The 71871-nt window shown below is 41.7% G+C and overlaps 1 protein-coding gene and 1 long non-coding RNA gene across 5 annotated transcripts; one reads left to right on the top strand and one right to left on the bottom strand.

Annotated features, from left to right (window-relative positions):
- Positions 1-20386: 20386 nt before the first annotated feature.
- On the bottom strand, positions 20387-24427 carry LOC106026774 (uncharacterized). 2 transcript variants are annotated; one of them, XR_010045339.1, is made up of 4 exons: positions 23960-24427; positions 23315-23818; positions 22509-22643; positions 20387-20804 (listed from the first exon to the last, which is right to left on the bottom strand). It is a non-coding gene; the product is annotated as an uncharacterized LOC106026774 (long non-coding RNA). The 2 variants fall into 2 exon arrangements; XR_001200348.2 differs by lacking the exon at positions 23315-23818 and having other exon boundaries at positions 23960-24420.
- On the top strand, positions 24346-69813 carry Nt5m (5',3'-nucleotidase, mitochondrial). Of its 3 annotated transcripts, XM_063242590.1 has the most exons (6): positions 24346-24777; positions 28329-28429; positions 42451-42511; positions 67416-67530; positions 68027-68104; positions 69021-69165. In XM_063242590.1, the coding sequence occupies exons 1-5, from the start codon at positions 24520-24522 to the stop codon at positions 68071-68073; spliced, it is 582 nt and encodes a 193-aa protein (XP_063098660.1). In that variant the 5' UTR covers positions 24346-24519; the 3' UTR covers positions 68074-68104; positions 69021-69165. The 3 variants fall into 3 exon arrangements, with proteins under 3 accessions (XP_063098660.1, XP_063098659.1, XP_063098658.1); XM_063242588.1 differs by lacking the exon at positions 68027-68104 and having other exon boundaries at positions 24356-24777; positions 69021-69813; XM_063242589.1 differs by lacking the exons at positions 67416-67530; positions 68027-68104 and having other exon boundaries at positions 24354-24777; positions 69021-69813.
- The last annotated feature ends 2058 nt before the right edge of the window (positions 69814-71871 follow it).

The following is a 71871-nucleotide window of genomic DNA, read 5'->3' as shown; positions in this document are numbered from 1 at the left end:
TTCTCTTATTTTTCTCTCAGTGAGTTTGGTGTTTGGGTACAGGAATGCTATTGATTTTTGAGTTTTGACTTGTATTCAGCTACATTGCTGAATTTGGTTATTACATCTAGAAGTCTTTCAATGGAGTTTCGGGGGTCTTCTATGTAGAGTATCATGTCATCTGCAGATAATGATAATTTAACTTCTTCTTTTCCTATCTTTATTTATTTCTCTCTCTTGTCTAATTGCTTTGATTAATGTTTCTAGCACTATATTAAATAGGAGTGGTGATAGTGGACAGCCTTGTCATGTTCCTGATTTTAGTGTGTAAGCTTTTAGTTTTTAATCATTCAATATAATCTGGCTGTTGGTTTGTCATAGAAGGCTTTTATCAGATTGAGTTAAAGATCATCTATTCCAGTTTTTCATAGGATTCTTATCATAAACAAGTGTTGGACTTATTATTTTTTTGTTTTTGTTTTAGTCTTTTTGAGACAGGGTTTCATTATGCAGTTCCTGCTGGCCTTGAGCTCACTTTGTAGCCCAGGCTGGTCTCTAACTTGCAATGATCCTCCTGCCTCAGCCTCCCGAGTGCTGGGATTAGAGTGTTGGATTTTATCAAAAGCTTTTTCTGTTGAGATGATCATGTGATTCTTATCTTTGGCTCTATTTATACGGTGTATTACACTTATTAGTTTGCATATGTTGAACCATCCCTGTAATCCTGGGATGAATCCCACTTGGTGGTGGTATATAATCTTCTTGATGACTTGCTGCATTCTGTTTGCCAGTATTTTATTGAGGATTTTTGCATCTATGTTCCTTAGGGAGATTGGCCTATAGTTCTCTTTTTTGGTTGAGTAGTTCTCTGGTTTTGGTATTAGGGTAATATCTGCTTCCAGGAATGAATTTGGGAGCACTGCTTCCCTGTCAGTCCCATTAAAGAGTTTGAGGAGTGTTGGCCTAAGTCTTCCTTGAATTTCTGGTAGAATTCAGCTGTGAATCCATCAGGATCTGGGCTTTTCTTTGTTGGTAAGGTTCTAATTACATTTTCAATGTCATTAACTGAAAATGGGTTATTCAGCATTTTTACATCTTCTTGATCCGCTTTGGTAGTTCATATGTTTCTAAGAATCTCTCCATTTCTTCTGTGTTATGGAACCTGTGAGACTAGAGGTTTTTGAAATTGTTGATGATCTTATGTATTTCCACAGAGTCTGTAGTGATTTAGCTCTTTTCATTCCTTATTGCATGAATTTGAGTTTTTTCTTTCCTTTTTTAAAATAAGGCTAGCTAGGGGCTTATCAACTTTATTCATTGAACTCTTTGATTTGTTAACTTTTTATATTGTTTTCTGAGTCTTAATTGAGTTCATTTCTGCTCTGATCTTTATAATTTTCTCCCTTCTTTTCGCTTTGGGCTTGACTTGCTCCTCTTTTTCTAGATGTTTGAGGTATAGCATCAGGTTGTTTATTTGTGTTTGTTCTGTTTTCCTGATATGGGAGCACAATAAAGCTCCCCCTGAGGACTGCTTTCATTGCATCCCACAGGTTCCAGTTAAGTTGTTTTTATTTTCATTTGCTTGTAGATATTGTTTAATTCTTCTGTAATTCCTCTGTGACCCACTGATTGTTCAGGAGCAGTGTATTACTTAATTTCCATATGTTTATGGAGTTTTTGCAGTTTTTTTGTCATTAATTTTACAGTTTCATGGCATTATGATCAGATAATATGAATGGGATAATTTGATCCTTTGCATTTAATTAAGCTAGCATTTGGTCTATTTTAGATTGTCCCCTGCAAAGCTGAGAAGAATGTATATTATGTCATTGGATGAAACACTCTGTACATGTCTACTAAGTCCACTTCTTCACAACTTTGATTCAGTTCAGTTATTTCTTTGCTGATTTTTTTGTCTAGTTGATTTGTCTCTTTGTGTCAATGGAGTGTTAAGGTCTCCCATTATAATTGTGTTATTAATTATTTGATTTTTTCATTTCTGTTAATATGTTTTATATAGCTGGGTACTCCCACATTTGGTGCATATATATTTAAGATTGTTATTACTTCCTCTTGAAAATTTCCCCTAGCCACTATGTAGTGACCTTCTTTATCTCTTTTGATCATTCTTGGTTTGAAGTTCACATTGTCTGCAAACAGAATAGCAATCCCTGCTTTTTTTGCGGGGGCGGGGGGGTTCTGTTGCATGAAGTATTGTTTTTAATCCTTTGACTTTCAGTCTATGAGTTTCCTTTTGGGTTATATGGGCTTCTTGTATACAGCATATGGTTGGATGTTGTTTCTTGATCCATTCTGCCAGTCTGTTTTTTTTAATTGGTGAATTGAGGCCATTTACATTAATGGTTATAACTGATATATATTGGCTCATTTTCTTCATGTTATCTTTCTGCTGTTGGTTCTTTACCTTTCCTGTCTGTTTAATTGTTTACCCTGCTTGGTGATTTTTTTTATTGGTGTTCTTGAAGTCATAGTTATTTTTATGTCAATTTAGAATACCTTTCAGTGTTCTTTGCAGGGTTGGTTAGGTGGTTATGAAGTTCTTCAGCTGTTCTTTGTCATGGAAGTATCTTATTTCTCCATCGATTTTGAAGGATAGTTTTGCAGGATACATCAGTCTGGGTTGGAAGTCATTTTCCTTTAGGATTTGAAATACTTCACTCCATGTTCTTCTTGACTTCATTGTTTGTGTTGAGAAGTCTGCTGTAATTCTGGTGGGCTTGACTTTATAGATGATTTTTTTCTCTGTTTTTAATATTCTGTTTTTATGTTGAATTTCTAGGATATTAATTATTAAATCTCTGGGTGTAGATTTATTTTGGTTATGGCTAACCAGAGTTCTAAATGCTTCACTAATCTGTATGTTAGTTTCCTTCCTGATGTTTAGGAAATTTTCCGTTATTACTTCCATAAATAATCTTTTTATATCATTTGTATTGTCTCCTTTTTCATTTACACTTATTAATCTTATATTTTCTTTGTATCATCTTAAAACTATTGAATTGTTATTTCCTGATTCCTTGTTATTTTAAAAAGATCTTTCCTTTCCCGTTCACTAGCTGCAACCTTGTCTTCAAGGTCTGAAAGTCTATTTTCACATTCATTCAGGTGGTTTTGCCAGCTTTCAAAGGAATTTTTGATTTCCTGGATAACTCTTTGAATCTATTTCACGCATTCTAATTCTTTCTTACATTATTCATTCAAGATTTCATCATTTTGCAGTGCTCCTCTATTTTGTTAAACTATGTATTCTTCTGTAGCATTTCTCTCATTACATTTATCATTTCTTCTTTTATCTGGGAGATTATTTCTGAGCTGAGTTCCTTTACAGCTTCATGGAATTATTTCATTACTTCAGTTTCTACCATTTTAGAAGTTTTAGAAGGTGTATGGCTTACACTTTCTTCTGTGTCCATGTCTCCTAGGCTTGTGTGGGATAGCTTGGAGGTTTGAGACTGCATTTTATTCTTTCGTTTTGTCATTTTTCTGTATTCCCCTGGGGTAGCCGAATGCAAAGTCTCAGCTGTTTACTGAGCTGAGGATGGCTGTCTGTAGTGGAGGAAGTTTCCTCACCTGAGTAGAGGTTATCAGGCAGGCCTTCCAGGTTCCTAGTGGCATTCAAAGGCTCCCCGAGAGAGGGAATATGCTGGGTGGACCCTCAGCACACCCCATGTGGCACACCAAAGCTCCCCAGCTGCTTGAGGTTGCTGGGTGGGGCCCTACCAGGTTCTGAGTGGTATACCAAGGCTGAATGACTAGGTGGAGTACACCGTGCAGGCCTTCAGCTCACACTACATGGCACACCAAAGCGCCCCAGCTGCTTGGGGTTGGTGGGGTCCTACCAGGTTACATGCTATGTATCAAGGCTCACAGCTAGGTGGAGTTCACTGTACAGCCCTCCAGCTCGCACCACTCACACACACAGACTCCCTGGCTATTTGGGTTCTCTGGGTGGGGCCCAACCAGGACCCAAGCAATGTACCAAAGTTCCCCAGCTGTTTGGGGTTGTTGGGTGGAGCCCTACTAGGTTCCAAGTGATGTACCAAGGCTACATGGCTAGGTGGATTATGCTGTGCAGGCCTTCATCCCATCAGGGCTTTTTATCATGAATGGATGTCAAATTTTGCTAGAGGCTTTTCCTGTGCCTATTGAAATAATCGTGTGATGTTTGTCTTTGCATCTGTTTATGTTATGCTATGTTATGTTTATGTTTATTGAGTTACATATGTTGCACCATTCTTGGTCACTTGGTCATGATGTATGATTTTTTTGATGATTTATGCATTCTGTTTGCTAGTATCTTGTTGAGGATCTTTGCATCTATAATCATCAAGATAGGCCCATAGATTTACTTATTTAGTTTTTTGTTTTGCTTTTGCCAAATTTGCCAGGATAATGCTACCCTCCAGGAATGAATTTGGCAACTCTCCTTCCCTTTTAATTTCATAAAAAAATTTAGAGAGTATTGATGTTAGATCTTCAGTGAGGTTCTAGTAGAAGTTTGCAATGAATTCATCCAATCTGGGCTTTTCTTTGTTGGTGTAATTTTTATTACTGCCTCTATTTTCTTGCCTGTTACTGATCTATTCAGAGTTCTTACGTCTTCTTGGTTCGGTTTTGTAATTCATATTTGTCTAGGAATTTCTGCCTTCCTTCTAGTTTCTTCAACTTATTGGAATGTAAAGTCAAAGTAGTTTCTTATAGTCCTCTGAATTTCAGTGGCATTGGTTGTGATTTCACCATTTTCATTTATAACTGCATTGATAAGAGTTTTTTTTCTATTTTTTGGTAAATTTAGTTAATAACTTATCAATCTTGTTTGTCCTTTCAGAGAACCAACTCTTTAATTTATTGATCCTTTACATTGTTTTCTACCCTCAATTTCATTAATTTATGCTCTGATCTTAATCATTTCTTTCCTTTTATTGATTTCTGATTTGGATCATCCTTTTTTTTTGTCTTTTTGAGATGGGGCCTCGCCATGCAGTTCAGGCTGGCCTTGAACTCCCTTTGTAGCCCAGGCTGGTCTCAAACTGGAAACGATCCTCCCTTCTCAGCCTCCCGGAGTGCTGGGATTACAGGCTGAGATTACCTACTACACCCGGCTAATCATCCTTGTTTTTTAAGATATTAAGATGCATTATTGGGTTATTTTTTGGCATTCTGTTCTAATGTGTGCATTCACAACCGTAAACTTTACTGCTTTAAATATATTTGATTAATAGAACGTATTTCCATACATATACATGGATTTTAGAAAAAAGCCGAAAGTGTTTCAGGGAAATAAATCACAGTAATTCAAAACAGCAAGGCTGTTAATCACTTTTTTGTGTGTGTATGGTGCTGGATATTGAACTCAGAATCTCAAACGTTCTTAGCAGGTGTGCCACACCCCTAGTCCCCATGTTAATTGTACTTTGAAATGAGTTACTATTCAGATTGTGACAGCTGTGCTCAAAGAGGCCCCATTTTCTGGAAGTTCTTGAAAATGCAACTTCTTGGATCTTACTGTAGACTTGTTGTATGAAAATTCCTAGCTAAGCACACTCTTATAATCCTGACTACCAGGAGGCTAAGGCAGGAGCATCACAAATTCCACAGCAATCTGAGCAACTTATTGAAATTCTGTCTCAAAATAAAACCATGAAAAGAGATGAGGATATAGTTCAGAGGTAGAGTGTTCCCTAGGAAGGAAGGAAAGAAGGAGAGAAGAGAAGAGAGGAAGGCAGACCGACCACCCCTGAGGGCAGTGTCCAGTAAGCTGAGTTTTACTTTTTTTGTATCAGGAATCAAACCCAAGACCTCACACTTGCCAGACAGGAATAGTGTCCCTGAACTGTATCTACAAGCTGAGTTTTAACAAGCCCTTGCAAGTAAGTCTGATGCTCACTGAAGCGTGAGAACATGTGGATTCAGTCAGCATACAAATTACACTTCAAAACAGCTAAGAACAATTCCGCCTTTCTCTCTCCCTGTTGAGAATGATGTGAAACACACACGGGTTCAGGGATAACCTTGAATATATTGTATTTTTAAACCAGTCATTTGTATAATTTAGCAATTACTTGAGACACAGACTTACAACAAACAATGGCATAGCAGTGGGTAGAGATGATCCATTTAATTGTTTGTTCTTTGTACACCCACTACTTTGTATCAAGTCCTGTATCAGATGCTGGGAATGTATTTGTGAAGAAGACTGAAGTTCTCGCAGACACTAGAAGTTCTGGTTGAGGGAATAAGGCAATAAGCAAACACATATACAAAACAATTTCACATAGTGAGGTGCTGTGAAGAAAATAAAACATGGCAACAGGGGACAGAAAGGTCAGGAAATGTTTCTCTGAACCTAGAGATGGGAAGAAGCCAATTAAGCTGGCTCTCGGGGAACCAGACTTCATGGCACACCCTGTAATTCCAGTCTCTAGGGAGATCACAAATTTGAGCCCAGCCTCAGTAATTTAGGAAGAACCTACTGCAAAATAAAACTGTTGTACTCTAAGAAAATAGCTTCGTTATATGTGTATTATAGCAAACCTGCAATGTGGCTTACTAAATGTGTTTTTTTAATCCTTTTTCCCTAACTGACATGTTAAGTGACCTAATTGATATGTTGAGCAATACTCTTCTCTGTAAAGAATTGCAAGAATCTCACCTAATTGATATGTTAACCATTGTTGCCCTCTACAAACTACAGAAGTTGTGCTAAGACAAGTTAACAAGGGTTGTTAATCACTGTTAGGTGCCTCTATTCTCCACTAAAGAGCTAAAGAAAACTAGAATGGCCCATTAATTTACACTTGTTTAAAGTAACCTGCTTGTGTGCAGAGAGATTTGCGTGTGAGTTTAACCCTTTACCCTGACCTTGACACATTACCGCCGTTTTCTGTTCTGTATGGCGCCTTATTGCCTCCCTCTCCCCTCACCTATCTATCTAGGCCATAAAGAATTTGGGTTTCTGGTGACCTCTTCCCGACCCGGTGATGATCTGTCATAAAATGAGCCTGCCCCAAATTTTAAGAACTGTTTAGCTTCAAAGAAATTACCGGGAAATACTATGGCCCAAACCCCAATCGGTGCTTTCCTTTTGTTCTGTATGCATCAAATGAGTTAGATATCAGATCTTTGTAAAACTTAAGTTTCAGCTTCTTGTAATTCTTGCCCCCTTCGCACCCACTAGTGAAAATGAGCTGTCCTGGGATAATTAACTCTCCACTTTCTTCTCCAAATATTGCTGCAGTTGTACCAGTCTCAGATAATGTCAGTCTGTATGTAGGATGGGAGTAATTTGAGAAACACCAGGAACTCCTGAGATTGTCAGAGCTAAGTGGACAGCAATACAGTTTCCAGACTCGGGTCAACAAGTTTGATGGCTCTGCAGGTTTCTTTGCGCCCCCCCCCCCCTTTTCCTCCAGCCTCTTTTTAAAGTCCTCCCTTCAGTCTCTGGGGGACAGTCTCCAAATTGGCTCCCAGAGACTGGTCACCAGGCCTGGAAATAAAACCTTTGCCACCTAAATTTTCGGTCTCTTGGATTTTATACTGGGGCCCAAGTTATAACAAAAACAATCAAATAAAAAGAGTCGAGCATGTAACTCAATCCTTGATGGGTCAATCCCAAATTGAGAGAGGGAGAGAGGAAGGGAGAGTGAGAGACAGAGGAAGGGAAAGTTAAAGACAGAAGGACGCACACTATGGGCATCTGTGGATGTGTTTCAGGAAAAGAACAAGTTCAGTGCATGGGGAGGATCCTGGCATATCTCAGGGAGAATTGTTTGTCTACAGCAGTAGTAACAGTCTTTTAGATATGTCCAGCTTTTAAATGCGAAGCATTCTTTAGATCTGGTAATGTTTGCAAGCTCATCACAAAATATCTGTACCCAACAATGGCTTGAAAGAAAGGATTAGCAGGTTGTCCTCAAGTTAGGAGGCAAGAACAGACTCAGGCTTTCCACAGACTCCACTTCCATTTGGAAATCCACGTGTTGTGGTTTGGATCTGAAAAGTCAGCCTCTCCCCGCAAACTCGAATACTGGAGTGTTCAGAAGTGGAGCCTTTGGAAAATGACTAGATTATGATGACTCTCACCTCATCGATGGATTAATCTGTTGATGAAGTCATAGTTCAATGAGATATTTGGAAGGAGTGAAAACTTTACTTGGAGGAAGTAGGTCTCTGGGCATGTATCCTTAAAGCATATATTTGTCCCCTACCTCCAGCCTCCTCCTGTCTGTCTCCTTCATGGCTGCCATTAGGTAACCCATTAAACCATGAGATGAGCAGCTGAGCTCCTGGCCATGGTGCTCTGCCTCACCACAGGCCCAAAATCAATAGACCCAGTGACCATGGACCGAAACCTCTCAAATCGCAAATCAAAACGAATCTTTCCTCCTTTAAATTGACTGTCTTGGGTATTTTGCCACAGTGATGGAAAGCTGACTAACACACAGAGAGTGTCCAGGGGGCCAGGAAATGGAGGTCTGAGCCTGTAAAATGGGTGAAACTGTTCTCACTTCCCCATCATTCTCCGTAGGCCACGATGAGCACGTAACTTACCCTAATTTAATCAGAGGGAAGCTCCTGACTTATGAACTAGACTGCTCCTTCCTTTCCTAACAGTTTGAGGCTCTAAACAGAGCAAGTTAAGACTGAGGCTCAGGGCTGGGGATTTAGCTCAGCAGCATAAGCACCTGCCTTGCAAGCAGGCAGGTGGTCGTGAGTTCGATGATCCCTGGTACCAATAAAAAAGAAAAAGACAAAAAAAAAAAAAAAAAAAACCTGAGGCGCATACAACTGAGCTTTGTCCTTCTGTGTCCTTGGTGGTTTAGATGCAAGATCTCCCTGGGATTCTGAAGTTTTCACATGATTAAGTCCCTTACAAAAAATGACATAGTATTTGCATGTAATCTGTGTGCATCCTCCCTTATACTTTAAATCATCCCTAGATTATTTGTACTACCCAATACAATGTAATTGTTACGCACACAGTTGTTATATTGTATTTTTAAAGGAATAATGACAAAGAAAAAATAAGTTTTAAGATTATTAGTTGATTCTAAAGTTGAAGTATCTGAAGATATGGAGAACTAACTTTGTATAAAAGAAAGGCAGAAATAAACCAGTTCTATGACATCCCTGATCACCAGATCCAATCTTATGTAAGGTAACTCTGAACCTTTTTTCTAAAAAGTGTGAACCAACTAATTCCTTTTACTATTTAAGCAGAAAGCACTCTGATGCATTAGCTAATGGTATTGTCCCCACAATGACCCGCCCAGGCAGGTGTCAGTAGGGGACTCATTCAGGCAGTTCACAACTATGCTATTTTTTTTTCTTTCACCCGCTGCTTCCTTTGGCCAATGAAATGCAAGGCAAAGTGGCACGCTTTGCTTTGAGAGGGAGCTTTAAAGGCCAAGGCACAACTCTTCCTCTTTCAGAGTGACCTGGAAGCAGGCACCAACATGAAGGCTCCATCAGTCTGGGTCCCCAATTTAGGTGTACCAAGCCCCTACTTCCACTCCTTACCCTACATTGGAAATAGTTATGTAACAAATTACCCTCAAACTTATAGGCTTAATTAACATTTCTTATTTAATTTATTGTCTCATAACATTTATTGTCTCATAATGTCTGAAGATCAAGAGTTCTGTTGGGACTTAGCTGGGCACCTCTACCCCCACAAAGCTGGATCCAGAATGCTCCTGCGGCTCTGACTGCCTTTACAGACTTGGCTGAAGGTGACTTGTTTCAGGGCCATTCACATCGATGTTGGAAGGAGTTGGCTATCGCAGGCTGTTGGACTGACGACCTCAGAGCTTCCCTGGCTGTTGGTGAGGGACTTCTTAGGCCCTGGCCATATGGGTGTGTATAAGGCATCCTGGAGCATAGCAAGTATATTTCCTTATGGAAAGAAAGAGAGAGAGGTGGGAGGGAGAAGAGGAGGAGGAAGGAGCTGGGTGAGGAGAAAGGGAAGAGGAAGGGAGAGGAGGGAAGAGAAAAAGGAGGCAAGAGAAGAAATACTGAAGTCACATCCTTTGTGGAACCTAATCTTGGATTTGCCATCACTTTGCCACAGTCTGTCCATCAGAAGTCAGTCAGGCCCACACTCAAGAGCAGAGATGTTTCCAAAGCACAAGTATCAGGAGACAAGCGCCTCGGGAGCCACTGAAGCCATTGCCTCCCATAATGAACTCAAAAACTTCTGCTAAACTGCTGAGACTGGGAGTCTTTTCTGCAACATGCCCTACTGATCTTTAATGCCATCTTCCTCTCCCATTGTTCAGAAGAGAAACTGATGCTCAGAAAGACTGGGGAATTTGGCCAAAGACACATAGCTGGTTACTGGAGAAGCTAGGATTCAAGCTGCCATCTGACAGATTTCAGAGCTATAAACTTACTTACTATACCCTGTAATACTGTCATTCTCTTGAATTGTTTTACATTGTCTTGATATGTTTGATGCTACAGTATACGAAGTTATACTCAAAGATTTCAAGGAAAGAGACACTATGGTAACTACCTTTATGTTGGGATATCTTGTGGTGAAACACTATTTTGCATAAATGGTTATGTTTTGACCTGCGCTGTTTTGTTGTTATGTCCTCTTTTATATCAATCTCCTCTTTTATTATTTATTTGTTTATTTTTATCTTTTTAAGGGAAAAATAAATAAAAAATAGCGGGATATATTATAGTAACCCACTTTGATTTCCTATTAACTTGATTTGAAACCCTGTATTGCTCTCACCATCTTGTTTTGACTGATTTTACTCTATTCTGTTTTGCTTGATAGTACCAAGTTCGAGAGCATAGGCAACAACTGTGAAGACAGTAAGATTCATTATGATGCCCATTCTGGTTGACTGTTATCTTCTTTTGAAGTCCTGTAATGTCTCCAATGTTTTGGTTTTGTTGGTTTCGTTCTTTACTGTTTTGTTCAATTTTATTATAACTGATGATATAGGCAATTCTTTTTAAGATAGCAAGAGACATTATGGTAACCATTGTTGATCACCTTGTATTTTGTTTTTACAGTATGTATTATGTCCATCGTTTTGATTTGACTGACTCTGCTTTGTTTTGTCACATTTGGTTTTATTCTCTTCAAAAAAAGTAATAAGAACTGTGGGAGTAATAAAACCCAAAATGTGTAATTGTCATTGTACAAAAGATAGGAAAAGAAAGTGCTCTAAAGGATATAACTGCAGGTATATTTAAGTGTATAAGATAGATGACCATATTACCGAGTTTTGTTGGATTATTGAACAGAACTGTTTGCGGTCTCACTGTTTGAATGTCCACTTTTTATATGCTTTAATTTTGTAACTTGAACAACTATGTCTAAGATGACAATATGTAATCTATTAACTAGTGATTTCCTACTGTTTATTTTTTCTGAAATTCTGTATAACTTGTACCTTTTTTCTGTTTTTTTCTTTTTTCTCCTTAAATAAAATTTAAAAAAAACATATTTACTATATAAATTGGGTAAATGGGAATGTGGGGGTGGGAAAAGTATTGACTTCAACCCGTGGGACAGTAACAGCCCTCCTCAGCAGCCAGAGCCTGCAGACTGCGTAGGGTGAGCAAAAGCCCAGGCGAACATGGCTACTGTCTTATAATCTGCTTCCTTATAATTCTTCCTTTGCTATGACACAGTGGTCTAAATCATTGGAGACCTCTTCCTCTCACAACTGTATCAATAAAGGTAGGAAAAAAATTCTAATTTACCCAAGATCACTCAGCAACTAGTGGCAGAAGTAGACCCTTCACCCACAATGTCAGAACCCCTGACTTATTGGGGCCCAGGCGATGTTATAGATGATCGGGTCCAGACTCTGTGACTTAAGACCACCCCCATACCACCACAGCCCTGAGATCCATAAGACCTTGCTTCAGGAACAGAGAGGTAGATGGAAGGCTGAGTGCCCCCTGGCTATAGGCAGAATGCTAATACCACCCTCCATTCCTGAGGCAAGTTAGCATCTTTTTTTTTAGTGTTTATAGGAGAATTAGGGTTGGCTTCTTGGTTCTCCTCTTGGCCCATGTAGCTACTGCTGGCTCACAGGACATGGCCTGACTTTTGGTGCAAGGCAGAATCTGCTTTAGACAGTTGTCAGAATAAAGGCATTTGGATTCAGAGAAAATCTGGCTCCTCATTAATTTAATTCTTGATCACCCATGTTCTATAGTAACTGTTCCATGAAACTCATGCTTCTCCTCCCCCTGAACTTTTTGCTAGGTGATAAAAGTGAGCTACCCTCAGAGTTAGTCAAGCCAGTCCGCTAGAGGTAGACTCCTCTCCATCCTCTTTGTGCTCTGAAAGTTGTCTCTTTGTCTTTCCTTACCCTGTATCATCCCCTGCTGGACTGTCCTAGCCACCAGAGAGTGGGCAAGCCATCCTAACTTCTAGCCCTCACAGGAAATGTTGACACTGCCAGATTCATCGCTGAAAAAAATTGCTGCCAAAGACTGAGGGGGTTCAGGGCAACAACAGCCCCCTTTAAGGTGTCTGTCTCAGAGTCCAAGTCGCACTAAAATTTCAGGTAAGACAATTCTCTATATTTGTGGACATAGAGGCCATATATACAGAGTTCTTCCTAAGTTTTCAGGCTGCTATATTAAGTCCTCAATCTCTATGACAGGGTATTGATGGTCAACCTACGCCATTTATAAACAGGGCCTATTTCATACAGGTCCCAGTCCTAAATATACAGGCTAACTTAGACACACTGAGGCCTCAACAGCTTCCACCTGTTATCACTAGTAAACCTCTCCTCAGGGATATAAGACCACCTCCTTCCTTTCTTATTCACCATTTTCTCAGGTAATCCTAGTCAAGCCTGACAGATACATTTTTGTCTTCTCAATTTGTTTATACTTTTTCAGGATACATATAAGCCTTTCCCACAACCAGGGAAACTGCTGATATACTTGCTAAAGTTCTGTTACAGCAAATCATTCCAAGGACTACAACCAGATTACAGTGACCCATATCTGATATTCTTAATAACCTCAACAGCAATCAAATTTGCTAGACTGCCATTCTGGTTTCACATCACTCAGGCCCTAGATCTAACCATCCTTTTGCTACTCATCTCTGCCTTACCAAGGCCTCGCAGCCACAGTTAACAGGCTAAGTCATGTTTTGTTATCCACTTTGGTTCCTAATTTCTTACATTCTATTAATGATCATTTTTACAGCAGGACTCTTTAACAGTATTGCCTACAGACTCCAATGTCATGCATACCAGAGACAAGCATTACACACCTCCCCTTTTTAACTTTTATGCTTTCAGATGGGGGAGTAAACACCTCTCATAACTTCACTCCTCCTAATCCCATGTTTAATTTTCAGAATTCTGCCTTACTGTGGAAATGTTTCTACCTCAACATGGACCTGATAGAATGACATGTCTAAATCTTCCCTTCTACCTCACTTGAGTCCTTCAATATGACAGTGCCATGTCTCCTCATAACATCTCGTCTCTTTGTTTTTCCAATCTAACATATGTGCAGTCATCAGTGAAGTTGTCCTGGCTAAAACACCTGGTACCAGCTTCTACCTGGGCATCAACCTTCATCCCGTCGACTCCCCTAGGCTCCAGTACAGCGCCCTCTGCCAGCAGGAAGTAGTTAAAGAGAGAAATCTTTGCCCCTTTTCATAATAATCATAAGACGGGATATGAAAGGGTTTTGGCCCAGACAGGACTCTGTAGCCAGGAAAGCCTCAACCGGAACCAGGAAGCTCCTATCTTCCCCACCCCTAGGAATTTACCTGTGATGCCATCTTCCCGCCCTGGGAATTTACCTATGGTGCGAAACCTAGGACCAATGGGCTACCCGTGCATCCCTGATGCCCCCTTAGGTTCCACCCCAAACCGAGGCTACTTACATACCCCCATGCCACGTGTCCGCCAGAGAGATCGCAGGACGCCTGCGGTGGGGGGGTGCCAGTCATCTCTCTCCGTGTTCTCAGAATAAAGGCCACTTTTTGTTTTATACTTCTCATCTTTTGGAAATATTTTTTTTCATCTTTTGGAAATAATCCTATCATGCAGTATATACTTTTATTCTATCTTTATATCCATTTTTATGTATTACTCACACAATAAAACCCACTTTTCTTTTGTAGTAGAGGTTGAACTCAGAGAATGCTGAACGACATCCTCAGATCTATTGTTTCAATTTTTTTTTTTTAATTTTGAGACAAGTTCTTTCCAAGGTGCTCAGGTTGGCCTTGGACTTGTGATCTTCCTATTTTATCCTCCCAAATATCTGGGAATAGGGGCACATGCCACTTTATATGACCCAAATCCATGTTAAAGTATATATTGCAAGTGTCACACACTTCTGCAATTTCAGCATTCTGGGAAGCCGAGACAGGAAGCCCATAGGCCAACAATTTAATAACTTAGAGATAATCTCAAAATAAAGAATGGAGGACTGGGGATGCAGTTCAATGTGAAGTTCCTAGATTCATATTTATTTGTATATGTACCTCAAGTACATGCAGAAATCAATCAAATGTATAGTTCAGTTGGTTGTGGAGGTGGAAGCCTGTAATCATAGTACTCTGGTCACCTGAGGCAGGAGGAACACAAGTTCAAGACCAGCTTGGGAAACTTAGTGAAACATTGTTTGGAAATAAACAATGGGCTGGCAATGGTCCTGGGTTCAATCTTAAGTGCCACCAAAATTGGCAAAGAAACAAATAAATTACATGTATTTCATGGGTTTTGGTTATGAAACCATCTACAAATTCAAGTGCATTATGTTTCCATACTTATTAGCAGTTCATCACAATTCTAGGAGTTAATTAATGGACTTTATCTATGTTTTCCTGTGTTTTGGACCTTTTCATATAAATGGAACCCTACACGAACTTGCTGCTGGAATTTGAGGAGAAATTCAGGAGTGTGGTAGCTTTGGTCAAAGTGGAAGTGCGGTGGTGTGAAGAACACATGAACCTAATTCCTGGTGTACTGACAGTAGTCAGGTCCTTCAACACCTCCAGGGGTCCCAGCTACCTGGTGATTCTGCAGAGAAAGGTGATCACCAAGCTTCACTCATATTATAGCATAAGACACATGCCATAATAAGGATTTCCTTCTGTGTCAGGGAAGAATAATGTTCCATAGTGTGTATATGCATTTTATTTATGCATTCATCTGTTAATAGATACCCATGTTGTTTTCATCTTTTAGCTATTGTAATCCTGCTATGTACATTACAGTCCAAATATCTGTTTAGCTCAATTTTGAGGGGTGTAGTCCCAGAAGTAGAATTGCTTGTTCATATGTTAATTTTATTTTTAATTTTGAGGCAGTGGGGCTGGGGATTTAGCTCAGCGGCATAAGCGCCTGCCTTGCAAGCAGGCAGTCGTGAGTTCGATCCCCGGTACCGATAAAAAGGAAAAAGACAAAAAAAAAATTTTTTTTTGAGGCAGTGCCTTACCTTTTTCTGTGTTTCAATTTCTCCACATTCTTGCCTACATTTGTTATTTTGGGGGATTTGTTTGTTTTGTTTATAACACCATCATAACTGTTGTGAAGGGGTATTTCCTTGTGGGCTAGATTTGGACTTTGTAATGAGTAGTGATGTTGATCTTTTCATAATCTTTTGGCAATTTGTATATATTCCTTGAAGAAATTTATTTTTTTAGGAAGAGTCTCAGTGTGTGGTTTAGGCTGGCCTCGAACTCGAGGTGATCCTCCTGCTCTAGTCTCCCAAGAGTTGGGTTTACAGCTGCGTACCACCATGCCCAGGCAGAAATATCTTTTAAAATCCTTTACCAATTTAATAAATTTGCTATTTATCTTTTTACACCTATGCTTTAAAAGGTCTTTGTTTATTTAGATATAGGCCCTTATCAGAAATACAAAAATATTTTGAAAATATTTTCTTCCTGTCAATTATCTTTTCATTTTTTTGATTCCATTTTTTGATACATCAGGTTTTAAAATTACTTTTGATGATATAGAGTCTGTTGAAAAATGTATATATACTTCAAAAGTTCATTATACTTCTATGTCTGGAAGCTAATGGCCACCAATCTGACTACCTCTTGTAATTGTAGGCCAAAGTTCACTTGTTTGAATATCATGATGTCTCAATAAATTTAGTATTAAAACACACAAGTTTTTCTTTTCCTGATATAAATACTTTTTGGCAATCTCTCTCTCTTTTCTCTCTCTCTCTCTGTATATATATAATATAACATTTATAATTAATATATATATGTTCTGCCTAATAAACTATATGGCCTAATCCAAAGCCACAAAGATTTAACCCTATGTTTCTTCTAAGAGTTTTGTAATTTTATTTCTTACATTTAATTCTCTGATCTTTTTTTAATTAGTATTACATATACTATTAGATATGCTCCAATTCCTTCTTTTACTGGTGAATATCTAATTGTCCTACCACCATTTATTGAAAGACTGTTTTTCCTTGTTGGTAGACTTGTCAAAACTTAATTGCTCATACATATGAAGCTTTATTTCAATTACAGTTCATTGACATATATGTGTGTTCCTATGCAAGTATTGTTTTATATTGATTGTTGTAGCTTTGTAGAAATTTTGAAATCAAGAAGTGTGACTTCTCTAATTTGATTCCATTTCAAGACTGTTTTGGCTATTCTGGACCCCTTGACTTTACATATAAATTTCAGCATAAACGGTTTTAGGAAGAAAAACAGCCAGAATCCTGACAGGAATTATGTTGTATCTATACATCAAGTTGGGACTGTTGTCACTTCTATCAGTGAATGTGGGCTATCTTTCCCCTGATTTACAACTTCTTTAATTGCTTTAATTTTTTGCAGTTTTCAGTGTACCTGTTGCATGTATTTTGTTAAATTTGGCCCTATATAGTTTAGCTTTTCTTGAGTCTATTATAAATACAATTGTTTTTGTTTTGGCACTGTTTTTTACTCATGCATAGAAATGCAATAGATTTTTGTATATCGATCTTGTGTCCTACAACTTGCTGAACTTAATCCTAATTTTTAAGTTCCTTAATATTTTCTATACAAAAGATTATTTCATTTGCAAATAGATAGTCCCACCACTGGAATGCTTTGTTTCTTTTCTTTTCTTTTTTTCTTTTTGAGATATGATCTCCCTATGAAGTTCAGGCTGGGCTTCAGCTCAGTATGTAGCCCAGGCTGGTCTTGAATTTGGAATGATACTCCTGCCTCAGCCTCCCAAGTGCTGGGATTGCAACATGCACCACCACACCCAGTTTGGAATGCTTTATTTCTATTTCCCACATTGAATAGGAATAGTGAGAGGGGACCTTTTAGCCTTATTATTGATCTTAGAAGTAACATGTTCAACTTTTCACTGCTGGCTATTATGTTAGCTGTGATTTTTGATAAATATCCTTTATTAAGGTGAAAAGTTACATTTTACTCCTAATTTTTTTTTTTTTTTTTTTGGTACTAGGGATTGAACTGGTGACCTTGTGCTTGCCGGGCAGGTGCTTATGCCGCTGAGCTAAATCCCCAGTCCACTCCTAATTTTTAAGGTAAGATTTTTTTCCAATTCTTTGGGGATATGGGTGCAGGAGATAGAATTCAGGGCCTTGTGCATGCAGTGCGAGAACTCTACCACTGAGCCACATCCCCAGCCCACAGACATTTTCAAATGTTTACTGAATTGTATTGATTTTTGATTTTTGGATGCAAAGTAAACTTATATTCTGTAATAAGCCCCATTAGTGTGATGTATAATTTTTTTATATATTGCTGAATTTGATTTGCCAATGTTTGGTAATTTTTCTATTTCTGTTTATAAGAGATGATGGTTTTGTTGTTATTGTTGTTTTTCTTTTAATACTGGGAGTGGAACCCAGGACTTCATGCACTCTAAGGAAGAATTCTACCACTCAGCCATATCCCCTTCTCCTTTTATTTCAAGACAGGTTCTCACTAAGTTGCCCAGACTGGACTCAAACTCTTGATCCTTTTGCCTCAGCCTTGCAGGTAGCCTAGATTTCAGGGGTGCACCACCGTGCTTGGCTGAGATGATGGTTTTTTATTTTCTTCTTTTACGATGTCTTTGTTTGATTTAGTGTTGGCCTCAGAATAAATTGAGATATCTTCCCATCCTTTCAATTTGGGGGGGAATTTTGAAATGGATTGTTATTATTTCTTCATTAAATATTTTGTTAGAATTCACCAGTGAAGCCCTGTGGTCATAAACATTTCTTTTTGAGAAATTTAAAAGCTGATGTAAAAAAATTACAGATTCACAGCTGGGCATAGTGCACACACTTGCACTCCCAGGGCTCTAGGAGGCTGAGGTAGAAGGATAGAGACTTTGAGGCCATTCTGGGCAATTTAGTTATTTAGTAAGCCTTATCTAAAAAAAAAACTGTAATAATGAGAATGTAGTTTGGTGTTTTACTGGTTATTTAGATTTTATTTTTCTATTTCTTCTTGAGTCTTGAGTTTTGGTTATTCTGGTTTGTGTCTTTCTCGTAATCTGTACATTTCATGTAAGTCATACTTTTTTTGGTGTACAATTGCACATAATATCACTTATAAACTGGGAATGGTGGCACATGCCTTTAATTCCAGCAGTCTGGAGGCTGGGGCAGAAGGATTGCAAATTGAAGTCCAGTATGGGTCACTTGGTGACTTAATGCATAGGCATGTACAAGAGCTTACCCAACACCTGGCAGCTGATGGCTCTGTTGGAGCCCCTACCAGAAGGGGTTTGGTGCTCCTAAGTAAGGGAAAACCAGGCACTGTCTTGGATTTAACTCCTTTATATATTCCTTTATATATTAAAGGATTTTATCAATAGAAATATACCCATCTCTTGTCTTTGAAAGCCTTTTTTTGGTCTAAATCCTAATTGTCTACTATCTATTAGGCTTCTGAGTAATGGGAAGGATTTAAAGAAATAGAAGCAATCTAAAAGAGAATGTGTGCTGGGCATGGAGGTACACAGCAATAATCACAGCACTCAGGAGGCCCAGGCAGGGGGGTTTCTGTGAGTTCGAAGCCACCCTGGGCTACATAAGCAAGTTTAAGGCCAGTTTGAACTACATAGAGAGACCCTGTCTCCAATAAGTAAGTAAGTAAGTAAATAAATAAATAAACAAACAAGATGACTTGTATGATTCTTATTGTTTATGTGACACATGGATGGACTGGAACAAAAGACTATTATCCTTGAGATGTTGGGTCAGGAATTGTAAGAGTCGGTGTGTTAAAGGCCTGGTCTTCAGGGTTGCATGACTGGGGAGACGGTGGAACCTATAGTAGGTAGAGCCCAGGGAGTTAAGTGACTGGGCCCATGCCTGTGAAAGTGACTGTGGCACCCCAGCTTCCTCTTTCTCTTTTCTGCTTCCTGGTCATAAGATAAGCAGTTCTCTCTGGAGCATCCTCATCACCATTGCCCCCTGGCATCCCCATCACAGGCCCAAAGCAATGACTCTGCCAATCTTGGTGTAGAACAGCCAAAACCATGAGCCAAAGCAAAGCTTTTCTCTTTATAAATTAATTATCTCAGGTATTTTATTACAGTGATGGGATGCTGACTAGTGCACAAAAACAGGGTATATTTTGAGCTCTTCCTTAAAGGATACACAGAGAAAGGGGGCAGATTTCTGGATGTGATGTAGTTGGGGTAATTTGAAGGGAAAAAAGTAGAAAATATACAATACATTTAGAACAATGACAAGTAGGTCAGTTTGGTTGAGATTTATAAGGTAGGGACTAGACAAAGAAATAAAATGATGAAATGTCTGGTGGAGAAGGGTGTGGGGGGCTTTCAACTCCAGACCTGGTGGGTACCTCTGAGCAGGGAAATGTCTTTATAAAAGCAATGGGAATTTAAGTTTGGAGAGGTAGTGATGGAAATGAAGGAGACATGCAGAACACATTATAACAAGTCAATAAGACTTGGTGACTTTTTACCTCTTAGGTAAAAATAGGGACTGATGCTAGATGAAATGGAGAAAGGAGCCCTGCTTAATCCAAGGGTGTTCTTTGTTATTACAAAGCATTTTTTGTGGTAACTGTTCCTATGCTTTGAATGTATCCCTAAGAGCCATGTATTGGAAACTTAACTCCCAAAGTTATATGTTAATGATACTTAGAAGTGGGGTCTTTGTGTGATTGGGTCCTGAGGGTTTTACTAGCATGATGGATTAATCTTCTCACAGATTAATGGATTAATGGGTATTCAAGGGAGTAGCTTTGCTATAAAAGCAAACTCTCTCAGTTGCTTGCTCTGTCTTCCCATGGATTCCCTTTGCCATGGTACAATGCAGCAGGGAGGGCCTTGCCAGATGCTGAGCAGAGGCTAACGCCATGTTCTTGGGTTTCCAGAACCATCTGTGGTATTCAGCAATAGCAACAGAAAACAGACCAAGATAATTGTTTTATTATGAATGAAAAACATTTGCATGACATATTCTAGAAAATAGAGAAAACACATAAATAGGCACATACAAGGTCTCTAGAAAAACATTCTAGAAAATCACTCATTATCACAGTACCCTCTCATGTGGTGGATTAACTAATGGTCCGCTTGGAACACCCAACTGAACGGAATCAGTGTGGAGCTGGATGTGGAAGGCCCACCTGAGGATTGTTGCCAACAGCATAAGGAGAGAACTGGAGGGGAAGATGGTGTGATGTTGATTCTCTGGAGAAGAAGCTGGCTTTCCTCCTTTGAGCTCTGCTGTTCTCATTGTTGGAGGAGTTCAGGACCTCACTGTCATTGAGGATGGCTGCAGCTCTGATCTTTACTTTGAGTGTCATTTGTTGGCTCCAGTGCAGATCCTTCGGCCTGTTGGCACAGATCCTTTATTCCACTGGTGCACACTTTCCTATAAATTATATTAAATCCATCCCCTTGTAATCCCTGAATACAGCATTATTTGTCAATTTTTTTTTTTTTTTTTGGTACCGGGAATTGAACTCTCAACCTTGCGCTTGCCAGGTAGGCACTTACACCACTGAGCTAAATCCCCTGCCTGATATTTTGTTTATTCTTTCAGTTCTTTTATCATGGAGCACTCTCTCTTTCAACATATCTATTTTTTTTTTGTCTTTTTCCTTTTTTTATCAGTACCGGGGATCGAACTCACGACTGCCTGCTTGCAAGGCAGACGCTTATGCTGCTGAGCTAAATCCCCAGCCCTCAACATATCTATTTTATCTAATGACCTAGTAGGTAACAAGTAATGTTTCCATTTATTTTCAAAGACAAATAGCATATGATATTTAAATATATACTATATTTGAGATCATATTTATGAAAGTTGTTTGTGGGAATTTCTGAAAATACATAAGAAAATAAAAATCTGTGTTTCTAAAGTAACTTTTTATTTTGTTATCAGTTAAACCTCGGATTGTGAATAACTTGTCCTGCAAGTGTTCCATGAGACAAGAAAATAGTTCTAATAAATTTTAACTTGATAAATAAGTGATGATGTTCAGTAAGAGTAGTATGTGACAATGAATGTCTCATGACCACAACTGAGCCAATGGTTGTCTTTCCTTTCCCTCCCCTTCTCCATCTCCCTCTTTCTGCCTTTCTCCTTGAGGAGCTGTGTGGTCAATCTCCCAACAGCAAGAGATTATGGAGAGATCTCATCTACAGAGGAGGAGAAGACAGAGGAAACTTTCACTTCAGATGAGATCAGGGAAATATGTAAAATGTGGGAAACAGTACAAAGTTTTATACAAAAGCATTGTTTGAATGAGGTTGTTCAGTGTGAGTGATGAATCTATTTAACGACAATGCAATGCCACATTGCCATGAAATCCTCAAAAGGAGTCAAAGGCAAGTATCATCAGATAGGTTTTGTGTTACAGTTACATGAAAAAAAGATTTCATTGAGTCAATAGATAGTGATAGTGATATTAATAGAGAAAGTTGTCCTACACAATAACCCTCCTCTCTTTTGGCTCCCTCACACCAGCCAAGAAGGTTTTCAAAGGTAAGTGCAGGTTAATTTGTTTATTTTTCCTTATATTTTTGTATTGTAGTACAGTGTTGTAATCATTTTTATATGAATATTTTTGGGTTGTAGAATGAATCATTTGAATTTCCATTACTTCTTAAAGGGAAATTCACTTTGATATACAAGTGCTTTGGATTTTAAGCATATTTCTAGAACCAATTATGCTTGCAAGCCAAGGTTTTATTGTAACTGAGATAACATTTTGACTCACAGTTTTGGAAGTTTGAGTCTGTGACCAATTGATCCTATTGCTTTGGGACTGTGGTTTGGTAGCACATTTTGGTGTAGAACCATGGAACAAACTATTCATTTCATGGCTCTGCAGGAAGAGGTGAAGTCCTAATGTCCCCTTCAAGTACATGACTCTCAATGACCTATGACCTCCCACTAGGCCCTCCTTCTTAAAGATTTCTTCCTAACAGGGGCTGAAGCCTTAAGTACATAGGCCTTTGGGGGACACTCAAAACCCAAGCTATAGCACAATGTTAAAGTTAAGATCTGTGCATTTTACTTATACAGTTTACCTTTAGGCTGGATGTTGTGGCACATACTTGTAATTCCAGCACTTGGGAGGCTGAGGCAGAAGGATTGCCACGAGTTTGAGGCCAGCCTGGGCTATACAGTGAGTTCAGGGGCAGCCTGAACAATACAGCAACAACCTGTCTCAAAAAGAAGACAAAAAATGACCTTTAAATGATTTGAACTCACAACTACCTAGGTTGCAACATTTAGGGGCAAAGTATACTGATGGCTGGAGCTTACTTTAAAAAGCATTAAAGAGTAAGATGGGTTGATATGTGGATAGAGGGATGGATAGAGACACTCATGTATGTTAAGTAAATACAGCAACCTGTTAATTACAGAACCCATTGTGCATGAAACCATATCACACATTTCTTTCAGCTTTCCTGCATGTTTGACATTTTTTGCAATAAATTTATGAGAAAACCATTGTGATGCAGTTAAAGAATGAATATTTTAGTAGAAAAGCATAGTGGGAAGTTTTAGTGTGGTGAGAGGTATCAGAAAACAACCAGAAATAAATTCATAAATTCAGGATTCGGTGATGAATCTGAGCTAGCCTCCATCTTCTGTTCTGTACAAGGCACTCAAAAACTGGTACATACATGCTTGAATGATTTTATTGAACACATACTATATGCCAGGCACTGTTCTAGGTACTGGGGCTATACTGGTGAGGAAACCCAACGAGGGATTTGGCATACAATCTAGGAGATAACATAAGAGTGCCCAGTTGTACCTGAGCCCCTTCCATCCTCTTCCACCCATGCCCCTTGCTTCCCTACTGCCCCTGAACTGTCCCTCTGACCTTAAGTTGGATCGCCCCACTCTTCCTTCCACCATTTTCCGCAGTTCTGGTTCCACAAGGGTAGGTGCTTTGTTCACCGCTCAATAACCAACCACCATTGAGCACGTTAGGAATGTTCATAATTTGCTAAATAAATGTATGAATGAAAATTATGCTTTCATTAGTATTCTTTCTCCTCCCCAAGTCCTCACTCCCTTGTTCAGGCCTTTGACTTCCCTGTTCTTGCTACAAAGTCTTTTATCTGTTTTGTTTTGTTTTTGAAATGCATTCTTGGTGAGGCGCCCAGGATGGCTTCTGACTCCTGGGCTTAAGCCTTCCTCTTGCCTCAGCCTCCTGAGTCGTGGGACCACAGGTACCTACCACTTCGATCGGCTATTTTTTTGGTCCTTTTGCATTCTTTCCCAACATTAGTCTCTGTTGAAGTATTATCTTCTAGAGAAGCCTGCCCTGATGGTTTTGCTAATCCCTCATTTATCATCGCATGTGTTTTAAGATACTTTTTCTCTGTAAAGAAAAGGAAAAGCAGCTAATGCAGAGGTACACACTACTTATTTACACATTTACATGAAAATTACTGGTTTTACTGAGGTGATGCTGTGTTTGGTGTTCGCACGGTATTTGTGCTTTTAGTCTCCGGACACTCACCAAGAAGCAGAAAGTCTTTCACCGTACACATCAACTTGCTTTGATTCCTTTGTCCTTTAGTCTGTCTCCCCTTCTAAAATTTAAGTTCCACGATGGCTGGAACCATGTCTGTTTGGCTCACAGCCAGACACAGTTAGTACTCAATGAATATCTAAGGACACAGGTCTGTTCCAGGCGTGTACGGTGCCCCCGTGTTCCGCTGCTGCAGCTGGAGGAGGCGGTCCAGGCTCCTTCCTGAGACAATAGACAGCGAGAATGGGAGCGTGTGGACCTCCCAGGGGCCGCCCTCGAAGCCACGCCTTCGGGCCCCACCTCCGCCGGGCGCGGGTCCCTTTAAGGGCGGCACGGCCGTGCGGTGGGCGGGGCGCGCGCTGCGCCTCGCTCTGGAGCCGGAGTCTGCGCGCTCGCGCCCAGCCCGCCCAGCGCCCGGCTCCCGCGCACCGCCGCTTCTCCTCAGCCGGCAAGTGTCGCTCCTCGGCGGCTGTCATGTCTCCCGGCCGGCCCCGGCAGCACGGCGCGGCCCAGGCTCCGGCGCCCACGGCCGGTACCCGCGAGGGGCCATGATGCGGCTGGGCGGCTGGTGCGCGCGGCGGCCTCGCGGCGCGGCGGGCTCGGCGGAGCGGCGCGGGGCGTCGGGGGGTCCGGGCGGCCGCGCCCTGCGGGTGCTGGTGGACATGGACGGCGTGCTGGCGGACTTTGAAGGCGGTTTCCTCAAGAAGTTCCGTGCGCGCTTCCCCGACCTGCCCTTCGTCGCTCTGGAGGACCGGCGCGGCTTCTGGGTGTCCGAGCAGTACGGCCGCCTGCGCCCCGGGCTGAGCGTGAGCACCCCCGCCCCCGCTCCCTGGCCTTACCGCCCCCGGTCGGGGAAACTGAGGCAGCCCGCCCAGCCCGTGGCCGGGGCAGCCTTTTGCGCGGGCTTTGGAGTCCGGCAGCCCGAGTGACCTTGGATGGGCGGGTCACCGCGCCAGTCTTGAGGTCCTCATAAAATAGAGTCCCGGGAGGATGGAAGTGACCGCGCGCGCTGGGAGGGCGCTGCCCTGCGCTCAGCTACGGTTGGCTGTCATCGCGGGCTCCTAATGATAACATACTGTACCTAACTCTTATTTTCAGCAGACTTTAGATTTCTGGCCTCAGGTAGTTCGTTACATTTTTGAAAGACTAAACTAAACATTCTAAATTAAGTGTTGTTTTACTCCTACCACGATAACATGGCTGTTTCTTTCTCCCTATGAATTTGACAGGTGTCCTTATCGTTCTTTTTTGATCCTATTTTGTTTTTGAAAGCAGAGCTTCCAGTGATATTGGAGGCCCAGAAAGGGTGGATGAGCCTGTCCTGTTCTAATGCTGGCATTGCTGAACCCTTGACACCCTCCCCCCACCCCTGTACCGTGCTTGGATAGAGGGAAATAACCAGGCAGGGAGCTCGGGCTGTAAATTGTGAAAAGAGCACCGGGTTTTGCCATGCACAAACTAGAGACTAGGGGTTTTCTGACATCAGTCTAGGGGTCACTGTCAGAGGGTTCGATGGTGGGCAGGAGGAGCAGGAGGATTAGGGAATTTTGTAACCCTAAATTGTTTACTTTATCTCTTCTGTAAGTAGGCATTGTTATCTCCTCTGTGCAGATGAAGAAGACTCTTGCCCCAATTCCTGTGATAGGAAGAGGCCCAGGCAAAATTCAAGTTCATGTGGCTGCCTGTCCAGCACACTTAGCTTTCCTAACCCCAGGTCTTGTTCTCTGTCTGCTCCGTGAGCAACATTTTTTTGAACTTCAACAAGACTCTTTCGTTATAATTTAGTTTGCTGAGGGATAGGTGTTGAAAAAAGAGATTGAATGCCATTTCTTTTCATTCACAGCAGACTCTTCCAAAGCTGACTTCCATGGAGCTGTGTACTCTGATCTCTCCTGGTGCTGAGACCTAATTAAAAATTTTAATCTGGAAGAAATAGCCATGTCATTCCTGCAACCTCAGTGATAGGCCCTGCACTGTATGTTCATTTGCAGATGAGTGCCTAGCATCAGGACTAGGGGCACCTTGTTTCCTCCCTGGAGTGTTTTAGTGGAATGGAGTTAAGTCCACCCCATCTCTGAAAGCAAGAAGCTTTTACAGCCTCTGCACAGAGACCCAGACTCCAGGCCTAAAGGAGTGAATTCCTGTTTTCTAAGCATGAGGGAAAGGAGCAGCTCTCATGGGGCAGAAAGGAGGGTGCTTTAGGAGCAGCTTGCTGATGTCTTCTACTTCGCTTTCTCTTCCCAAGCAGGATGTCTCTGGGTCTCTTTGTGGCAAAGTTGGCTGAATATGTGTGATTAAAACTAAAGAGAGCAATCCAGTTTATAGTTATAGGCATTTGCACTTTATAAAATATATAGTTGTCACTTGGTACCTATAATGGATGGTTCCAGTACTCCCTCCCCCTAGATTCCCAAGTACACAGATGCTCAAGTCTCTTATATAAAATAGTGTTTTGCATGTAACTTATTAAATTCTCTCTTAATACTTTAAATTTCCATTAGATAATTTATATTAACCAATCCAATATAAATGCTATGCAAATAGTTTTATCATTTACAGCATAATGGCAAGGGAAAAAGTTTTTTTCCAAATATTTTCAATCTGATTCAAATCCAGGGATGTGCAACCTACAGATATAGAAGGCTTACTATTCTTTTTTTTTATTGGTACCAGGGATCGAACTCATGACTGCGTGCTTGCAAGGCAGGTGCTTATGCCACTGAGCTAAATCCCCAGCCCCAGGCTTACTATTCTTTTTTTTTTTGTCTTTTTCCTTTTTATCGGTACCAGGGATCAAACTCACGACTGCCTGCTTGCAAGGCAGGCGCTTATGCCGCTGAGCTAAATCCCCAGTCCCAGGCTTACTATTCTTTGTCTTTGATTTTTATATTGCATTGCTGAGGTAAGCAGGGTAGAGGTGGAAAGAAAAGCGTATTTTAATTAACTCAATATCTTAAACTGTTAGGACAGATGAACTAAGCCCTGAAAGGGCAATTGCCGTGACCTGGGTTTCATAGCAAGTTAGTATCATGGAGAGGTGTGCTGATATGCTGTCATTATATACAAGGCCCACTTCTAGGGGCAGTATATCCGTTACATCCTCATGAAACCCCTGTAAGGAAGGTTAAGGTTCCTGTCTTCATTCTATAGATGAGGGAGGAGAGAGGTTCATTGAGGGGAGGTGGTCAACACAGGGTCACACAGCAAGAACCAATACTTTCCCATTCCATCTGTCTACACTGCCTCTTGTGTGTGAGTTCAAGTCCTGAAGGTGTCATCCCTATGAAGCCTTGAAAAAAAAATCTTTCTTCTATGTAAACTGAGAATACCAATCCTCAGCCCTTTTGGGTTGGGAGGATCAAATGAGAGAATGTATTTTAGAAAGAAGCTTGTGGTTGCTTAGCTGTGTAGAAGTCACAGAAGTATTGCTGGTGTGATCCCTTGACCAGGCAGAAGCATTTTTGTGAACCCCATGTATGGGATTTAGGGCTCTGCCTCTTAAAATCTGAGAAATGTTACTTTCACCATGCCTGGCGTAGAAAGGGCACTGTATGCTACCCTTGATCTTAGCCAAAAGGCCAAGAAGGCGCTGCGTTCTGAAAACTCAGTTTTGGCTCCACAACATAAGGAGCATAGGAGCTAACCTGGAAGTGGGAAGATGGGGGCTCTACTTCCAGCTGGCCACTGTTTCACTGTGTGGCATCAGGCAGGTAGGCTGTCCATTCTAAGCCTCGTTTTTCTCATAGGACTAGAGTTTCGCTTTCAAACTTTGAAATCAGCAGAATCCTTTCTCTTGTAAAGTACTGGCACCTGAACATAAACCAAATTAAAGTAGCACTGTTGTGGTTGATGTGGGGAGGTTCTTGGGGCTCTCGTAATTGTCCATTCACCTGCATCCCCTTCTTCTTATCCTTTGTGCCCTTACTGTCATACACTTAGGTATCTCTGAGCTGCTCCAGCTCTCTAAGTCTAACTACTCCTTCTGTGGGCAGCCCTGGTTCTGCTGCAGGACTCCATCGTGTTTCTGGCCATTGGAATCAAGTTCAGCAAATGCCTGGCCATGATGACTGGCCTCGGCACCAGATAGCACCTGGTACCTCCCACCAGAGACCCTGACACCTTAGGTAGCCTATGCTGGATCCTAACAGAAGGCATATGCTTCCTGGAAAGCAGCCAGAGCACACACAAATTCTGTGTGTTTCCCCTAGGAAGTGTATACTCTGGAGTGTGTGTGCACAAGGGGCAGGTAGATACCTCCTTCTTGTGAGTGTCCCATCCACGTCACACAGGCTGCTCCAGCTGAGGGCAGTGAGACTCTGAGGCCCCTAGTGGTAACTTGCTTCTCTCAACTTCTCAGGAGAAGGCCATTAGCATCTGGGAGTCCAAGAATTTCTTCTTTGAACTTGAGCCTCTACCAGGGGCTGTGGAAGCTGTGAAGCAGATGGCCAACCTACAGAAGTAAGTCTGTCTTCGTGTCTGCACCCTTCCACTGCCTCCTCTCTCTTGTCAGTCCTGCATGTGGCCAGCCTAGCTGCTCATTGCTGACCCCTGTAAAATCCCTGCTGGACAAAGGCTGTGGGCACCAGGCTGCCAGCAGTAGCTGAGCTGGGGCTTTGGGTTCTGGGGTTCAAAGTCCAGGGAAACAGGTATTAAGCCAAGATGCATGCAGGAAAGATGACCACAGATTGTGCTGAGTTCTGCAGGGAAAAGACTGAACAGGAGCCCATACTTGGAAAGGGATGTTTAGAAATGAGGAGGTTGTTGGAGAAATTCTGGTTTTGTTCGAGTGAGATGAGAGGTTCTCAGTAACCATCACACATAGTCCACTGAAACCCATTAGCAATTGTGTAACATGCTTCCTTTAGAATGTTTTAAACACAGCACTGTTGACATACAACTCCTGTCCTGTACAATTCATTCATTTAAGTGTGTACAGTTTAGTTGTTTGCAGTAGATAGCTGTGTAGCCATTGCCATTTGTAATTTCAGAACCTTTTCTTTTCTTTCTTTCTTTTTTTTTTTTTTTTTTTTTTTTATCGGTACTGGGGATTGAACTCACGACTGCCTGCTTGCAAGGCAGGTACTTATGCTGCTGAGCTAAATCCCCAGCCCCCAGAACCTTTTCATCAACCTGAAAAAGAAACTTATACCCATTACTGGTCACTACCCATTCTGGACTTTCTTCTGAAGCCCCTGGCAACCACTGACTTTGTTCTTTTTCTTTTTTCTTTTTTTAGATTTGTCGGTTCTGAATGTTTCTTTCTTTTTTTTTTTTTTGGTGGTACCGGGGATCAAAATCCCGACCTTGCACATGCCAGGCAGGCGCTTATGCTGCTGAGCTAAATCCCCAGCTCTGAATGCTTCATACAAATAGTATCATACAGTGTCTTTTGGGTCTGATTTTTTTTCATAACATCTGCAAGATTTGTTCATATTGGATTATCCATCAGTATTTATTTTTTATTGTTGAATAATACTCCATTGTATACGTAGACCACATTTTATTTACTCATTCATCAGTTGATGAACATGCAGGCTCTTTCTGTGTTCTGGCTATTGTGAATACTATTTCTGTGAACATTTGTTTAAGTATTTGTTTCTTGTGTAGTTTGGTTGGTGACCAGAGTTGCAGAAAGTATTAACTTCCTGACTCAGAGTACCACTGTATTTATATCTTGTACTCATTTTATCAATTGGGTAATTAATTATTCCTTTAATTATTTTAAATTGTAACATTTATATATCCTAGATACAGATTTCTTCTCAGATATATGATTTTCAATTATATTCTTTCATTATTATATTTTACATTCTTTCATTATAGATTGTTTCACTTGACAATATGCTTTGAAAAACTTCTAGATTTTGAAACAGTCTCATTTATCTTTTTTTGTTGTATTAGGTATCATATTTAAGAAGCCATTGCCTAATCTAGGGTCATAAGAATTTTTCTCCTGTATTTTCTGTAAGACTTTTAATCTTAATCTAAATTTTAATTTTTAAAAATAACCCAAGTTATTTTTAAAAATAACTTGAATATTTAGATCTGTAATCTGTTTTCAGTTTTTATGTATGTTGTAAAGTGAGGATTCAGCTTTATTCTTTTGTACCTAGATGTTCACCTGCTCCAGCATACATTTTTTTTTTTTTGTCTTTTTGAGTTTAGCCTCTTACTAGGCAGTTCAGGCTAGCCTTGAACTCACTTTGTAGCTCAGGCTGGTCTGGAACTCGCAATGATCTTCTTGTCTCAGCCTCCTTCCTGAGTGCTGGGAATGCAGGTGTGTGCTACCACACTTGGTTCAGCATCATTTGTTTTTCAATTATTATTTCCCCTTAGAGTTGTCTTGGTACCCTTGTTTAGAATCAGTTGACCATAAATGTAAGTGTTAAATTTTATTTGCCACTGTTTTACTTGAATTTAGTAATCTGAGTAACAAATCAAATGTAAGATATGGTTTGGTCTTCAGTGTGCCATATAAATGCCTCCAAAATTTTTCAGCTTTAAAAATTTTGCTATAAATAGGTATTAGAGATACACAAAATGCCTGGAGTTTGTGTTAATTTATAGACCTTGTTTGATCTGTAATTTATCTTTGGACTTGAGTCCATACCCTGTAGAACATTATATTTGATTGTTTTGTGGTATGAACTTGAGTTACAGTGGATCATGAGAAGAGCCTGGAGAGGCAAAGAATTCATATACATTGGACCTCTCTATCTGTCCTTTCTACACTCATGAAATTAACCAACCTCAGATCAAAAATATTTGGAAAGAAATGATACATTGGTACTAAGTATGTGCTATGTATTTAGGCCTATTATGTTAGCTTTCTTTTACTGTAACAAACTACTATAACTGAATAACAAAATATTTATTGTGGCTCATAGTTGCAGAGATTTTAATCCATAGTCACTTGCTCCGTATGCTTTTGGGCCTGTAGTGGTAGAGAACATCATGGTGGGAGTACATGGTAAAAGGAGGTCTGTTTACCTCATAGTGGGAAGAAAACAGAAAGGAAAGGAAGGAATGGGGATCTCCTAATATCCTTTTCAAGGTCTTGCCCCCAGTGACCCAACTTCCTCTCTCTAAAGCCAACCACCTAAAGGTTCTCCCACCTCCTAATTGTACCAGGGGCCTAGGGCCAAGCCTTCAAGCATGGGGGCCTTTGAGGAACATTCAAGAGCTAAGCCATAGCCCCTCTGACGGTTGCACGTGTGCTGAACGTATGTGAAGTTTTTCTCTGCACAAGTCCCTAAACAGTGCTATATATATATATTTACATAGGATTTTCATTGTATTAGGTGTCATAAGTAATCTAGAGGTGATTGAAAATATATGGAAGGATATATGTAGGTTATATGCTAATAATATTATGTTTATATTTGGGATGTGAATATTGCTGGATTTTGGTATTGGCTGGGGATGAGAGTCTGGAACCAATCACCTACAGATATGAGGGGCTCCTCCAAACTTTCTGTATTCTTGTGCATCCTGGCTGCAGTCCCAGGACTATATTAGGTGCTGTGTGGTATAGTGGTTTAGAGTGAGGGGCTGTAGCTGGTCTGCTTTCTGGCTTCTGGGGAACCTGTCTCTTAGATCCTGGAGAAGTTATCAAAGCATCCTAGGTCTCAGTTTCTTTATCTGTAAAGTGAGAATGGTGAGAAAGTGCTCAGAGTAGCACCTGGCACACACTAGGTATTCAAAAGTAGCTGGTGCTCTCGTTATTTTGTAGGGTTTAGTTGGCACATGACAAGAAAAGCATTCTGAACTGACACAGCATGGAGAAGAGTGATGTCGTGTGTATTGTAGCAGGAAAGAAAGCAACTTTCATCCAGTTCAGTCTAGCCTGAAAGACTTATCAAAACTTCATTATTTTCACTTTCCTAGAAACTCCCAGTTTGGGAAATGCTAGTGTAGACCACACCCAGTGGACCCTTACAGTCCTTTGAGCACCTAATTTGATAGAAGATTCCCATGGTCTGTCAGTGCCCAGAGTTTGCACAAAGCCTGGGGTCTGGTTGAAGTAGGGTGGGTTACTGAATGTCTGGTGTGGAAGGAAATATGTATACTTTAGAACAAGAGATATGTGAGACCTAGGGAAAAAGACCAAGGCTTGTCTTTTAATGTCCCAAGTATTTATGAAGCATCTGCCGTGTACTTGGCCGTGAACTAGATACTAGGGGCACACAAATAGGTAAGAGAGAGAGTTCTTTTATTCTAAGCATTCACTGGTTCACTAGTCACTGGGAGGTGGATCTAAAAGCCTGGTAGTGGACTAATGGATGATAATGAACTAGTGGACATGTGAAGGCAGAATGGGAGTGCAGACAAGCAAGGCCTTGCTCCCTAGAGAAGGCCTTGACCTTGACTTTGGCATTGAAGCTGCATCTTGGAGAATGAAGAGGGGAACCTGCCAGGTGGAGGAGGGGCAGGGATCTTCAGATAGGCGAGAACTATGTGAGCAGAGGCTTACTCTTTTATCCGCAGTGTTTTCTCAAGCAGACTGCTTAGTGTGCCATCCTCGTTCCAGCAGCTCTGGACTGACAGTGCCTCTCTGTCAGGCCTCAGGTCCTGAAGAGCTTGCTTTGGGATGCATTTGGTGTCTAATCTTTTAATTATTCAAGAATATTGGAGTCACCTCTCATCCCCATTTTTGTCCTACTTCCTTCCCTTTCCCCTTCCTTTCTCTCTTCTCTTTCCTCTTCCACTCTGCCCAGTTTTCTATATTTTCTTCTTCGGTCTAGGGATTGAACCCAGGGCCTCACACAAGTGCTTTACCACTTTACCAAAAGTTATTTTTTTAAAAAGTTCTTGTTTTGAGACAGGGACTTACTAAATTGCCCAGATTGAACTTGAGTTTACAGCTCTCCTCCCTCACCCTAGTTCATTGCAGATTATTTTTCACCTTCAGTTCTGAGCACCAGAACGTTACCCCTGTTGAGAGACCTTTCCTGACTGCCATGGCAAGGGAGTTGCCCTCTCCTCCAGGTCATTCTGATCCCATTAGCCTGGGAGCATACTCTGTGTTGAAATTGTTACTTCTGTGTTTGTCCCTTCCTCTTTCCAATGTCAGGTGCCTGAGGTTAGACATTATCTGGTTCTGATTCTATTCTCAGTCCCCAAAATGACACTAGCTACATAGTATGCACCCAAAATGTTTGCTAAATGAATAACACTTAAGGGTATGTATTAACATAATCATAGTTCTTAGCCCTTTTTAAAAATATAGAGGGCCTGGGATTATAATTTAGTAGTAGAACACATGCTTAGCCTGCATGAGATCCTAGATTCAATCCCTAACACCAAAAATGAATGAATGAATGAACATGGGTGGAGCTGGGCACAGTATTTTGAGTTTATCCCAGCAAAAGATAGAGACCCGAGGAAGTTATAGCTTGTGTCCAGATGTCCCCCTAAAATCTCATGTGGTCATAGGTGGGGGGGCTTTTTTAGAAGTAGCTGGGATTAAGGGTGTGTGATTACTAAATTAATGTACTGATTGGCTGGCATAGTTCTGTGTAGGATTAAGGTGCCCCACCCTAGGCATGAGTGCTAGATACAATATAAAGGGACAGAGTGAATCTGTCACTTATAGCTTGCTCCCTTTTGCCTGCCATAAACTATTTCCCCTCTGCAAGGCCATCCTGCCTTGGAGCCAGCCAATTATGGACTGAAATCTCTATAAAGGCAAAATAAACCTTTAATTTTGGGTGTCAGATATTTTGGCTCGGTAATCATAACAGTAACTAACACACAAGGATTCTGGGCCTACCTAGGCAACATAACAGAACCTTGTCTGAACAACAGTGACAGCAACAAAAGTGGTTGGGATCCTTTATGTTTTTCTGTAGCTGTCTGTTTTTGTCTGACCATTGCATTTTCTGTATCAGTACTAGAGGACTACCTTATTATTTTAAAATTTCTTTTTGTTATTTAAAAGTAGAGACCGAAGTCTTGCTATGTTGCTCAGACTGGTTTCAAACCCTGGGGTCAAATCATCCTCCTATCTCAGCCTCCCAAGTAGCTGAGACTACACATGTGTGCCATGGTATTTTGCTATCCCATTTTTTTATATGTAATTGTTTCCCTGTATTCTACAGAAAATACGTATCATAACTTATGCATTACTCTCTATATGAGTGTATTGATTGTTTCTCACGTGTTTTTGTGTGTCAGAGGTTCAGTGAGCATCTTGGTATAGATGTGCAAGTGTTTCTGTGGGACATTGGACTAGTTATATCAAAACCATGTGTATTTAAGATCATAACAGATATTTCATGATATAGGATATTTTTTAATACACATAATTCCATGTTATGGTTTGTGTCTGGGTGTCCACAAAGCCACATGTGGTCAAGAAGAGCGGGCTTTTTAGAGGTGGTTGAATCTAGAGTTTGTGATTAGTTCATTCTCTAGTCCTGGCATTGGGGCTGTTAGTATTACACTTGCCCTAGGGCGGGTAGCCTGCATATAATGTAAAGGAGGAAAAGAGGTTGCTCTCCTCTCTTCCCCTTTTTTGTACTTACTGCTTTTGCTGTATTTCATCACCATGAAAGATTGCCATTCTATCACGCCACCCTGACTTGAAACCAGCAGATTATGAATTGAAACCTCCACAAACCGTGAGCTAAATAAAACTTTCCCTCCTTAATTTTGGATGTCAGCTATCTTGTCCCAGCGATGAGACAAAAGTGACTAAGTCATCCCATAACATGCAGTATAGTATACATGCTATGCTATACTTTTTTTCTCACATAAAAGACCCTCATTCAGGCATCATGGCACACACCTGTAATCCCAGACTCAGGAGGCCGAGGCAGGAGAATTACTGTGTTTGAGACCAGCCTAGGCTACATAGTGAGTTTAGGGCCTGCCTGAATTACAGAGTGAGATTCTGTCAGAAAACCAAATTTAAAACAAAATTAAACAAAAAAAAAAAAAAAAAGAAGAAGAAGAAGAAAAGAAAAAGCCCTTAGTCAGTATGCATCATCTGTTATTTCTAAAAAGATTCATTGATTTTAGTACTGGTGATTGCAACCATGCTCTTCACAGTGAACTACATCCCCAACTTTTTTACTTTTTTATCCTGCTAAGTTGCCCAGACTAGGGTCAAATTTGTAAACCTCTTGCCTCAATCTCTCAGAGTACTGGGATTACAGGTGTGTGCTGCCACACATAGATTATATCATCTTTTAAAAGAGCATTTGATATGTAAAAATAGCTAAACATTATTTCAAATCAATGCTGGCAGATTTGTGAGTTGTATCTGAATTTTCTTATACTCCCTGGGTTTCAATATGTATTTAAAAAAGTAACTTAGGACTACTTTTGGAAGTGATTATAATTAGCTTTTGAGGTCAATTACTAGGGGAAGCCTGGAAAATGTTCGCTTTGAAAAAAATATAGCTTGTTGTTAATTTAGAATATTAAAATATTTAACATAAAGTCTTTCATAGTCTCACCACTCTGAAAACATTACTTTTAATATTTTGGTGTTTTTGCTTGAGTTTTCTGTAGTTTTTATTGTATGTTTTAAGCCATATAGACAGTCCCTAACTTACAGTGGTTTGACTTAAAATTTCTTGGTTTTACAATGGTGTAGCAGAGATACACAGTTAATAGAAACCACACTTTGAATTTTGCATCTGGACCTTTCCCAGGGTAGCAAATGCAATTGGATCCTCTCTATATGTTGGGCAGGGACAGCAAGCTACAGTTCCCAGTTAGCCTCAGATGACAAGGAGAGGTGACTGACCTCTACAGTATAGTAGGTTAGGTGTACTTATGCATTTTCAACTTCAGATATATTCGCTTTATGATGGGTTTGTAGAGATATAAGCCCATCTCAAGTTGAGGAGCATCTGTATTTGTTGGTCAAAACAAATGTTTGATGTCGTAGGAGACTTTTAAAGGTAACATTATTCATTTACAAAAATAAGTGCCTGAGGGGCTGGGGATATAGCTCAGCGGCATAAGTGCCTGCCTTGCAAGCAGGCAGTCGTGAGTTCAATCCCCGGTACCAATAAAAAGGAAAAAGACAGATAAACTGAACCTGTATTTAAACATGACATCTATTACTCCTCATTCATTCCTTAAACAGATATGTGTGTCATTTAGTATGCATCTTCCACTGTGCTAGCATGAGAATATATTTGTAAATGAGACACTAAAGTCTCAGGCCTCAAGGAGTTCACTACATTTGGAAAGATGACAACACATAATCAGTTGCAATTGCAATTTCAGGTTGTGGTGAGCTTTGTGAAGGCAGTTAACCAGAATGTGTGTTAGTCAGTGGGGAAGGGGCTACTTTGAGTGGAGTAGAAAGAGTCTCCAGGAGCTGGCTTTTGACCTCATACCTGAAGGTAAGAATGAACAGCCCAGTGAAGTGCTGGGCTGATGTTCTAAACCTAGAGGAGAGCAGGTATAAGTACTATACCATAAGATGGCAAGAGCTTTGCTTATTTGACTAATATAAGCTTTTCTTATTTGAAACAAAATGGTTAGAGCTTGTGTGTGTGGGGGCGGAAATGGGATGGCAGAGTAGCAGAAGATGGGCCTGAAGAAAAATTGACATGGTCAAACTTAGGTTTTCCGGCTGGGGATACAGCTCAGCAGCACAGCGCTGCCTGGCAAGAACAAGGTCCTGAGTTTGATTCCAAGTACAAAAATTATATATATATATATATATATATATATATATAGAGAGAGAGAGAGAGAGAGAGAGAGAGAGAGAGAGAGCGAGCGAGCGAGCGCAAACTTGGGTTTTAAAAATATGAATTTGGAAGAAACTGCTGGAAAGGAAATTATATTGTTGTTTGGTCAGTTCTGTATGCCTGTTGTATCTGGTAACCTGAGCAACTATTTTAAGACAACACTTTACAATGTGACAACCAAGGGGCTGGGGATTTAGCTCAGTGGCATAAGCACCTGCCTTGCAAGCAGGCGGTTGTGAGTTTGATCCCCAGTACCGAAAAAAATGAAAAAGACAAAAAACAAAACAAAACAAAACAAAAAAAAACAATGTAACAACCATGGTTAAATTCCTATCATCTTGTTTCAAAATTCTGTATCACTATTGTTGTTGATGATGTTGTTAACGTTATTGTTTGGCTTTCATTGTTCCTTTTTTTGTTTGTTTGCTTGATTGCCCTTTTATTTTTCTGTGCTTTTTTGCCCTTTAAAATATAAAAAATATGGAGTTGGAGCAATGAATTTGGATAGACATTTCTCCAAGAAGAAATGCAAATGGCCAGTAAGTGCTTGAAAATGTGCTCAAATATTCATTCTTAGTGACATGTGAGTCAAAACCACAGTGATAGCACTTCACATCCACAAGGGTGACTATTATGAGGAAGTCGAGTTCTTTAACAGTTGTTGGAAAGGATGTGGAGAATTGGAGCTCTCATATGTTGTGGGTGGGAATGTAAAATGATGTGGCCTCCGTGCACAACACTTCAGGAAACATTTTGTGAACACATGAAACATAGAATTACCCTATAAGCCAGTAAGCCCAGTAAATACTCATAGCCTAGTAAATACCCACAGAAACAAAAACATATATACCCACACAAAAAGTTGTGCACAAGTGTTGACAGCAGTGCTATTTATAATAACTGAAAGGTGGGAACAACTCCATTTCTATCAACATATGCATAGATAAACCAATATCCATGCAAAGGAATATTATTCCTTTATAAAAAGGAATGAAGTTCTAATTCATGTTACAATGTAATAAACCTTAAAACACCTTGCTAAGTGAAAGAAGTGAGACACAGAAGGTTATATATTGTACAATTTAATTTATATGGATATACAGAGTTGGTAAATCCTTAGGACCAGAAAGCACCTTTGATTGTTTCCAGAGTGGGAGGAGGAAGGGGCAGTAGGCATTGATTGCTTACAAGACACAAGTTTCAGGCTGGGAATATAGCTCAGTGGCATAAGCACCTGCTTGGCAAATGCAAGGTCTTGGATTCAATTCTTGATACCAAAAAAATCACCCAAAAAACAAACAAAACAAAAAAACCCCAAAAAACCCAAGTTTCTTTTTGGAGTGATAGTAGTGTCTAAAAATTAGATTGTGATGGTTATAAAACTCTGTGAATATACTAAAATTTATTTAGTTTTGTACTCAAAATGGGTAAATGTGATGTATGAATTATAGCTCAATAAAACTTAAAAAAATCAGTTTGCTCAAATTGTTACATTTATTTAACAAAATGATTAAACAGTAATTTTATTGGATAAAAGAGGTCAGATGATTTAAAAGTACACATTCTGTTCCCATTTGTATAAAATTCTAAAAAATACAATCTAGTCTGCAGTGGTAGAAGACAAATTGGTGGTTGCTTGGGGCCTAGGATTGGGGAGGGGGAAGGAGGGGCACGTGAGAGAGATTACCCAGGGGTTACATTCAGGTTGTGGATGTGATTATTGTCTTGATTGTGGTGATCTCTGCTTCATGGGTGTGTACATGTGCCATGACATATACTACTTAATGCATATACATTATTGCATGTCAGTTATACCTCAGTAAAGTTGTTTAAAGATAATCAGTCTGAACCAGACATGATGGCAGGCACTTGTGGTCTGAGTTGCTTGGGAGGTTGAGGCAGGAGGATTATTTGAGTCTAGAGTTCAAGGCCAGAGGGGAATATAGTGAGATCCTATATCAGGAAGAAAGAAAAAAGAAGAGAAGAGAAAAGGAAGCCTGTCTGCACACAGGGATGATAATGGTATGGAGGGGCCAGTCTTGGCAGTTGGGGAACAAGTGGGTAGTTGTAGAATCTCAGAGGTGGGTGATGGCATGAAGAGAAGTTGGTGGAACACAGGAGACCTCACGATGATGTAATTTGGGAGGCAGAAGATAGAAAAAAATGGTAATTTTTAGTTTTTTTTTTGTTGTTGTTAAGCACGTGCCATTATATAACAAGTTAATGACATTAACTGAAGGAAGATCAGGGAAGGGACAGGTCTTGGAATTGGGGGAAATTCAGTGTTCATTTTGGAACCACAGGGCTTAAGACGGGTGAAGCGTTGAAAAGGAGCTATTCAAAGGCCATGAAGGATTTTTCCTTGGTGCTGGGGAGAAGTTTGGAGGTGTCTGTACATAGATAGCATTAAAGCCTCAGGCTGGAAAATGCCACCTAGATGGGGCATACAGACGGAGAGCCTTAGAGAGCCCAGCACCAACCCTGAGAGGCTGGAAAGGGAGTGGATATCAGGAGACCAGGCTAGGGAATAGAGGACAGATATGAGCAGAGGGCCAAATGCTGATGAGAAAGATGAGAGTGCTGTGTGGTGTGCTGTGCACACGGTGTGCGAGGGTCCCCGGAGAGAGTGAGCAATTCCTGTGAAGTGAGGGTGTTATATTTTAGATCTACTGTGTCTCCCAAAGGGTCATTGGGGAGGTAATTGGATCATGGGGATGCTATACTCATCAGTGGGTTAATCTACTGGTGAATCCATAGCTAAATGTACTGTTGGCAGGTGGACCCTGATTGGAAGAGGCATTTCACTAGGAGCAGGTCTAGAAAGGTGTATCTCACCCAGTCCCTTCTATCTCTTCTTCCTGCGTACACTAAAATGTGAGCAAGATAAACTTCTCTTCCTTAGAGTTGTGGGTATCTGGTATTGTGTCTCAGTGACAAGGAAAGTGACTAAGTCAGGAAGGGACCAACTCCAAGTGGGAGTTGGTTGAGAAAGGGACAGATGGTGAGAAATAGAGTCTGCAGCAAAGGAAGTTGTGAAGTGTGTTATCCTGTGGAGGGAGCAGGGGTGTGATGGTAACATGAGGGTCACAGTTTTGTGTTATGCAGATAGCTGCTGACTTAGGGTTTTGTTGATTTGTTTTTAAATTCTGGGGATTGAATGAAAAACTGAGATACATCCCCAGTTCTTTCTTAATGACTTAGCAAGACCCTGTCTCAAAATAAAAACTAAAAGATGGATTAGAATTGTATTTCACTGCAAAGGTTGTGGATTCAGTCAATAGTGCCACATTGCTTTGGGGGGAGTTTTAACATCATTGATTTGAACCTGGGAATGGTGGCACACATCTAAATCCTAGGACTCTGAGTCTCAGGAAGATTGATCACAAGTTTGAGACACCGTCTTGCTAAGTCATTAAGTTGCTCATGCTGGGCTTGAACTTATGATCCTCCCGTGTCAGCCTCCCAGAGTCTGGGACTACAGTCATGCACCACACCTGGCTTCTACTGATGATTTTTGCCTTGACTGGTGTGAAAGTGGTAGCCATTCAGTGGAAACCATATTCTCATGTTCAGTAACATAGGTGTATTTAAGTGCATTTTGTACTTATGACATTTTTAACTCACAGTGGGTCGATCAGGATGTAACCTCATCATCGGTTGAGCACTATCGGTAGGTAGTATAAGACAAGAGATACCAGGACATACTAGAATGAGGAGGCACGGAACAGGAGGAGAGGGGGAGTTTTGGACGGAAAAATCCTCGTGATGAGAGGGCAGATGGGTGCAGATGGAGGGGAGAGTGTACATGGAGGCTGAGCCAGAGGAGGGATGGCTGTTGTGGCATGGGAGAGAACTGTAAGGCAGGGCAGGTGACATGTGAGGAGAAACATGGATATCTCATAGCAACAAGTGAGGCGCAGGGAAGGCGTGTTCTAGCTGCGTGTGTGTGTAGGACCCTGTGGTGAGCACCTCCAGAGCCCTAGAGAGTAGCCTGCTATGCAATCACTAGGCCCCATCTTGAGATCACACAGCAAAGCTGATTCAAAGATTATGTGATTTTTTATTTGTCTTCAGCTACCTTCAGTTGCTTGAGTGGAGGTGGGAGAAGTTAGATAGTGGGTTCTTTCGGAGCCTGGCAAAACAGCCCTCCGTGGAGCAAGATACACAAACAGTGATTGTAGAGACGGGCCACCAAGTGTGCGTGGGGCAGATCCAGGATGTCAAGCCTGTGGTGAGGGAGTGTACACAAAACTGGTGTGCCTCAGTCCTTGTGTCTGCTGAGAAGACTGAAGAACTGAGCGCAGGTTGCTACAGTGTTTGTAATGGGTGGCAGCCAGGGAGACCAGGCTCCATGTGCTGAAGGAGAAGAGGCTTTGGGGATGATCAAAAAGGAAAGGGGGATATTTGGAGGTAAGGAGGGTTAGGAACTGAGAGAGTATGTGCTGGATCTGCATATGTGCACATGTGTGCATGTGGGTAATGTCACTAGGATGTTCAAGAGCAGGGGAAGAGGGAATGGTGTTGAGCTAGGGAATGGGGGATGGGAGGGACTATAACCAGCCAATAGTAGATGACCACAGCAGGGAAGAGTCAAAGGCTAGTCCCTGTGGAGACAGCTGAAAACAACTATGGGCCAAACACTGATAGCTGGAGGGACATAGTAGATGTGAGGGCACAGCCAGGTCGGCAGAGGATGTACAAGGGCTGGGAAGAGCTCAGGTAATGAGAGGGTACATGCAGCACCCTGGGGTCTGGCAGGCTTCCACAGGACTCGGGGCCAATTTGCCAGAGAGAGTTGGGGAAACACGTGTGCAGCTCAGTTTGATGAGCTGAGATGGCCAGTGTTGGAGGTGAACTTCAGCTTTTGGGGATATTTAGGCCCTGGTAGAGAGAGGCAGGCACCTAGGAAGCCCTTCTGGGTCAGGGCCAGCTTCCCTGTGGATTTGTCTTGGAATCTGGACTGTGGGAAGGGTGTATCGTACCACACACAGAGCCGGCACCTGTTTTGAGGGGCACACACTGCTCAGTGCAGGGGATCTAGGCTCTTCTGTTTGACCTGAGACCAGAGAATTTGCACGTGGTATTAGAAGTCTTCATTATTGATTTTAATTTACTGCCTTTTTTACCTTTCATGGGACATCAGTTTGTCCTTAAGTAACTCTAGGATCTGTGTATGCCCCCCAATTTTTTTGTTGTTGTGGATGGAACCCAAGGCCTTGGGCATGCTAAGCATGCACTGTACCACTGAACTAGGCCCCTAGTCCTCTGCCTCCTTTTATTTTATCTATTTATTTTGGTTTTTTTGAGACAGAGTCTCGCTATGTAGTTCACACTGGCCTCAAATTTGCTGTTGTCCAAACTGGCCTCGAATTCCTGGTGATCCTCCAGCTTCATCCTGCTGGTGCTAGGAGTACAGGCATGTGCCTCTGTGCCTGGCTCTCTGTATTCTTGTCATGCTGGACTTGTTACCAAATGCTTCTTTCTATTTATATTTCCATGTTTCAATTTTAGAGAGCATCTGAGGTCTGCTAACCGTTTGGTTCTGGCCCTGCAAAAATTGCCACAAGTTTCCTGTGCTTCCCATGGTCATTGGTTGGGGCAGAAATTCAACATCTCTGGTATGGAGACAGAGTAGTGAGTTTCCCACAGCAGATGTGATACTCAGATCCTGACAGGGCTCAATCAAAAAGGGTATGGAGATGTGGGAAAGAGAGCATGGTGGTAGCTACAGGACTGCAGGCTCACTGTCTTTTCTCTTCTTGGCAGCACTGACGTGTTCATCTGCACAAGCCCCATCAAGATGTTCAAGTACTGTCCCTATGAGAAGGTAAGGTATGCATCTTGCTCTGGACAGCCCTTATCCTGTGCAGTGTAGGCAAAGGCTGATGGCTTATCTCACCTGACAGAAAGGTGCAGATTCAGTGCCGGGTCCCCAGCCCTTGCTCCCTGACTCTGTGCCAGTGGCTCCTGCTCCCCAAGGGCTTCTCCAGCACTGTTCTCGGGGTTCCATCCCCTGTTCTGGATGGGGTCTCATTATGGTGACAAGGTTTTGATGGGATGGGCAGCCATCCATATTTTGGGGCAATGACATTTGTCAGATTTACCTGTCTGAACAGGCTTGTGACAGAGGTAACAAGAGTACCATGTCTGAAGGGCTGCAGGATTATGGACATCTTTACACGAAAAGCCTGACCAAAGGGAGGTGGTTAAAGTTCATTTTGCTACACACTCTCTTTTGACCTTATTGAAAAGAAATAGAATGATGTATGAGATGGAGATGTTTATGGAATTTGGGAAACTGCAGTTTCCAAACCCAAAAGATGACTGGTGCCAGGGAAAGGGCACTTGGCAGAGGTGTTCAAAGCCTGGCTGTTGTCCAAGGTTTCTGAGCAGCTCCTCCTTAGCCCAGAAGACTAGATTTCCAGACCAGTGCTTTGCTGCTCAGGAGCTCCCAACCCTCTGGCAAGAGTTCTAAGCATCTCCCCTTTCCTTTCCTCGCTCCAGCTCCATGTCAAGAATGACAGTTACACATTCAGCCAATGCTGAGTGCCTTTGGGGTACTTACTCTGGAATTATGCCAGTGCTTGGTGCCTGTGTCCTCATGACACCCCATCCTATAGTTGCCTTTGAATTCTCCAGGAGCATGAGGTTGATTAAACCCAGGAAAGTGGGGCCTCTGGTCCATAGTTTGTGGGCATGGTGTGAACTGTGAATAGGCTGTGCCTATTCTTTCTAGTACAGCAGTGGTCTCCAAATAAGGTCCCCCATTGTCAGCCTCCCCCAGAGACTCCATAAAAATTGAAATTTAAAAAAAAAAAAATTGTAAAGGGGCTGGGGATTTAGCTCAGCGGCATAAGTGCCTGCCTTGCAAGCACGTTGTGAGTTCGATCCCTGGTACTGATAAAAAAAAATTGAAAATTTTCAGCCCTGCAGCAGAATCAGAAACTCTGGCAGTGCTAGCATGAACTTGACCAGTCCTCCAGGTAACTCTGATGCAGCTGGAGGCTTAGGAACAGGGATAGGGAATCCTACGGCTGCTTCCACTGATCTTGGTGTGTAGTCTAGTGGCTGTTCAGTATCCCTTGGTAACCTTGGGGAATTGGTTCCAGGAGGTTCCCCCTTAATCAAAATCTGCAGATGCTGAAGTCTCATATATAAAGTGGCTTGATACTTGCATATAACATGGGTACATCTTCTCATATTCTTTAAGTTATCTCTAGATGACTTATAATAACTACCACAATTTAAGTGGTATGTGAATAGCTATTGCACTGTATTGTTTAGGGAGTAGTAACAAGGAGAAAAGTATGCACATGTTCAGCACATACGCAGTTATTGAATGTTTCTGCCCTCTGCTTGGTTGAATTCATGGATATGAATGGTTGCAGACTTTATTTACTAGCATAAGGTTGGTAAGGTGGCCGTTTACCCATTCCTGTGTATTTACACGTTTTCTTTGTGCTGATGCCCCCACCCCACCCAGCCTCTGTGAAAACTGTGTCCAGCCTGACATGCCTGTCCATGGCCCCAGTGTCTGTGTGTGTCTCTCTCTCCTTCACACTGGACACAGTGCTATCTACTTTCCTTGGCAAGTGTGCCAGTGAGTCCAGTGTTCTCTGTTTTCTGTTTCTAAATATGACCTTCATCTGTATCTTTCTTCCTTTTGCCGCCAGCTCAGCATTTCTTCCCAGAACTCCTAATGTCACCCCTAAACTGCTGGCTCATTTTAGTCCCACACAGAGCTGATGAGGCATTTCATAAGGCACATCGTGTCAACCCTTTCTTAATGGCTTCCCTTTAAAAATTCTGTGTAGAGACTCCTGGCATTCTCTTCAGATCTGCCTGCCTTTATCCATCCATTGTACTCCCCACCCTCTGTTTCTTTTTTTTTTTTCACCCTGTTTTTTAGGCCACCCTCGTCTCTAAACATCCTCCTTCCCTGCTGCTGCACTCGGACATCTTCCCCATATTTCCTGACAGTATATTCTTTCTTCACCTTGTTATATCTATTGGTCCCATTACCTGTGTGACACAGAAGACCGTTTGGAATGGGTCTGTGCCTCTGTCTCTGTTGTCACTCATTGTCTCTCACCAGGCTGAGGTTCATGAGAGTAGTGATTGTCATAGCACTGCTGACTGTAGACCTCCAGTGTCCAATGCAGGGGCCACCCCCTACCTCTGGCACTTAGTATTCAGTATTGGGTGGAGGGACCCATTGTTCCCATCATTTGACACAGTCAAACACCTTTGTGTCAGGATGCTTGCCACTTACTAGATGCCTCTAATATAGCAGGCACTGTCCTTTGATTACTGCTTCTAAGGTGTACAGGAATACCCTTCTAATTGGAGAGATGGAGAAACTGAGGCTCAGAGAAGTGAGACAGCTCATCTGCTAGACCTACTGATCACACAGCCAATAGGACTGGTCCCTGTCTGCCTGTCCCTGAGCTTACCCTTAGCTGCTATCTTCTCTTACAGGCTGCTCACACTTGCTGGAGAGGACACGGAGCCAGTACACCTTTTGGAGGGATGGGTGTAAGTCAGGACTCACTCTCTAGCACACTAAGAGCTTTAAACAGAAGTAGAATTGAATAGCTTTAAACAGACGTAGAATCTGTTAGAATGATGTTGGTTTGCTCAGAAAAGGGAAATAGGCAGAAGCAGGCTTTAGGTACCAGGAGGCAATCTGTCTAGTGAAGATGCTTCTAAAACCCTGGGGTGGAATTGTTGTCCATCCTGGGCTTTCATTTCTTCAAGAATCACAATCCAGGGGGCTGGGGATTTAGCTCAGTGGCATAAGTGCCTTGCAAGTGTGTGGTCGTGAGTTCCTGTACCAATAAAAAAGAAAAAGACAGGCCGCGCCTGGCCATAGGTCTGCAGAGGAAGAGCTGGGCAGATCTGGGGTGCCCTCACTGGCCTCTCTGCGTGTCTGGAGGACTCTGGATTTCTGCGCCCAGACTGCTGGAGTTCCCTCAGGCTTCCAGGTGCAGTGAAGGAGAGAGGTGGGTTTGAGGCTTCCACATCAGCCTCCCCATTCCCGGCTTCATTGGGAGACCTGCTGAGCTCCGGATAGGTGGGCTGGCCCACACTACCAGCTTAGCCCAGCCTGTTTAGCTGCCGCGCCTGGCCATAGGTCTGCAGAGGAGGAGCTGGGCAGATCTGGGGTGCCCTCACTGGCCTCTCTGCGTGTCTGGAGGACTCTGGATTTCTGCGCCCAGTCTGCTGGAGTTCCCTCAGGCTTCCAGGTGCAGTGAAGGAGAGAGGTGGGTTTGAGGCTTCCACATCAGCCTCCCCATTCCCGGCTTCATTTGGAGACCTGCTGAGCTCCCGATAGGTGGGCTGGCCCACACTACCAGCCTAGCCCAGCCTGTTTAGCTGCCGCGCCTGGCCATAGGTCTGCAGAGGAGGAGCTGGGCAGATCTGGGGTGCCCTCACAGGCCTCTCTGCGTGTCTGGAGGACTGTGGATATCTCTGCAACCAGGGAGGGTCCACAGGTTCCTGAAGCACTGCGGCCTGTGGTGAGTACCCTAACCCGGCTGCGATTGAAGAACTGTGGAGCTTCCAAGGGGCAGGTGGGCGCACAGTGTCCCTGAGGCCCAGCTTGTCTGGAACTGCGGAGTTCTGAGCAGGCAGAGGAGGGCCACTGGTTCTGTAGGCCTAATGGCTTGGAGTAGCGCGGCGCCAGAGTCCCAGTAGCTCCAAACATAGAAGGGGATTTTCAACAGATCCTGAGGAAGCTTTCAAATAACACTTGAAACACAGAAATATAGGAAAATGACAAAAAGAAAGACCAAATTACAACCTCAAACCTCCAGCCCATCTCAAGAAACCCTAGGAGCGATGTATATAGAAGAAAATATATCCCATCCACCTCATATATCGGACACAATAGCCACTGAAATTGACAAGCAACTCCAGGAAGCTTTAAAGAAATTCAAACTCGAAATAATCTCCCAGATAAAAGAAGAAATGATAAAAGAAATGAAAGAGATTCTAAATATATCTAAAGAAAACACAGATAAAAAATTGGAGGAACTAAACAAAAAGATAGAATCCCTAGACGAGCAATATAAGAAACAAACAGAATACATAATGCAGATGCACAGAGATATACAGGAAATAAAAAACTCCACTGAAAGTTGTAAAAACCGCCTTAATGAAAGTGAAGATAGAATTTCAGACCTTGAAGACAGGATTGCAGCTAGTGAACAGGAAAGGAAAGATCTTTTGAAAATAACAAGGAACCAGGAAACAACAATTCAACAACTGCAAGACGATGCAAAGAAGAATAACATAAGAATGATAGGGATTAATGAAAGAGAGGGAGACAACATGAAGGATGTCAGGAGGATATTTAGAGAAGTAATAGCTGAAAATTTCCCAAGCATGAGATCAGAAACTGACATCAGGATCAGTGAAGCATATAGAACTCCAAACAGTCATAACCAAAATAAAACTACACCCAGACATATAATAGTCACCATCCCAGAAATCCAACACAAGAATAGATTATTAAAAGCTGTCAGAGAGAAAAGACAAATCACTTATAAAGGAAAACCTATCAGAATCACAGCAGACTTCTCAGCACAAACGATAAAGTCAAGAAGAGCATGGAGTGAAGTATTCCAGATCCTAAAGCAAAATGATTTCCAACCAAGACTGATATATCCTGTAAAACTATCATTCAAAATAGATGGTGCAATACGATACTTCCATGACAAAGAACAGCTGAAGAACTTCATGAACACCAAACCAACCCTGCAAAAAATATTGAAAGACAGTTTAGATACACAAAGGAAAAAACCACTAAGCAAAGCAAATAATTAAACAGAACCGAAAGATAAAGATGCAACAGCAGAGAGATAACATTCCTACAATTAACCAGCACTTAACAGTAATAACCATTAATGTAAATGGTCTCAATGCACCAATCAAAAGAAACAGACTAGCAGAATGGATCAAGAAACAAAATCCAACCATATGCTGTTTACAGGAAACCCATCTAACCCAGAAAGATACTCACAGACTGAAAGTCAAAGGATGGAAAACAATTCTTCATGCAGCAGGAATCCAAAAAAAGGCAGGAGTAGCCATTCTGTTTGCAGACAACGTGAACTTTAAACCAACAATGACTATAAAGGACAAAGAAGGTCACTACATACTCGTAAGGGGAAAACTCCAAGAGGAAGAGATAACTATCTTAAATATATACGCACCAAACTCCAGAGCACCCAGTTATATAAAACAATTATTAACAGAAATGAAAACTCAAATTATCAGTAACACAATTGTAACAGGAGACCTTAATACACCACTGACACCAAGGGACAGATCAACCAGACAGAAAATGAGCAAAGAAATAACAGAACTGAATCACACCTGTGAACAAATGGGTTTGATAGACATATACAGAATGTTCCACCCAACAACATCAGAAGACACATTCTTCTCAGCAGTACATGGATCATTTTCTAAAATAGACCATATATTAGCTCACAGAACATATTTAAGCAAATGCAAAAGAGTTGAAATCATCCCTTGCATATTATCGGATCATAGCGCTCTGAAATTAGAAATTAATGACAAAGGATACTGCAAAAATTCCGCAAACACATGGAAACTAAATAACACACTCTTGAGTAATCAGTGGGTCACAGAAGAAATTAAAGAAGAAATTAAACAATACCTAAAAGAAAATGAAAATGCAGATACAACTTACCGGAATCTGTGGGATGCAATGAAAGCCGTTCTGAGAGGAAAATTTATTGCACTGAGTTCCCACATCAGGAAAACAGAACGAATACAAATAAATAACTTGATGCTACACCTCAAACAGCTAGAAAAAGAAGAGCAAGTCAAGCCCAAAGCCAAAAGAAGAGAGGAAATTATAAAAATCAGAGCAGAAATCAATGCTATAGAGACTAAGAAAACAATCCAAAGAATCAACGAATCAAAGAGTTGGTTCTTTGAAAGAATAAATAAAATCGATAAGCCCCTAGCCAACCTTATTAAAAAAAGGAAAGAAAAAGCTCAAATTCATGCAATAAGAAATGAAAAAGGAGAAATCACTACAGACCCAATAGAAATACAGAGGATCATCAACACCTATTTCGAAAACCTCTACTCTCAAAAGTTTGATAACACAGAAGAAATAGACGGATTCTTAGAAGCATATGAAGTACCAAAGCTAGATCAAGAGGATATAAAACTGTTGAATAACCCAATCTCTGCTAATGAAATTGAGAATGTAATTGGGTCCTTGCCCACCAAGAAGAGCCCAGGCCCAGATGGATTCACTGCAGAATTCTACAAGAAATATAAAGAAGACCTAATGCCGACACTCCTCAAACTATTCAATGAAATTGAAAGGGAAGCAATCCTTCCTAAGTCATTCCTGGAAGCAAATATTACTCTAGTACCAAAACCTGAGAAAGACCCAACTATAAAAGAGAACTATAGACCGATCTCCCTAATGAACACAGATGCAAAAATCCTCAATAAAATATTGGCAAATAGGATCCAGCAAATCATCAAGAAGATTATACACCATGACCAAGTGGGATTCATCCCAGGAATGCAAGGATGGTTCAACATACGCAAATCAATAAATGTAATCCACCATATCAATGAAGCCAAAAATAAGAATCACATGATCATCTCTATAGATGCAGAAAAAGCCTTCGATAAGGTCCAACACTTATTCATGATAAGAACTTTACAGAAAATTGGAATAAATGGTCTATACCTCAATATAATAAAGGCCATTTATGACAAACCAACAGCCAGCATCATACTAAATGGCCAAAAATTGAAAGCCTTTACTTTAAAATCGGGTACAAGACAAGGATGTCCTTTATCACCACTCCTATTTAATATAGTACTGGAAGTACTAGCCAGAGCAATTAGGCAAGAAAGAGAAATAAAAGGGGTAAAGATAGGAAAAGAAGAAGTTAAATTATCATTGTTTGCAGATGACATGATACTCTACATAGAAGACCCCCTAAACTCCATTGAAATACTCTTAGATACAATAAATAAATTCAGTAATGTGGCTGGATACAAAATCAATACTCAGAAATCAATAGCATTCCTATACACGAACAACAAAATTACAGAGAGGGAAATAAGAGAAACTGGACTATTCACATTAGCAAGCAAAAAAATGAAATATTTAGGAATTACTCTTATGAAAGAAGTGAAAGACTTATACAGTGAAAATTATAATACACTGAAAAAGGAAATTGAAGATGATCTCAGAAAATGGAAAGACATCCCTTGCTCATGGATAGGAAGAACAAACATTGTGAAAATGGCCATTCTCCCAAAACTGTTATACAGATTCAATGCAATCCCAATAGAAATACCATCAACATACCTTATAGATCTAGAGAAATCACTCCTAAATTTCATCTGGAACCAGAAGAGACCTAGAATCGCAAAGGCAATTCTAAGCAGCAAAGACAAAACAGGAGGCATCACAATCCCTGACTTGAAGTTATACTACAAAGCAACAGTAGTAAAATCAACATGGTATTGGAATCAAAACAGAGCTGAAGATCAGTGGAATAGATTAGAAGATACAACCACAACTACGAACACACCCAACCACCTTATTTTTGATAAAGGAGCCAAGCAGGTTCACTGGAAGAACGACAGTCTCTTTAATAAATGGTGCTGGAAAAACTGGCTCTCCATTTGCCGAAAACTAAAGCTAGACCCATGTCTATCACCATGTACTAAATTAAAATCTAAATGGGTCAAAGATCTGAATATTAAAACAGAAACACTAAATCTATTGGAAGACAAAATAGGTAGAAACCTTGGAGACATAGGAGTAGGTAAAGAATTCATGAACAGGACTCAAACCGCACGGGAAATACTTCCCAGAATCAATAACTGGGACCACTTCTTATTAAAAAGTTTGTGCATGTCAAAAGAAATCTCCAGCATAGTGAAAAGAAAACCCACAAACTGGGAAAAGATTTTAGTGAACTCTCTCTCAGACAAGGGCCTCTTGTCTAAAACATACAAAGAATTAAAGAAACTCAGACCTCTGAAATTCAAAGATCCAATCCAAAAATGGGCATCTGAGATGAATATGCAATTCTTAGATGAAGAAATGCAAATGGCAAATAAATACATGAAAAAATGCTCATCATCATTGGTCATTAGAGAAATGCAAATTAAAACCACACTGAGATACCATCTCACTCCTGAAAGAATGGCCAGGATCAAGAAAACCGACAACAAATGCTGGAGAGGCTGTGGGGAAAAAGGAACTCTTCTGCACTGCTGGTGGGAGTGTAGACTGGTACAGCCTTTGTGGAGATCTGTCTGGAGATTTCTCAAAAAGTTGGGACTGGAAATCCCATTTATTCCAGCTATTCCACTTCTAGGCATATTCCCAGAAGAACTGAAAGCAGCATACCACAGTGATATATGTGCACCTATGTTTATAGCAGCACAATTTGTAATCACCAGATCTTGGAAACAACCCAAGTGCCCATCAACTGAGGAATGGATAAAAAAGTTGTGGTATTTCTATACAATGGAGTATTATTCAGCTATAAAGAAGGATCACATTGAGATATTTATCAATAAATGGGTGCAGCTTGAGACCATACTCATAAGTGAAATAAATCAATCTCGCATGTGTGAATACCGAATAGTTTCCCTAATGTAAGTAATGATTCAAATATATAAAAATATGTGGTAATCATGATTCCCCATTAGGTGGCCTTGAAGCCTTATAAAGTTTTCACTCATTAATTAGAAAGGCTTTATTCTGGGCTTCTTGATAAGAAAATATTTGAAGCTAGAGTATATGAAGTTTTACCCAAATATTTCAAGGAAAAAGACACTATGGTAACTACTATTAAGTCAGGTTATAAGGTGGTGAAGTACTAGGTTATTGAAACAGTCATGCTGTGACCTCTATTGTTATATTGTTATGTCCTGTTTTATCTCAATCTCCCCCTTATTGTTTCAAAAAAAATTATTTAGTCATTTCTTATGTTTGTCTTAATTAAAGAAAAAATTCAAAAAAATTAGGATATATAAATAGTAACTCTTTTCGATTTCCTATTAACTTGTTTTGAAGTCCTGTAGTACTCCCACGATCTTGTTTTGACTGATTAGACTCTGTTCCATTCTATATGATAGTATCAAGTTTGAAGACATAGGCAACTACTTTGAAGACAATAAGATTCACTAAGATACCCATTCTGGTTTGACTATTGTCTTCTTTGGAAGTCCTGTAATGTTTACAATGCCTAAGTTTTATTGGTCTTGTTCTCTACTGTTTTGTCCAACTTTATAATATCTAATAAGATAGACAATTCTTTTTAAGGAAACAAGGGACAACGTTGATAACCATTGTTGATAAACTTGTACTCTGTTCTACACCATGTGCTATGTCTATCCTTGGTATTGACTGACAGCTTTGTTTTGCCATATTTGACTGTATTCTTCCCCCCCCCCCCAAAGAAAGTAATAAGCACTAAGGAGTAATAAAATCCAAGATGTGTAAATTTTGTTGTAAAAAAGAGAGGGAAAAAAAAAGAAAAAGAAAAAGAGCTCTAACGGATATAACAGCAAGTGTGTTTGGGGGTGTTAAATAGCTGACTTTATCACTGTTTTTGGAACATTGAACACAGCTGTTTGCAGTCTCCCTGTTTGAATGTCCACCTTGTGTTCTTTGATACTGTGATTTGAGGAACTATTTTCAAGAAAATAGTGTGTAATCTACTAGCAGGTAATTTCTTACTGTTATGGTTTTTTGTTTTGTTTTGTTTTATTTTGTTTTGTAGTTCTGTATTGCGTGTACCCTTACGCCGCTTTGGTTTGTTTTGTGTTTTTCTCTTTTTCCTCTTAAATTTAAAAAAAAAAAAAAAAAAAAAAGAAAAAGACAAAAAAAAAAAAAGAATCACAATCTAGAAGAGAGATGCTTTCATTTATTTATTTTTTACTTTAAAGAGGGTAAAACTAAACATAACAAAACAGAACAAAGTAGATCAGAAGAAAACAATGTGACAGGTCTCAAAGCAAGATAACAGGATATCTACCATGGCTACCGTACTGTGTTTTGTTTTCTTCCAGATAGTTGTCCATATCTTCACACATAATGAATTCATACAAAATAGTATTAAAAATAGTATTAAACTGATCAGAACAGAGTGATGAAGGCATTATAGGCCTTCAAAACCAGATAATAGGAAAATCAACAATGACTGTCATAATGTCTCTCGTTCTCATTCAAATTAGCTGTCCATACCTTCATGTATGTTGAAATTAAACAATACTAAATAGACTAAAACCACTCTGAACAAAGAATAATAGCATTATTGGATTTTACGGCATGACGATACGGAATCCGCAATAGATACATGACGATACGGAATCCGCAATAGATACATGACGATACGGAATCCGCAATGGATACCATAATGTTTCTTTTTCTTCAAAGTAGCTGTTCATTTCATCATGCATAATATAATTGATTCTCATTTAGAGAAAGTTCTACTTGTGTACAAGCCTGAACATGTATACCTATTCTTTCTGTATTAGAGGGCAAAACAAACCAAAACAAAACAAATTACTAGAAAAACACATAACAAAAAAGACAAGTAACAATAGCAAAGAGCCAAAACAACGACAAACATAGGCCTTCAAGCCAAGGTGCTAGGAGCATAACTAGGGTTACATAATGGACTTCAGGAGTTCCTCAGATCACCGACACTAACATGCAAAATGGTTCCAATCCTATGAATGTTAGCTGTTTTGTTTCAAGAACTTATGGAATTTGTAGCACAATCATCTTAGCTATCCTAAGTGTGTTTATACAATTTTAGATATTTTTTCTTTTTCCTTCCTTTTTCTTTTTTCTCCTTTTCCTTGAGATATTTTTTCCCTTTTGAGCAGATTCTTATCCTTTCACTGTATTTATTGATGATTTTCTATCTTATGTACTCTTAGCTTTTCTTACAGTAGGGAGACAATATGGTATTTACAAATGTGAGTTTGATTTGTTTCACTTATGAGTATGGTCTCAAATTTCATCCATTTATTTATAAATATCTCAATGTGATCATTCTTTATAGCTGAGTAGTACTCCATTGTATAAAAATACATCTTTTTCATCCATTCCTTAGTTGATGGGCATTTAGGTTGTTTCCAAGATCTGGCGATTACAAATTGTGCTGCTATAAACATGGCTGCACATATATCACTGTGGTATGATGCTTTCAGTTCTTCTGGAAGTATGCCCAGAAGTGGAATAGCTGGGTCAAATGGGACTTTCAATCCCAGCTTTTTGAGGAACCTCCAGCCTGACCTCCAAAGTAGTTACACCAGTCTGCACTCCTACCAATAGTGGAGAATTGTTTTTTCCCCACAGTCTTTCCAGTATTTATTGTTGGTAATTTTTTTATCCTGGCCCTTCTTTCTGGAGTGAGATGGAACCTCAGTGTGATGCATTTCTCTAATGATCAGTGATACTGAACATTTTTTCATGTATTTAATTTGCCTTTTGTATTTCTTCATCTGAGAACTCTGTATTCATCTCAGATGCCCATTTTTGGATTGGGTCTTTGAATTTTGGGGCTCTGATTTTTTAAAATTCTTTATATGTCCTAGAAAGAAGTCCTTTTCTGAGGGACAGTTTACTAAGATTTTTCCCAATTTTTGGGTTTTCTTTTTGCTATACTGGAGATTTCTTTCGACATGCAAAAAACTTTTTAATAAGACATGATCCCAGTTATTGATTCTGGGAAGTATTTCCCATGTGGTTTGATTTTTATTCATGAATTCTTTACCTACCCCTTTGTCTTCAAGATTTCTACCTACTATGTCTTCCAACAGATTTAGTGTTTCTGTTTTAATATTCAGATCTTTGATCCATTTAGATTTTAGTTTAGTACATAGTGATAGACATGGGTCTAGTTTTAGTTTTTGGCATATGGAGAGCAATTTTTCCAGCACCATCTATTGAAGAGACTATCTTTCTTCCAGTGAACATGTTTTGCCCCTTTATCAAAGACAAGGTGGCTGAGTGTGTTTGTAGTTGTGGTTATATCTTCTCATTATTCCATTAATCTTCAGGTCTGTTTTTGTTCCAGTACCATGTTGACTTTATTACAGTAGCTTTGTTGTATAACTTCAAGTCAGGCATTGTGATGCCTCCTGCCTTGCCTTTGCTGCTTAGAATTGCCTTTGCTATTCTAGGTCTCTTCTGGTTCCATATAAATTTTAGGAATGATTTCTCTAGATCTGTGAAGTATGCAAGCGGTATTTTCATTCATTTCATTCATAACAATTTTGGGAGAATGCCCATTTTCACAATATTTGTTCTTCCTATTCATGAACAAGGAATATCTTTCTATTTTCTGAGGTCCTCTTTGATTTCATTTATTCTTTCAAAGAACCCAATTCTTTGATTCATTGATTCTTTGTATTTTGTCTTAGTCTCTATTGCATTGATTTCTGCTCTGATCTTTATAATTTCTTCCTTTCTTTTGGCTTTGGGCTTGGCTTATTCTTCTTTTTCTAGATGTTTGAGGTGTAACATCAGGTTGTTTATTTGTGTTCATTCTGTTTTCCTGATGTGGGAATTCTATAATAAAATTTTCCTCTGAGGACTGCTTTCATTGCATCCCACAAGTTCTGGTAAATTGCATTTGTATTTTCGTTTGCTTGTAGACATAGTTTAATTTCTTCTATAATTTTCTCTGTGACCCACTGATTGCTCAGGAGTGTATTATTCAATTTCCATGTGTTTGTGGGGTTTTGGCAGTTTCTTTTGTCATTAATTCCTAGTTTCATGGCGCTATGATCTGATAACATGCATGGGACAATTTCAGTTCTTTTGCATGTTCTATGGACTGGTATTTTAGAGAACATTCCATGTGCTGCTGAGAAGAATGTATATTTTGATGTTTTTGGGTGGAATACTCTGTATACATCCACCAAGTCCATTTGTTCATAAGTGTGATTCAGTTATGTTCTTTGCTGATTTTCTGTTTAGTTGATCTGTCCTTTTGTGTCAATAGAATATGAAGGTCTCTTGTTATAATTGTGTTATTGCTTACTTGATTTTTCATTTCTGTTAATATTTGTTTTGTATAGCTGGGTGCTCCTGAATTTGGTGCATAGATATTTAAGATTGTTATCTCTTCCTCTTAGAGTTTTTCCCTAACTAGTATGTAGTGACCTTCTTTGTCTCTCTTGACCATTCTTGGTTTGAAATTCAAATTGTCTGCAAACAGAATAGCTACCCCTGCTTTTTTTTGGGGGGGGGGGTTCTTGTTGTATGAAGTATTGTTTTCTATCCTTTGACTTTTAGTCTATGAGTTTCCTTTTGGGTTATATGGGTTTCTTGTATACAGCATATGGTTGGATGTTGTTTCTTGATCCATTCTGCCAGTCTGTTTCTTTTAATTGGTGAATTGAAGCCATTTACATTAATAGTTATAACAGATATATATTGGTTCATTTTTAACATGTTATCTTTCTGCTATTGGTTCTTTACCTTTCCAGTCTGTTTAATTGTTTACCTTGCTTAGTAGTTTTTTTCCTATGTCTATCTAGAATGTCTTTCAGTATTCTTTGCAAGATTGGTTTTGCGGTCATGAAGTTCTTCAGTTGTTCTTTGTAATGGAAGTATCTTAATTCTCCATCTATTTTGAAGGACAGTTTTGCAAGGTAATCAGTCTGGGTTAGAAGTCGTTTTCCTTTAGGATCTGAAATACTTTACTCCATGCTCTTCTTGACTTTATTGTTTGTACTGAGAAGTCTGCTGTGATTCTGATAGGCTTTCCTTTAGAGGTGATCTGTCTCTTCTCTCTAACAGCTTTTAATAGTCTGTTTTTATGTTGGATTTCTGGGGTGTTGATTATTATGTGTCTGGGTGTAGTTTTATTTTGGTTATGGCGATTTGGAGTTCTCTATGCTTCGCTGATCTGTATGTCAGTTTCCATTCTCATGTTTGGGAGATTTTCAGCTATTATTTCTGTAAATAACCTCTTGATATCATTTGTAGTGTCACCTTCTTTTTTATTTATACCTATCAGTCTTATATTGTTCTTCTTGCATCGTGTTGCAGTTGTTGAATTCTTATTTCCTATTCCTTGTTATTTTAAAAAGATTTTTCCTTTTCTATTCACTAGCTGCAATCTTGTCTTCGAGGTCTGAAAGTCTGTCCTCACTTTCATTTGTGGTGGTTTTGCTAACTTTCAATGGAATTTTTAATTTCCTGTATATCTCTTTGAATCTGCTTCATGCATTTGGTTTGTTTCTTATATTGTTCATTCAAGGTTTTCATCATTTTACATTGTTCCTCTAATTTTTTAACCATGTCTTCTTTAGATGTGTTCAGCATTTCTTTCATTGCATTTATCATTTCTTCTTTTACCTGGGAGATTATTTCTGATCTCAGTTTTATAGCTTCCTGGAGTTGTTTCTTTATTTCAATTGCTATCATTTCAGGTATTTCAGGTGTATGGCTTACATTTTCTTCTATGTCCATGTGTCCTAGGCTTGCTTGGGATGGGCTGGAGGTTTGAGATTGCATTTTTCTCTTTTGCTTTGTCATTATCCTATATTTCCAGGCTCTGAGCTATGTTCCAAGGCTCCCTTGTGTACTGGAAATCACCTCATGCACTTTCAGCTCATGAGGCGGCATACAGGTAGCTGTCTGCCATCCAGGAGTCACTGGGCCTGGCCCAGGTAGGCCCCGCCGGGACCTTCGGTGTGGCCTCTGGTGATTTGGGAGGCTGAGCTAGGTCTTACTGGCTCAGAGCGTTATTCCAAAGCTTCCTTGTGTGCTGGAAATCACCTTGCACGTGAGTCTGAATGTAGGCAGCTGTCCATGGAGAGATGCTTTTAAGCATTGCTTGTAGTCTCTCCCATAAGACTGCTCAATCCATGGGTCCCACAATCAGAGTACTAGGGCTATACCCAAGTACAGCTGTTGGCCTCTCTCTTCTGGAACTATGAATCTTGGGCAGTGAAACCCCAAGAAGGAGATGAAGACTGATTGTCCTATAAAGCTGCTGCTGACGGAAGAAGAGTGGCTTCCAGAGAAAAACAGAGGTGACCTTCTCAGAAGATGGGTACAGTAGTGATGGTAGGTACCCTAAATGAAAAAAGCAACAAAAACCAACATCCACATTCCTGCTACCTAGAGAGGAATACCGTTAAGGTTTTATGTGTTTCTTTTTAGTTTTACTTTGATGCCTATTAAATATATATTTTAAAAAGTCTTCTACAACTTAATACATTTTTTCTGCTTAATTTTACACTTTTTAGCTTTTTATTCCTGTCACCAAACAGTGTTCTTCAAAAATATGATTGTTCAAGCTGGGCGTGGTGGCTCACACCTGTAATCCCAGCCCTTAGAGGGCTGAGGCAAGGAAGTTGTTGCAAGTTCGAGAACAGCCTGGGCTACAAAGTAAGCCCAAGGCCAGCCTGAACTGCACAGTGAGCCCCTGTCTCAAAAAGACAAAAAAATATGATTGTTCAAAACCAAAGATGTCTTGTAAATAGAGTTTTGAATTGTTACGTTTTTAGGGTAAGTTCCAGTAAAAAGGATTAGTGTGCCACATGAGGAAAGGTGGGAGCCTGGTATGTGTTACACAAAAGTTTATATCATTTCTTTTTTTTTTAAATTTTATTTAAGGAGAAAAAGAAAAAAAAAACAGAAAAAGGGTAAAAAGGGTACAAGTTATACAGAATTTTAGAGAAAAAAATAAACAGTAGGAAATCACTAGTTAATGGATTGTCATCTTAGAAATATTTGTTCAAGTTACAAAATTAAAGCATATAAAGTGGACATTCAAATTGTGAGACTGCAAACAGTTCTGTTCAATGATCCAACAAAACTCAGTAATATCATTGTCTATCTTATACACTTAAATATACATGCAGTTATATCATTTAGAGCACTTTCTTTTCCTCTCTTTTGTACAATGACTATTACACATTTTGGGTTTTATTACTCCCACAGTTCTTATTACTTTTTTGGAAGACAGTAAAACCAAATGTGACATAACAGAACAGAGTCAGTCAAATCAAAAGGGTGGACATAATAGATAATATAAAAGCATAATACAAGGTGATCAATAATGGTTACCATAATGCCTCCTGCTATCTCAAATAGAATTGACTATATCATCAGTTATAATAAAATTGAACAAAACAGTAAAGAACGAAACCAACAAAACCAAAACATTGGAGACATTACAAGTCTTCAAAAGTAGATAATAGTCAACCAGAATGGGCGTCAAAATGAATCCCACTATCTTCACAGCTGTTGCCTAAACTTTTGAACCTGGTACTATCAAGCAAAACAGAATAGAAGGACATCAGTCAAAAACAAGATGATGAGAGCAATACAGGGCTTCAAATTAAGTTAATAGAAAATCAAAGTGGGTTACTATAATATATCCTGCTATTTTTTAATTTATTTTCCCCTTAATTAAAAGGATAAAAATAAAAAAGTAAATAATAAAATGGAGATTGAGATAAAAGAGGGCATAACAACAAAACAGCGCAGATCAAAACATAACCATTTAAGCAGAATAGTGTTTCACCACAATATAATCCCGATATAAAAGTAGTTACCATATTGTCTCTTTCCTTGAAATCTTTGAGTATAACTCCATATACTGTAGCATCAAATATATCAAAACAATGTAAAACCATTCAAGAGAATGACAGTATTACAGGGTATTTAGAATCAACTAACAGAAAATGAACAATGGTTTCTATATAATCTCCTTGTCTATAAAAGTTTTTGTTTATACTATCACATATAATAAAATCCAATAAGATACAACATGTTAAGACCTATGGAGACAGAAGAACAAAAGCTTGATGGGACTTCAAAACAAGATGATACTAAATCAGCATTACCTATTATGACGTTGTTTTCTCCAAAATAGCTGTTCCTATCATCCAATCTTCTCTGTCTCATTTCTGTTGAGCTCTTTTTCTGTCATTAGTTGTCAGTTTGTCTTATTTTGTTTTCTGCTCCATTCATTGTGACCTCTCTGCCACTATTTCTGGATTCTTCGTATTTTCCTTTTTTAGAATATTCTGCAGTATCTCTGTAGAGTTGAATTGGTGGTTGCATATTCCCCTAGTTCCTCTTTATCCTGGAAGCACCTTGTTTTTCCATCAATTTCCAGGGATAGTTGTGCAGGATATATCAATCTTGGCTGGAGGTTATTATCTTTCAAAGCTTGAATTATTTCCCCCTACGCTCTTCATGATTTGATGGTTTGTGCTGAGAAGTCTGCTGTAATTCTGATGGATGTTCCCTTGTAAGTGATCTGTTTCTTGTCTCTGACGGCTTTTAATATTCTGTTCTTATATTGGATTTCTGGTATTTTGATTATTATATGCCTGGGTATAGCTCTGTTTGGGTTGTAGGTGGCTGGGGTCCTGTATGCTTCATACATCTGAGTATCTTTACCTTTTGCTAAATTGGGAAAATTCTCCTGGATTATTTCTGCGAATAGCTTTTGTAGTTCATTTGTTTGTGTCCCTACCTCTTCTTTTATGTTCTTAATTCTTAAGTTATAAATCCTCTTATCATCTTCTTGTCTTTGTATTATTGCTGTTTGTTTCTTTGTTATTTTTAAGAAGTTTTTCATTTCATGCTCCCACATTACAAATCTGTCCTCCGGTTCAGATAATCTATCCTTAGTTTCTTTCAAGTGTTATGCCAGTTTTCGATAGAGTTTTTAGTTTCCTGGTAATCTCTTTGAACCTGCTTCACATATTCTATGTTTTCTCTATTTTCTCCATCAAACAATTCTCCCTTTTTTTCTGTTCTTCCATTCCACCATCTGTTCTTTCTTGGGTGGTGCTTAGCATTTCTCTAACTATTCTGCTTATGTCTTGCTTCAGGTCATTAATAACTTTATTCCTGAACTCGTCTATGAGGCTCTGGAGATAGTGCTTTATGTTTATTGGTACCGTGTCTGCTATTGCCTGTTTCTCAGGATTGGGGGCTGAGGAGCCTTTCTTCTTGCTCCCTCTTCCCATATTCTTTGTTCTTTACATATGCAAGCGTATATAGGAGGCCCAGCTTCCTTCCCTGGTGGCCACAGTCTGTTTGAATTGCGTTGGCTAGGTGTTCCCACCCACCGCAGCGCACCAGGGAGTTACGGACCAAGCAGCCTATGCGGGGCCCACCCCTCCAGGTCAATCTACCAAAGGCTTCACTGCTAGGGCACATCTCCAGGCACTGAGACCTGGGTTGTGCTATCGTACTGGGTCTCAGCCAGCAGTGTCCTGTAGGCTAGGCACTGCTCATCAATCCTGCTTAAGAGGGGATATGTGACTGAAGTCACTACAGTGCCCTGTTCCAGCAAGTCTGCCTGGTCCCAGAATGTTCTGTGTTGGAGTCTCCTAGACCGTGGAAGAGTCCCAGTTTCCCTCACTCACCACTGGTTGATGCACGGCTCCCCATCCATTCTGCTCTCAGCTCCGTTCACCAATTCCCGTTCTCAGAGCTTTCGCGCGTCTCTCTCCCTGCCGAGCCGATTCAGACGCAGCAGCGGCGGCAGGAAACCCAAATCGCGGCTTCCAAAGGCACAGGCTCCAGCTTCCACGCTGAGGCTTTATCCGTTCCTGTTATAGCACCATGATTGCATTCCCAGTTGGTTTCTCTCAGCCCAGTTGGTTCTTGGGTCATCAGAATGTATCTCCTCTTGCTTAGGAATCCTCACTCGGCACCATTCCTGGATTCTAAGCTGGGAGGTTCTCGGAGAACCTCCGCAGCTGCTGCTATCTGTCCGCCATGTTCTCTCTCTGCTGGTTATATCTATTTCCACTGCACTAGGTGTGTGCACAGTCCAAACCTCCTCCGGCTCAGGCTGAGCCCTGGCAGGTCAGCTGTTAGAGGAAGTGTGACACTAGGCACAGACATGAAGCAGGGAGAGTGTGAAGGATATCTGAGGACATTTTGGGAGAAATGTTTTGGCCAGTGGCTATAGGAAGTGGCTAGAAAGTGGGTGTAGGCCATGCTGAGCATGTTAACTTATCCATGTCCCAACCATCTGGGATGAAGGTAGCTTCTACCATACTGGCTACCATACACATCTACCATCTTGCCTACCCACTATCTCTGACACCCCTTCTGTCCTGCTTGCCACCTGCCTGCCTTCCTACCCACCACCCTTCCCTGCCTGGGTGGATAATACTTCGTACCTTAGCTGACTGTGGTCAGGAAGTAGGTGTCACTGGTTTCTCCATACTTCCCCTAGGGCTGGTGATGAAGGGCAGGGGGCTGGTCTAGGACATGCAGGCATGGTATGTTGCCTCCTGGCAGCCCTATTCTCAGACCTCAGACCATTCTTACTCTTTTTGTTTTGTTTTTGGTACCAGGGATTGAACTCATGATCTCGTGTTTGCCAGGCAGATTCACACTGCTGAGCTAAACCCCCAGCCTTCTCAGACCACTCTTACAGGCCCACATTCAGCTCTGTCCACTGGAGTGGGATTGCCATGAGAATCCTAAGTGGGAATCCTTCTCCATGAGTAATCTCTTCTGAAGACCTAGTCAAAAAGAAGGGAATCTGGTAGCCATGATCTCACTCTCTGTCACACACTAGGTTTAGAAATGGTCTACATCCAGGTTACCAGAACCTTCCTTCATCCTAGAGTGTGCTGACATTTAACCTCAGACCTCTGGATAACAAGCTTGTATGGGCTAAAGCAGTATGTAGGTAAGGGCGTTTCCCTGTGATGATCTTCCTAATAGCTTTGTAGAGTGGGGACTGTTTTTATCTCTATTTTACAATGGGGAAAGTGAGGCATGGAGAGATTGAGGTGCTTGTCCAAGGTCAGCAACATGAGGGTAGTGAGTCAAATGTCAGAGCCCATGCAGTGCTGCCCTATGCCACACCACCTCTCTACTCAAGCTCCACCAGACTGGAGCTTAAGTAGCATGATTTATGGGGGCCCCATATTATAATCCCAATAGTAATTGTTTATAATATGGTAATCCAATTGTTATGTATTATAATCCAAATATTATAATCCTTTTCCCAATCTACCTCGTAATCCAGAAAGTTATATTTGTAATCCTATAGATATGTTGTTGGAATTCCAGTGAGTTAACGCCAATCTACTATTGCCAGTGCAACTCATGGTGAAAGTAAAGACACCAAGACATATTCAAAGTTATGAGCAGCCAAGTTAAGTCCTATTCAAGTGAGGATATAAGGACAAAGGCCTTGGTCCAAAGCCTCTCCCAGAATGTAGTATCTTGTAAAGAAGGGAGTGGTTCAAGGATGAGTGAGGATGGTGGGAACTACATGAGTAGCCTGAGCTGCCTAGCCAGGTGGGGAGAAAAGCATCTTTGTAAAATGCAAGGAGAGAGATATGCAGAAGGACCAGACTGTATAAATCCATTGGGATAGCATATGAATGAATTTACGACACTGTTGCTTCAGTTTCTGATACGTAAACTTTTGTACCCTTTGGAGTCATAGCCCCTTTATTTTGAGGCTCGTGCCCGGTTGACATTCCTGGAACTGACTTCTTCTGCCATTATGCTGCATTTAACTAATTGACAGGGAATATAATGCAAGGAAACAGGAAACTGTCAGGTTGGCCTTTAAGATCGTATCAGTACTTCAGCTGGTCTTATTTGCATTGCTTAGAGCCAGTTGAAGAGAGAAGGAAATGCTGTACCCTGCTTTGTACATATCAGTGTATGGAAATAAGACTCAATTTAACTAATGTTGCAGCGATTGTTCTGCATTTAAGGAGAGGTGCCCACATAGTTTTCTACAATGATTTTTGCTTTTTGTCCCATAGAGAGGTTTTTGAAAACCCACAGCAAGTTTTTTGTGCACAGACATGACATTGTAGCCTGACTTTTTCCATAAGGGAAGTAATGACATGTCACATTAAGTGAGGTGCTGGAGTGTGAAGCAAAGTATGTTCTCGTGATTTCAAGGCTCATTTCTGAATGAAATGTTAGTGGAGTCTAGTTTAGTTTTAACAATAAATGTTTGGTACAGTGCTTGCCTAAGAGACTCTGGATTAGATTCTCAGGAATACTCACACACATACACCAGAAAGAAAGAATGAAACAAAGAGGTAATGAGTTAAGTTTCTTTGCATATTTTACTCCAAATTGTCCAGTTATTCCCCATATGGAGACCTCTGGTCCATTTATGTTAAAAGGCCCAATGATTTCTTCTGCCATGTTGAGAAAATAGATTCTTTTAGGAATGGTATGTGAACCACACAACTGTCACCCAGTAGCTTTACCCTGGAGCTCGGGGTGTGTTTTTGATTCACCTCAGTTGTCTTAGTCCATTTTCTATTGCTGTAACAAGATGGCAGGGACTATTTTATGAAAAAAGAGATTTATTTTGCCTCATGGTTCCAGGGGCTGAAAGTCCAAGACCAAGGTGCTGATGTCTTGTTATCATCTGGTAAGGACCTCTTGTGGCTTTAGCTCAGGGAGGAAAGCAGAGTGGCCTACAGGCAGATAGTACATGTTCTAATGTCAACCCTGCTGTCTGCTTAAAGCTGGTCATTTTGTCACCTGATAGGGATGATGGACAGAAGTGTTGATACCTTGAAGGGCCCTGGGTCAAGCCATCTATCCTGAAGACTTCTGGGCTTTGGGGTATTGTCTTTCAAATGGTTTGTACCCCATTACCCCCAACACTTCTGGTTTTGGGTCTGTGCACCTGCAACAGTCTTGCCAGTTAGCACACTCCAGTTCTGAGCTTTGGGTCTGGTCCTACGCCTGGGAACCATGTGGCTTACGGAGCACCAGGCCCTGGATTGGCAGCTGTCCTGGCTGTCTGTCCCATCCATGCCTCTGCTCTTCCGTGGCACCGTCCTCTCTAGCATCTTCCTTCCTCCATTTTCATGGTTACTGGGCTCTTGACTCCTGGGCTTGGTGCCTACAGCTCTGGGCCTTGATTCTCATGTTACACCTGGTGTTTAGAGGTTTCCCCAAAGCTTCCTGCAGTCATGGGTGGGGCTTTTCAGAGGTGGCTAGGCTAGAGTGTGTGATTATTAAATGAGTCCACTGGTTGTTTTGGGAGTGGAAATGGCTTGGAAAGAAGGCAGGTGGGCTGCTGCTCCTGCTCCCTCACTGCTTTGCTGCCTTGTTGTTTCTGCACACGGTGGCCTGTTTCTCCTCTGCCCCTCCGCCATGCCTGGCTTGGGGCCAGCCAGCTATGAATGGAAACTTCTACAAACTGTGAGCTGAAATAAACCTTTCCTCCTTTAACTTTGAGTGTAAGATATTTTATCTTAGCAATGGGAAAAGTAAGATATCCCTTCAATAATTCTTTAGACACACGTAATTTAGATTTTGTTTGACTTTTTTCCAGTTCTGGTTTGCAAATGATAGTGCCATTTTTTTTTTGGTGTTTTTTGTTTTTATCAGTACCAGGGATCGAACTCACGACTGCCTGCTTGCAAGGCAGGCGCTTATGCCGCTGAGCTAAACCCCCAGCCCCACGACAGTGCCATTTTATGCTTAGGTAACTTTACACTTTGCTAAGCTGAACTATATTGTTTGATTATTTTATTTTATAGTATTAGGGATCAAATTCAAGATCTCCACATTGAGCTATATCTCCAGCTTTTTTTCTTTCAGAAATTTCTTTTCTTTTCTTTTTTTTTTTTTTTTTTTTTTTTTTTTGAGACAGTGTTTCACTATGCAGTTCAGGCTGGTCTTGAATCCACTTTGTAGCCGGAACTGGCTTCAAACATGTGATCCTCCTACCTCAGCCTCCCAAGTGCTGGGATTACAGGTGTATGCCACCACACCTGGATTTTTTTTTTAAATTTTGAGGCAGAGTCTTGCTAAATTGCCCAGGTTGGGCTTGAGCTTACAATCTTTCCATCTCTGCCTCCTAAGTAGGTGGGATTATAAGTGTGCATACATCTGGCTGGCTAAACTGTTTTATCTCTAGTGTTTTCCGGAACCAACATGTTAGGTCATTAGTGAGTAGCACTTCCCTAACGCTGAGGCAGCGATAGTCCTAGTGGATAGTCCTGTTCCAGTCTTATCCTGTACTCGAGGAGTCCCTCTAAGGCAAACCTGGCTGAGGGTATCCCACCACCCCTCCTCGCTCACTCTATTTGTGAACCTTCCTTGAGGTGTATCATCCTGTACCGCCCAGGGTTGACCTCAGGCACACTGCTGATGCTGCATACTGAATGAGATTGACAGCAGGGAAGGCTTTGCGTGTGTGGAGATGGAAGTGCGCAATGGAGTCTCTGTACCTTCTGTTCAATTTTGCTGTGAACCTAACACTGCTCTGAAAAATAGGCTGTGAGCTATGGATGATGCCCAATAGTAGGCCATGGGCTTAGCAAAAGAGAGAGGAGGAAGGGGCCAACTTCCCACTGTTCCTTCCCTTCAAGGGTGTACCCTCAGTGACCCAAGACCTCCCGTGAGGCCCTGTCTCTTAAAGGTTCTACCACTTTCCTAGCCCCACTTTGGGGACTGAGATTTATTAATATATGGGTCTTCGGGAGACATTCAGGATCCAAAGTGCAGCAATTCCCGATGTGGATCAGCATTCTGAGGAAACTGCATCTTGAGGGGCCAGGGGTGGCGCTCAGCAGCTTCCCACAGTCCAGTGCCTCCATTCTCAGACTGTGGTGGGTGATGGGAGTTAGGCTTGGATGTGGGCTGAGACCCAGAGCTAGAATCTTTTCCTGAGCACTTGCTCTGTACTGGCCCACTGATGAGACATTTGCACATTTTCCCAGTTTCCCCTGCAGTTAGTGGTAAGGCAGGTACTGTTATTTTCCCTGTTCATCAGCATGGATTGGACAGCTGTTGAGCAAGGCCCCACCATGGTAGGCCCCACCATGGTATCATAAGCTCTCATGATAGTGAGAGCTTCCCAGCTGCCTGAAGGGAATGCAGGGGTCAGTCTGTCCACAGCTATCTGCCTATGGTGTGGTAATTCCATCCTCACTGAGCCACCTCATGAACTGGGTGGAATCCTGCAGCTTCATAGTGGAAGAGCTTTCAGAATAGAGGACCAGCAGGTCATTGCAGGTCTGCCTCTGTAGGAAAAATGCCATCTGGGGGAGGGAAGCCACCTGGCCACATGGGCAGGGAAAGGAAAGGGATTCCCAGTGCCCAGGAGCTATGAGGCACAAGTGATTTGCCAGGCCCTAGTGGCAGCATCACACTCCAGTACCTCTGCTGTCCATGTGTCTGTTACCTTGCAGATTTCTTGTCTATCTCCTACAGCCTTGGAGTACTGGCTATAGAAAGTGTTTGTCCCTTGCACTGGTGTGGAGTTTGGAGTCCAGTGGCTTTTTCCTGCCCCTAATTGTTCCTCTGTGGTCTGTCTCAGCGTTCTGCCATGAGCAGTCTAAACATGCCTATGACCGATGACCCTTCTAGCATTGAGCTCTGAGGGCAGAGCTCTTTCTGTGCTGCTTGCACATCAAGAAGAAAGGAGCCTGTGGGCATAGTGGTGGCTGATGTGGCTGACCCACTGAGACTGTACACTGAGGGCCTACTGTGTTGCCCTAGAGACACCAGGCGTGGGTCTGAGTCATGATCCTGTAGCCTTCTAGCTACAGGACATGGACATGGGACATGCTCTCCCTGGGCATGAGCTTTCTAGGTGATACCTGTCCTTCATCAGTGCTCTGGCACTGGGAGCACCTAGCTGTTCCCCACTTCTCTGATGTCACTCTTCTCATCTTCCTGTTCACTTCAGTATGCCTGGGTGGAGAAGCACTTTGGCCCTGACTTTCTGGAGCAGATTGTGCTGACCAGAGACAAGACTGTAGTGTCTGCTGACCTTCTCATAGATGACCGGCTGGACATTATAGGCAAGTGGCTTGCGGCAGGGGAGGTGTGGGTGAAGCAGGCCCAGGGTCCCATGCTCTCTTTTCCCAGAGTGGCTACTCCTCTGCAGCTTCCTTGTCCCTGGCTGTCCGTTGTGTCACCAGGTCTTGTCAGGTGTCCAGGCTGGAGCTGGCACTGAGTCTCCTACCAGGGAGACAAGGTTCTTTCAGCATGTGGCTTGGGGTGGGTGGGAAACTACTGGAGTCAGGAAGTTCAGGACCCAGCTTTAGGCTTCACTTGCTAAGTGCCCTCCAGTGATCACTTCACACTCCTGGGCCTTGCCTTCTTCATGTAAAAGGAGGACTTGACTGTGAATTTCAGATCTTTGCTCTTAGCAACAAACCCTTCCCCACCCCACTCCCACTTCACCCATTTGCTTGGAGACAGTTTGGACTGCGCCTAGCATACAACAGGGAAGCACTGCATAGTTTCTTTGTTTTAAGGTGGTTTGAGTGTTATGTTTGTCCCTGTTTCTTACAGATGACATCCTCCCAAAACAACTAACCAGCCAACCAGTCACCGACTAGCCAATAAAAGGAGAGGGCATAGCTGGGTGTGGTAGTGTACACTTGTAGTCCTAGCACTCGGGGAGGGGGGGCTGGGTATAGCCATGAGTTTGAGGTCAGCCTGGGCCACATAGTATGTTCAAGGCCAGCTTGAACTACATAGTGAAACCCTGTCTCAATAAATAAAATTTAAAAATGGAAAAGAAAGAAGAGGGGACCATTTAGCTGAGAGGGCAGGGTAGGAGAGCTTCAGGCGCAGTAGAATCTGTCTGCATCCATACTTAGTTTCCTTGTCTCCTGTCTCAGTTCTGCCTGTTTTATAGCGTCTGCAGGCAGCTCTCTCCTCCTGGAGTCTCTGGTAGCTGCAGGTTAGTCTCTTCTCTTGGATACTTAGTGGGGAAATACATTCTCTGTGCCTAGAGGGTGGGGTTCACAGGGCCCACATATGTGCTCAGGGGCAGGGCCAGCCCCTCCAAGCCCCATGATCTCCCAGAGGAACTCAGGGCTACCGTTGCCCATGGGGCCTGGTGGGCTCCTGCCTCCAACCACAGGAAGCAAGGAGAGGCCTATGTGGAGGAAGCCAGAGGGGCATTTCCGACCAGCATTGCCAGTGGGGCCAGGAGAGGGATTGAAGCTTGGGAGCCCAGGGAACCTGGGGTCGATGCTGGTGAGCTGCATGGCTGCTGTGACCTAGTGTTCCCGCCTGGAGCAGTGCTGGGTGGCCAGGCATGCAGCTCTCCTCGGACCCTCCCTCCACAGGGTTGGTAAGGACCCCAGCATCAGTGTTGAGCACATGGACTACATGCTACATCCAGCTGTGATGGTGCAGTGCCTCATCTAATCTTCATGCCCCAGCAAAGGTGCTTTCACAAGCACCACCTTCCAGATTAAGGAAACACTCCAGCAGTACGTAATGCCAGTGCCCAGGCTCAGGGTTCCTGGACTGAAGTGCTGCTTTCCTGCTGCAGGGGCTGAGCCACACCCCAGCTGGGAGCATGTCCTCTTCACATCCTGCCACAACCAGCATGTGTGGCTGCCTCCCTCACGCCGCCGGCTGCACTCGTGGGCGGATGACTGGATGGCCATTCTGGACAGCAAGCGGACCCGCTGACGGCTGCGCTGTGACTCCTCGTTGACTGACTCCAGTGCTCCTGCTCAGGGCCTGTAGACCTGTGGCTCCCTCTGGACATGTAGGCCAAGACCACCTCCTGCTGCATGCCCCTTCCCCAGCCCTGCCAGGCCTTAACCTGCTTTTGGGCTAGGGCTGGGCCACTGGACCCTGGACAGAGACATATGCATCCAGGAGGTTTGGGCTGACCTTGGGCAGTGGCCCCAAGATGCCAGGGGCTCTAGGCCTCATGCCAGAGAGTTGTTAAGGCCAGCAGCTCTGCCTACTTGCTGGAGGAGGTCCTTGAATTGTCAGGGCACCCTGGTCTCTGGGTCTGCTGCTGTCAGCTGGAAGTGCCAGGAATGTGACAACTGAGGTGCTTCCTGGTGGGCCTGAGGCCCTTACTGTCCTGACCACAGGACCCATCCTACTTGCCCAGCCTGTCTGGGCTTCCCAATGACCTGTGTCATGTGTTCAACAAACACTTAGCAGGTTCAAGCCACCAGGTTCTGTGCTGGCAGCCAACACTGGCCCTGCCTATGACCAGCTCCAAGGTATCGCTGCTCTGTCCCTAGGACCCTGCTCAGGACCCAGCAGAGTCAGTAGCCTGAATGTTTGTTGAATGTATGAGAAATAAATATTGTTAATTTAGACCCTGAGGTTGTGGCCTCCTGTGGCTCCCACCCTATGATCCTCTACCACAGACCCCTCCTTAAGAACCAAATGTCTAGGGTCACACACACTGACAAGAGGGGCTTCAGGGTACTCCCCCCCCAATCTGTGCTGTGTCTGTACAAGCTGCCAGTGAAGGCCCAGGCAGGATGGCCCGGTGTGGCAGAGTGGGCAGCCCTAGGGTCTTCGGTTGTGGCTAGGTCCTCTGCCCACCTGCCCAGCTTCTCCATGTCTTGGCTTCTCTCCCAGGCAAGACCCAGAGCCCTTTTATTTCTTTGAGCAGCTGAAAAGCTAGACCTGAACCCAGCCATTTCCTTGCTGTACTCTTGAGAGGTCAGAGGCCATTGCCCTTGAAGAAAACACGTCACCCACATTTCTAATTTATCCCACCTCTGGGGCCCTCCTGGCAGGCCTTTCTGCCTCTTGTGACTAAAACTCTTTAGGGTATCTTGGAGGTAAGGCCAGGTAGGGAGAAGACCGTGGCTCAGGCTTGGCTGGGCTTTCTGACTTCCTGGCTTTCCCGGTCTCCCAAGCTTGGGCTCCACCACTCCAGCTTAGGGAGGAAGGGTCCTCCTGAGTGCCATTGCCCCAGCTCAAGGAGGAAGGGTCCTCCTGAACTCCATTGCCCCAGCTCAAGGATGGGGAATCCCCTTGGGCTCTCATCCCAGTTTAAGGAAGAAGGTCCCTCCAGACTCTGTAGCCTGAGCTTGGGGAGGAAGGGCTGCCGTGGGCTCTGTCAGTCTAGCTTAGGAATAAAGAGTTTCCCCTAGGCTCCATCACCCTGCTTGGGGCGGAAGCCCCTCCACCAGGCCCCACTGGTCTGGCTCAGGGAGGAAAGGATCCCCCTGAGCTTGGCCAACCAGTTCTGCATAGCATCACCGCCACCTGCAGCACAGCTCTGTCCCTCGGGTGAGGGCAGCTGTACAGGTCATTCTGAATAGAAATGTATTGGCTTTGTAGCAAGGGATCCAGAAACCATGCAATGCCCAGAGGAGTTCTGACCACCCTGACTGGGGGCCCTGGAGAGAAGCAGGCTTTGGGTTGCTGGCTCCCCAGCAGCTCCCCAGATCCTGCTGCTCAGAGAAGGGAAACAGCTGCTGACTGAGGTCACGCCAGGAGTCCTTTTTGTGAGAGAATGTGTGATGTGTGAGAGGAGTGAACCACCTGCTTGTGACTCGTGGTGGTTGGACTTTGTTCTCTTTCTCCCTTCAGCAGCAAGGCCAGCCCTTAACGCTGACACGCTTTCCCCACTCTCCCTGCTGACCGCATGTCTGCATTTCGAGGGACCTTGAAGATAGAGGTCTGTCCTTCCTCCATGAGTGATGGCACCTGCTTGGCACTTAGCGTGGGTGAGGAGGCTGCATCCTGCACCTACTATGTGCTGAGCCTTTTGCTAAATCCAGGCACATGGTGATGAGTCAGACCAACCCAGTGCTGCCATGAAAACACTGATGATGGTAACTCAGGAAGCAAAAAGCAACATAGCTCATTTCTGCCTTGGGACCTGTGCCATGGATGGCAGAAACAGTCCTGCTGGGCTTCTCCAGCTGTCTGGGTTTCCCCTTCCTCCTGCTGAGGAGCAACCAGACTCAGAGAATGTAGCAGGGACCTGAACCTGGTCTCTGATAGCTTCCAGATCCTACAAGCTGGAGGTGCAGGGCCTCTTGGCACACACACACACACACACCCCAGGAGCCACACAGGGCAGGAGTGTGGTGGCCCTGCCCCCTACTCGGAGACATTCCCTCCTTGCCTCAACCCCATTTTCTCCTGTTCCTTGCACCTTATAGTATCATTATGGGGCTGGCCTGACTCCTCTGTCTGCTCCCACAAAGCTACAGAAAGCAGGTTGTGTTCTGAATCCTGGAGACTGGGTCTTCTGAAGCCTCTTTATATTGAGGGCTGCTGCTATGAGTCTTAGAGCAAGCTTAGAAACTCAATTCCACAGCTGTGCAACTGGAATCACTTGCCTCAGAGCAGGCAGCCACTGGAGCAGTGTTATTAGCGTAAAGGAGCAGAAATAATTGCTGGGGAGAAGA

Source organism: Cavia porcellus, unplaced genomic scaffold (genome assembly GCF_034190915.1).
Source record: "Cavia porcellus strain 051 isolate PalLab524CR breed Dunkin Hartley unplaced genomic scaffold, mCavPor4.1 scaffold_32, whole genome shotgun sequence".
Classification (NCBI taxonomy): domain Eukaryota; kingdom Metazoa; phylum Chordata; class Mammalia; order Rodentia; family Caviidae; genus Cavia; species Cavia porcellus.
Note: the sequence above shows the minus strand (reverse complement) of the source record. Positions and strands in the feature narration are given on the sequence as shown.

Coding starts and splice junctions, on each gene's coding strand:
- Nt5m (XM_063242588.1), top strand. CDS start 24,520: ATGATGCGGCTGGGCGGCTGGTGCGCGCGGCGGCCTCGCGGCGCGGCG. Junction 42,512..67,415: donor AGTACTGTCCCTATGAGAAG/GTAAGGTATGCA, acceptor TGTTCACTTCAG/TATGCCTGGGTGGAGAAGCA. Junction 67,531..69,020: donor TGACCGGCTGGACATTATAG/GCAAGTGGCTTG, acceptor TTCCTGCTGCAG/GGGCTGAGCCACACCCCAGC.